Raw genomic sequence first — 72,089 nt, forward strand, 5'->3', positions numbered from 1 at the left:
AATGAACACTCTGTTGCTTTAGGATATGATCACACAGTCAGGTGTATGCTGCAGTTTTTGAATCCAAAATCAGGAGTTGATCGTAAAAGAAGAGAAAGCATCGATGACAGATACGGCTTCTCTTTGAATTCACTCCTGGTTTCGGCGTCAGAAACTGCACGCAGAAACCTGACACAAGGCCGTACCCTAGCCGTGTGAAATCAGTGGAGTTCACTTTCGATCAGTATGTTAATTGCAGCTTTTGGCTCCTGCAGTTAGACCTCTGTCTTTCTTACATTCTTGCCATCAGAATTTTCAGGATCCCATACAGTCAAATCATCTGACCCCCCCCCCCCCTCCTTCCTCCCATCCATGCTGCCCATTACCACTTCCCATCTTGCACCATATGTTTTGGGCAGGATGTGCTGCAGTTTTCCAGGCTTGGACTGACCCACCAGGTGGGCCCCTGAGCACAGAAGTTCTGAGCCTATTGTCACTACACCCACAAATGCAACCAATGCATTCACAGGCACCACAGACCAAGGAGCAGTGGCAGTGTGGCACAGTTAAAAGTAATGGTTAAAAGTATTGTTTTATCATCCTGTGAGGGTTAGCAAGATGATATGACCTTTTGCGACTTGTGCCCTGTGTCGGTGCAGTGGAGTGACCTGTCTTTTCCACCCATGGGCCCACCTCCTGATGTGGCTTTCCCCTCACAGCAAGCATATCCCTTCTGCCTGTCCCCATCCTAGAGCTCTCCGCAGAGAGCAGCAGACAGATTTCAGTCAGTGAAGACAAGTGTGACGGCTTAATCTTTGTTACTGAGAACAAGAAAGGCAGCAGTAGGAAGACACGGCTGGAGCAAGGAGAAGATGAGACAGCCATATCCCAGAGATGCATGAAAGAGAAGTGATGGGCTTTGGGGCACTGCAGTTAACCCAAGTGTGATATTGGCACTTGAAGTGTCACTGAACTTTTTTAAAACTTTTGATATGTCATAGCGACTTATCAAAGCTATTGATCAGTGGGGATCTGAGTACTGAAACCCCCACCAATCACTAGAACATGGAGAGAGAACCACTCACCTAGACGGCCCTCTCTCCTCAATACAGAAGAAGGGCTCAACAGAAAGTCTATGGGCCCATCTTGATTCCCTCTCCTGTAGTCAGGAGAGAGAGCATGCTATGTGAGCACTTTTCGCTCCTCGTTCTAGCGATCAAAACCTTTGATATGTTGTTATGACAGGGAACTTAAAGTGGCCCATGAAAAAATAAAAATAAAAGTGGCTCCATGCTGTAGTCAGGTCCAAAGTCCCAGAATACATGGCCAACACAAGTAGGCAGGGCCAGCAATACCATATTGTGCACATTATACCACACAGACAGAGCCAAATACTGCAGTGCATCACAAAATACTGTCCCACCAGTACAAAATACATCCCAAAAACCCAGTTTATAATGAAAAGCACAACATGACACCATTTAAATTTAGTTGCAATTGCTATTTCTATGCCCCCATGCCACTTTCAGAAAAGGGGAGTGGTGATGGTGGGGTGTGAGTTGGACCCTGACCCATTTATTATCATTTACGTCCATTTCCTTGTGTAAATGATGACTGAAATCTATACCAGCTATGATCTGGCGTAGATTTCAACCTAGACATATGAACTTGTGGAGGATGCTCTCAATCCTGTGCCTCATCATAAATCGAGCACATCCTGCCATGGCGCATGGGCTAGCACACATCGGTCTTTAATAAATGACCCCCTCTGTTTCTGAAGCAGAAAACTCAAATATATCCGTTTACTATGTTAGCTGGTCAAATATACCTAAGTGCACAAAATTGTGAGCTCACTGATGAACCCAAGGCACAAACGTCCAGCACCCTGTGAGGATCAAGTGAAAACATTTAGGCGGTCAACAAGTAAAAGTCATCTCTACTAACATCTGCTTATCTTTACCTATAGATCTTAATCCTAGTATGGTATAATTAAGATTTATTTATCAAAATGCATAAGTAGACATTAGTAGAAATGGAATTTTACTTGTTGACTTCCTAAATAAAGTTTGAAAGGTTTTACCTGATCCTCACAGAGAGCAGGACTATTCTCCTCTTTCCTACGCTGATGTGAACACAGCCTTACCCTGTCCACCTCTAAATATACATTTCATGTTGTTGAGGTGACAGAGTGAGCCATCTACTTCTTTCTAACTGCTTAGATGCTGTGATCGCTATAGACTGTGGTATCTGAGGGGTTAAACTCAGGATCTGAGTTATCTCTTGTTCAGGTGTTAAATACATCAGCCGCTTTTGATAGACCTCTGCATTCTGGCTTATATGGTCTATATGGCACAATAAATGACCATCCTGGCGCAGCTGCTGTTGGATCAAATTACACAGGGTTTGTTTGCTAAAGACACAAAATGGTAGAAACGGCTATAGATTCAAAAGGGTTGGAAAACATGGAAATTTGGATTATACATGGAAATTTACATTTATCATTAAAAGTCTCTAAGCAAACAAAACCCCTATGATAACCCTGAAACGATAAATGAATATCCGCTTATTATTAAAATGTAAATTTTAATTAATACACATTAAAAATGGGTGGAGCTATAAAAAAAAATTAATAATTGTGGCCAGACCAGATCTTTGAACATACTAGATGCTGATTAGCTCACCTGTACTGTTGATGCTGATTTTCAATATGAGGATGTTTTACCAGGAATTCTGAGATCCGGGAATAAAATAAGCTTGACATGGCTTAGATGCTTAAAAGTGTAAGTGAAGTAAGTAACAATCACCTTAGACCATCAACAAATGAGCGAGCCCCTCATCAAGCAGTTTCCTACATGGCATCTCTCCGTATGATACAAAGAGAGGTGGTAATCACAAGACACATCTTAGGGGTATATTAGACTGCCAGATTTTCCTATGAACACTCGTTAGTCTAATACCACCTCTAAGGCTACATTAACACGTCAGTATTTTTCTATATCCCAAATTTCGGTCCGTTTTTTGCGGATCCGTTGTTCCTGTAAATGTTTCCGTATGTCATCCGTTTTTTGCAGATCCGCAAAAACCGGAAACATGTATAAATTCACAAAGCAAATAAAGTTGTTTGGATTTCTTTGAAAAAAAAAAAAAGTGAATAAGTGATTTCTGTGGGCAGGATTTAATTTCCAGGAACGGATTCCGCATAAAACGGATGACATACGAAAGTCATCCGTTTTTTGCGGAACCATTGACTTTGTATTGTACCAGGATCCGATTTTTGCGGAAAAGAATAGGACAAGTTTTATATTTAATCGGACATGCGGAACGGAACAACGGAAACGGACAGCACACATTGTGTTGTCCGATTTTTTCCAGGACCCATTGAAAATGAATGGGTCTAGATCTGGTCCTGATCTGTTCCGCAAAAAACGGAACAGATCAGGAAAGAAAACACGGACGTGTGAATGGACCCTAAATGCTCTTTCATTGGGCAGTCCAGATCTTTCAGCATGCTCAAAGATCTGGATTTGCTGGCGGCAGGTCGCTCTATCTAATAATGATCTGCCGCCAACATACCACTGTCCTGCGTGGGGATGGAGGACATTGTTGTGGAGGACATTGCTGCATGTAATAGCAGTGGTGACCTCTGCTAACTATCTGCCAATTACTGGGGGGAATGCTTCCCTCCCAACAATCGCTGGCAGCATCAGGGTGTCTAATACACCCTTTACCCTGATGATATCATTACTTTAGCTGGAGCTCTTTGTTACATATCTAGATGTTTCCAACTTCCTGGCCCCTCCTAAAGATCTTCAGTATGCAGTACACATGTATAGTTACTTCAGACCTTAGGAACCCGTTCTAGCACCTAGTTCCACCAACCAACTACATTACAAGGAATTAAGGGGAAAGAACCACTAAAAATACCACACAGAGGAACACCAATAGCAGGACTGCTGAATCAGCAAGATTACCCTAACTACCAATGTGTGTGTCCTCAGCTATCATAAAAAATGCTGGTTGACCTCACAAGCAAAGGAACACCGTGTGCTCTCAGTGCTCAAAAGAGTACAATACTATAACACATTAGCAATTCTTGCAATATATGTACTCAAGGGTAGAAACCACACAAGCTGGCGAATCACCCCAGCGACATTTACAGTATTTACAATATAGTCTCGAAGAAACAAGTTCTCATTTTTCTAACAAAGTGTGAGCTTCCTATGTGATGTTGTTGTGGCACTAAAAGTGGTGGGTGACTATACCAGCGGAAAGCACACTCAATAATTTTAATGGATTCACGCTGGTTAACCTCTCTATATACATATAGTTGGAGACTGCTTAGCCGTAACATTATTTATGCAGTTTGAGTATGTCAATAGGAGTTTCCAAGAATCTAAGTATTATTTATGCACAAACAAAGCATCAAGATGTACAGGAGGCAGCAGCCAGCGTACTCAAGCGTCAGAAGTGATATATTTTTCAGGAAAGAAATGCTTACATGTCACAAGGAGGGTAAGCCTTACATACGCTAATGGTATATGAGTGCTGCAGGAGTGCTACTTAAAGAGGGCCAGGTATACAACGCTGCTTCCATTATTTGATTTAGAAAAGAATCTGTTTAAACCAAATCTTTTGAATTATTTAAGTTTCAAGAATGATTTAATTTTTTCAACACCTTTATGTAGCGAAGCATTTGCATTGTTTTCCTCTAATGTCTCTTTTTATTTAAGTTCTTATAGGCATTGACAGTGGCTGCTCATACAGACTGTCTTGAGAATGGAAAAAAACGTACAATAAAGTGAATTGGAAATGAGAGACTTCATAAGGGAAATGCATGGTATAATGAATACTGAAGAAAGCTGCATAGAACAAACAAGCTGAAAAAGTGGACATGAGATATTCTTGAGTCAAAAATGAAAAACTGCTAATGTCCCTATTAACATGCACATGTAACTTTAGCATTGTCTACCTTAAAAGGGTTGTCTATTATCGCTTGGACGTGCAACCAGTGTCCACAGGCCCATCTGGTGTACGCCGACCCGTGAGGAGCTGGAATGAAGGATGGGAGTGGTAGTGGCTTTGGCTGTCACAGTCAATCATGATGGCTGTCCTCAAACCATTGCTCCCTAGGGCCATGCAGTGAAAGGAGGGGGCACCCTTCCTTCTTTCAGGACACACCCTGATTCTGGGGCTCCTGCCTGATGGTAACTGGGGTGCCCTTGATGTTAGGTGTGCAAAATAAGGGTTGTATTGCATCCAACAACATTTTGGACAGAGTTAAAATTCTTTCTCTACATAATGAGGTATGGAGTCTGGCATAGTGACAAATAATGGCACTCTCGGTATGTTATCTTGCTAAAGTATCTCTCAGTACAATCTCTGGCTGGTAACTTTAATCTGGTAATTATAGCTGTAGTGTTCACAGGTCTTTAGAGGCACGTCTGACAAGCACGTGGTTAAGTGTGACGGGTGTCTTAACTGTAATCCCTCACAAACTGCAAATTCTGGTTAGCTGTAGTCGCAGGTTACGATGCTGGCTCCTCTGCTTGGCAATGCAGATTCTAAGTTCTTCTTTCTTTCTCTCTTTCTTGCTGTAGCAGAAGCAGTAACTTTCAAAGAGATTGGTTAGTCTCTGGATCTTGAGGCGTAAGGAGAAGGAAAACATAGACTTGCTTCCTTTATCATTACACATTGTAGTCTACTCTCTCCCTTTAGTCAGGAAGTAGGACCAGCCTACTCGTGCTCCTCCTGAGAGATACCCCCTGCACTGGGATATTGCAGGAGCACCTCCCGACAATTGCTAGAACAAAGTTACAGCAGTACCAAGAAAGCGTCATGGTATTTCTTCCTGCTATGGTGTTCATTATTAAGGGCATTACCAATGCACCCCGAAAAAACTATTTGGTTCTACTTTGTTAATACAGTGCTGTTGAGTCGTGTATAACTGCATAGTACTAGGCTGCAAAGCTGCTGCATCCCAACTGCATCACTGCCACATCTTGTGGCTGTACCGTTATGCTTCGGGGGCAATTCAGCTGTTTGTCTGGGACCTTCAATGATTCGACTTGTACAGGGAAGCACAATATTTGGAAAACTGTGCTAATTGGAATCATCTATGCCGCCTGTGTGGCTCTTTCATTCTACTCACCACTTTGGCATCAGATTTGACAAGCTATACCCATAACTGGGTAAATAGATTGTACTAGTTCAGAGATTGGAACATTTACTCAGCACTATACATGTCTTGAGGAATAAAGTATGTTGAGGGAAATTAAAAGTATTTCCAAGCTTTTTAACAGTTTTGTGGTCACGCCAACCCCCCACTGGACCTGTAAAGTTAACATAATTACCTGCCCCGAATGCTTAGTTATAGCTCCTTTGGTCCACCACCGCATTCCCTGCTATCCACTTCCCACTTGTCAACTTATGTGATGTAAGTGATCACAGAGTCATGTGGCGCAGTCCCACCAAGCAGTGGTTTGGTCCACGTTTCCTTTTCTCCTCCCCCTGGTTTCTCAATTGTGTTTTTCAGTTTAACACATAAGGCTTCAACTCTCGGTCAGCAGCTCTGATTGAAGTATGCAGTATCTAACCTGTGGCTGGGCCCCTACCTGGTTATTCTACCGTGGCGTGTCTTTGGTTAAAGAATATGCATAAAAGGAGCTGTCTATGGATCGGGAACTTGTCCGCCGCTGAACACCTGGAGAAGAGGAGCTCGTCCTGCCCACCCTCCCAGTAATTTTGTTGCAGTCCTGTATTAGAGGGGGGATTGTCATCCAGCTTTGGTGGGGAGGATAGTTATTTATTAACTGGTGTTTTTGTTGATTATTTAGTGAACTGGTTGATATATTTTATGATGAGTTTAATTTTGTATAATGTACAGTATGTTGGTTAATTTAACCCTTAATAAAGGACCGCAGCCATAATTTTACCACATTTTATTGTTGTCTCATTGCTCAAAGTTGGGCTTGTGCAAAAGTTTGATACTTTTTACCATTCTCTGTCATGCTTGCCACTTTTGTTAAAAGTGGGTTGGAGCATGGGAGAGGAGCCTAAGCGGACTGACATATTTGTGATGACATCATGGCCACTGATGATAACACCTGACCACTTGTGGGGTGTATTGTTTTTAATTTGCGCCAGGTGTACTTTGTTTCTTTGTCCATCTTTTTGGGACATGAGCTATTGTTTAATGTGTCTGTCTGACTTCCACAGCAACTTGAATCAACTATGCAGTGCCTTTTGGTCTGACTAACAAGCCAGCAGATGTATGGGAAAGGACCTGCTAATGACATCACCTCTGGATTGCATTAGCTGCTGCTGTGTATTAGGAGCCGTTCAGTCTGGCTGGCTGAAGTGAAAAAGCTGTGTCATTGGAATGACATTATGCAGTCGGATTGAACTGACCAATGATGAAACAACCACGATTATCTCCCACCAATCCTATGGGGGCCAATGACTGAAATGGTGGCTGAGGGAAATAAAAGGGTGGCTGCCCCTGTCATCAGTGGCTATTCTACAGGACATCAGTCTAGGGACTACGATCCCAGCTGGTGGACTTCAGAATTGCTCTTCTTGCCAACCATGAGCCTACGGGTTCAGTTGGAGAGTCCAGGTTGGGGCGATCGGGTCTCCTGGTCACATGCCTCACTGTACACAGCTGGCTCCCTAAGCTTGCCCCTACCTCCTCTAGGTGGGTGCCTGCCCAAAGTGGGGTGCTACTGGCTGGGGTAGTTGGTCCTGGGTTCCCCGAAGTCGTGGAGGTTAAATCCCTGGCGAGTCAGCGGAAAGGTGAATCGCTGTCACATGTGCCTTCCTGTGTCCTTGCTGGGTCTGTATTATCTGCAGCAGACTATAATAAAGTCTTCCTGGAGCGTTGTACCCTCACCATGTGTTGTCTGAATAGTTTTCCACCCATTCAGTGGTATGAGCTTTGGCCCTGCGTGATCTTTATAAAGATACCCAGGTCGGTGGACGAGAGTGTAGTGTCCCACTACCGTGTGTATGATCCACTCCAAATTGTTGTGTAATATGATGTTATTTTACACTATTTCTTTGTCTATGCTGCTAAATCCATATTTCAGGCTGATAACTTGCACTACTTACTTTTCACCACTAGAGGTCTCTAAAACACTACTTATATAGTGCAGACACAGGAAGTGAGAGGAGAGTAGAGAATAGCAGTGGAGGAGTTAGGAGGCAGGAGAGGAGACAGTCTTGTCTCTATCCTCCTTGGCATTTCCCAGGGGAACCAACTGGTTTCAACCATTGAGTCCAAAGATCAGGACTGTAGGATCCTACATTATAGAGTACCCTTCCGGGGTATCAAGTGGATTATTTTCTCTAAAGACCACAACCTTTTCAAATAATGAAGCAGAGTGTTTGCCTGCCATGAGGGAGATAGCCCTTGGGCTGTTGGATCATTGAACTAAAGACTATAGACGAAGGAAGGTAACTCATTTATCAGACTCCAGACTCCTTTGCATTAGGTGGAGAGACTCTAAGCTTCCGGCAGCTCATCCATTATCAAGGACAGAAAGGCCATCTGTCAGAATACTCATTTACAGAGGATCTAAACTAATAGCAAAAGGTTGAGCAAGACCAGGAACCAAGCACAAGTCAGAACATCACCTTCTCTCAAGTGTGCTGGAGGTAACATATGCACTTCACCATAAGTAGCCTGCTAATTTGGATTTTGCAGCTTTACCCTTTTTGCCATCTGTATGAAAGACAAAGGGATGTTATTGGCAGCCTTACTATATCTGACAAGTAAAGTTTCTGCCTGGTTCAACTACTGCCTCTCTCATCATTCCACTTCTCCTCTTCATTGCACCTAATGGTGCTGGCGTCACGAACCAGGGGCCCAGCCGCAAAAGCACCTTACACCAATTACCATCAAGGGCACCTCAACCAACATCTGGCTGGTGTTTCCCGCAACCGAGAGTGCCTCAAAAAATTTCATGCTGTCTTCCCATACACTGCACTGCTGGCCCCAAGGGACAACTAAACCGTGAGTACTACTATCCTCAGCACCTTATCACTAGTATGCTCACGTGCGCATCCTCCATAGGGAGCGCCGGCATGTTGCAAGAGCACTCACTGACCCTTGTGTCTCCACAATATTTACCATTACCTCAGTTTTCTGGCACAAATAATACCTGAACATTATACCAGATCCTAGCTGGCATAGATTTCACACTGACACACCGGCCGAGATGCACTTGGAGTGCAGAGTGTGACATTGGAAAAGGAGACCTGAGTGTAAGGAAATTAGCAAAATAAATAAATAAAAATTTTTAGTCAAAAATACTTATTATAGACTGCTTAGCAATGAAAGGGGGATTTCAACTTTTGAACATACATACTTTTAAATACAATTTGTGAGCTCTGTATCTAATAATATTTTGACCTGAGATCTAGCAGAGTAAGGGATGTATTAGACATGCAGATAGTCTACCAGATCATCGCTAACAAATGTTTGTAGGAAGGCTAGTTAGTGATGATCTGCCTGTGCAAAAGTACCTCTGATTACCGTATGAACGAGCAAACGCTCATTCATGGGGACAGATCATGCTGTCTAATCACGGTCTGCTGCCGGCAATTGGGACAAGCGATGGCATTAGCGAGGATGTAATAGCAGTGGTCTCCTCCACTGACGAGCAGGCAATTGTCGGGAAGGAATGCTTCCTTCTCAACAACTGAAATACTGATCTGCAGGTCTGATACAACCCTGTGGAGTAGAAAAGTCCTAATATAATTGGATTAATGAATTTAAACATAAACCACTGTGGTCATAGTTATAGCAACATAGCATGTATTCTCTAAAAGAGGGGCAAAAAAACAACCAGATGTGTGTTTCTAATTTATGAATTGTTTTTGCCTCCAACCTAGGCTCTGTAGCCAATGTCTCTGTTATACCCAATTATCTTGGGGGTTAAAAGAAAAATGTAAGCTTCAGGGACATTCAGTTTAGCCGATTTGTGATATGATCACTGTCTGCGCTGTTTTTCTTCTTCATACCACCAGATTTTACTACAATAATAACATCAAAGTATCTCTAGAGGGGGGTTATTTTCCTACAGTTATGTTTTCCTTTTGCGGATTGGGTTGGTCAAGGTTTCACCTCAAGGCTTGCTATATTTTTTCTTCATAGATTAAAATTCGAGGAGTGCCTTTAGTAGACTTAATATCTGGATTTAGCATCTGTTTACTCTGACCTGACTGTAACCCTAAAGATAGATGTAGGGTGATGCTCAGAAAAACTGCTGTGTCCGGACCTCTCTCTGCATTCAATTACACCCCTGTGATGGATCTGGGCAATGCTTAAATGCAGGTGGTTATAAAAGAACAGAACGGAAGCAGACCACCCATTCACAGGTCATGTCATCACTGAACACAGAGAACAAAGTGTTCCATTCACTAAAGAATACCAAAGACAACTAAACATGACATTGTGTAAGGCTGGGTTTCCACATTCAGATTTTTTAATGCAGTTTTTGAAGACGAAGCCAGAAACGGAGAATAAACGGAGGATACATTTAAAAAATAGACTGAATTATCTTCTCTTTTTGAATGCACTCCTGTCTTTGGCGTCAAAAACTGAATAAAAAACCTGAACATGAAAACTCATCCTTCAGGAGATCTTTATTGATTTCTTTATTTATTGAGTTTGGACACATTAAGTGTTAATTGATATGTCTAGACAAGGGAGTAAGTGACGTGACAAATAATGAGGATAGCCTTTTTTTCCATATAAATAAAACCATTCTACTGAAACTCTTTTAAATGAACAACATAGACAGATATAGCACAGACATCGTGTGACAGAGTATTCCATCATGCTGTTTCATATCAGGATATGGTGAGCCAAGAGAAAAGATAAGGAAGGACACATCTGTCCTTCACCTATCAGAAATATGGAACACACTACTGAACAATGCTACATTTAATTTGAAATGTTAGGTACAGAAACCTTTCATAAGGCTGGGGCTTCATGTTAACATAAAAAGGCTGGCTAGGGCTATGTATTACAAATATGCTTATATTTTACAGAATAAAATTCTAAAAATAAAAATAAAAAAAACTTCTTGTGGGAATTCATCCATCAGTGTCATTCTACGCAGTCGCTAAATAAAGGTATGGTCTCATCCATACTAGATAGGTGATGCTGTCATGCTTCACAGATGCTTCCCTACTTGGGTTTACTTGAGACCATGGATGATCAGACTACATTCCCTTTAACTAAGTCTACTTTCACACTGGCGTTTTGGCTTTCCGTTTGTGATATCAGTTCAGGGTTCTCACAAGCGGTCCAAAACGGATCAGTTTGCATTCTAATGCATTGTGAATGGAAAAGAATCCGCTCAGTTTGCATCAGTTCAGTCTCCGATCAGTCTCCATTTCGCTCTGGAGGCGGACACCAAAACACTGCTTGTCCGTCTGATGAAACTGAGCCAAATGGATCCGTTCTGACACACAATGTAAGTCAATGGGGACGGATCTGTTTTCACTGACACAATCTGGCACAATAGAAAGCAAATCCGTCCTCCATTGACTTTCAATGGTGTTCAAGATGGATCCGTCTTGGCTACGTTAAAGATAATACAAACAGATCAGTTCTGAATCGATGCAGACGTTTGTTTTATCTGAACGGATCCGTCCATGACATTCACTGACCTGCGATCCCTGTGATAATAATTAATGAAGCAGCCGCCGGAAGTAGAAGCACTGTGCGCAGTGAGCCGGCTGCTACATGAATTATTATCACAGGGATCGCAAGTCAGTGAATGTAACGGAGCATTAGATTGCATAGAAAGGGGGAATCTAAATGTCATTCTAACGCCTAAGACTCCTGTGCCCAGCCTTCCTGTCTCCCAGGGAAGCACAGCGTCTGCACAGCCCGTCTTTTCTAATGGACGGATGGCCCTTAGCAACGCTCTTTTGAAGAGTTCTGCTAAGGGCCATTTCAGCCTCAGTTTTCTACCAAAAATAAATGTTTTGGCTAAATAAAGTCTATTGCAAAATTGTTACCTATCACTTGCCCTACACTTTAACACTTTAGCAAAAAAATAAAAAATAAAAATATGACAGTTATCCTTAAAGTGGGGATAATTGGCTTGTACCTCACAGTTTTCTTTGCCTTCCTCTGGATCAACTTGCAGGATAACAGGCCGAACTGGATGGACAAATGTCTTTTTTCAGCCTTATAAACCATGGTACATTTCACCCCTGTGTCCTTGATTTTGCCCCGCTCTAACCCACCTCTTTAACCTATCAATAGCCACTGGTGTCTTTCCCTCTTTTAGACTTGCCATCATTACACCCATACTCAAGAAACCCTCCATGGACCCATCCTCTTTATCCAGATATTGCCCCATCTCGCTACTCCAGTTTGCCAAGTTTACCCTCCCATTGTAGCATCTCGGCACTACAAACCTCCATCCCCTGACAATGCTGCAAGTTGGCGAAAGTTGTGGGGAGGGTTGTGCTAGTCATTTTAATGCTATAATATCCTCAGTGTTACTGGTGTGCACATCTGGTTATATGAAGGCTGGCAATTCACCTGCAGAATGTATAAGCTGAATATGAATTTTATCAGTGCGATGAAATGGCCAAGACAGAACCTGGCAGCTAACCCCGACATAACATTCTTAATACAGGGTTAGTCATTGTAGTAGATAATTAGGGAGGTGAGATTCAAGTTGTGAGAAAATGCAAACACACTACCTCAGGTACATGACATTAGCCTTCTTCTCTTCTAACATGTCTGAGTTTTGGTGCCAGATGCTGACATTTTTGTGATTGTTACAAAAGTTTCTATCCCACAATTATAGTACCTAATTATATTCAATAACTTGTGAACCGGGACTAGCCATGAAAACAAGCCATGAGCTCTGCGGATTTAAAGGGATTCTCCAGGAATAAAAAAAATGTAAATACTTAACTCTATATATATAAAAAGGATGTATATATTTATGTATGTATGTGTGTATGTATTGTGGTAATATGAACAGTGCTGGAAGGTGTGTTGTCCCACTTCAGGTACCTCAGATGGGTGAGACAGATAAAATCCAGAGAGTGGCAGTAGTCTCAGCAAAGCATAGTTTGCTGAGACATTTTTGTACACATTTTCTGGGCTGGATTTTGCTTGGAGTGGTGGCTAGGCTTGGTAGAGGGAGTTGCCAGTCCACACCCTTCCAGTACGGGTTTTCCTTTCTACCTGAGGTAATCGCAGGTGAGGCCTGCTGTAATCAGGCTGGCATAAAGCACCTCAGAGTAGGTCAGTCTGGGGAGAGATACGCTGTGAGATACAGAGACCCAGAGCAGAGGCTCTGTGTGTGGTCTCAGCTCACCAGGCTGAGAGACCACGGGGCACCGTGACAGCCCGAAGTTTGGGGAACGCCGGGATTCAAGGGTCACAAGGCCAGAGTCGGGAGGACTGTTGGGCCACACTTCCCCATACAGGTACGGGACTGATTACAGCCGGAGAGGCTGGAGAACTACGGGCTGAGAAAAAGCCGCATATGGGTTCCGTGTGGGAACAGGGTTCTGTAGCTGAGTCAGGGCCACGTTAACAGGTGTAGTGAGAGCCCAGCCGCGCAGGTATTTGTTTTGATGTTTGTGGGAACCTCACCACCCCAGTGATTATTAACTGGACTGTTCTGTGTATGAAAAATGTCCCAATAAATGCAATGTTTGGCCCCGAAAGCTGCGGTGGACGACTATTCTTGTGAGAAAGAGCCCCCCCAAGTACAGCGATCCCTTAGAGTATATATGTGTATGTACAGGTCCTTCTAAAAAAATTAGCATATTGTGATAAAGTTCATTATTTTCTGTAATGTACTGATAAACATTAGACTTTCATATATTTTAGATTCATTACACACAACTGAAGTAGTTCAAGCCTTTTATCGTTTTAATATTGATGATTTTGGCATACAGCTCATGAAAACCCCAAATTCCTATTAAAAAAAAATTAGCATTCCCTGTCCCAGTTGCCCCCTCTCGCAGGTCCTGAAATTTTCAGTCATATGACGTATGACGGCACAACTACACTGCTACATGCATGGGGGGCAGGGGCCACTATTAAACGGATGGGCGCTGTGGAGTTCACTTTTAAAGGGGCGGGCGCTGTAGAGTTCACTGTTAATGGAGTGCGCACCGTCAAGGTCACTGTTAAAGGGGCCGTTACTGCTAAAGGGGCAGTCACTGTAAAAGTCACTGTGCAAGTCACTGTTAAAGGGGAGGTCACTGTGCAATTCACTGTTAAAGGGGGGGTTACTGTGAAAGTCACTGTTAAAGGGGCGGTCACTGTGCAAGTCACTGTTAAAGTGGCGGTCACTGTGCAAGTCACTGTTAAAGGGGCGGTCACTGTGCAAGTCACTGTTAAAGGGGCAGTCACTGTGAAAGTCACTGTTAAAGGGGGGGGGTTACTCTGAAAGTCACTGTTAAAGGGGGGGGGTTACTGTGAAAGTCACTGTTAATGGGGCGGTCACTGTGAAAGTCACTGTTAATGGGGCGGTCACTGTGAAAGTCACTGTTAAAGGGGCGGTCACCGTTGAAGGGGTAGCCACTGTGAAAGTCACTGTTAAAGGGCAGCCACCATGAAAGTCACTGTTAAAGGGGGGGGTTACTCTGAAAGTCACTGTTAAAGGGGGGGGGGTTACTGTGAAAGTCACTGTTAATGGGGCGGTCACTGTGAAAGTCACTGTTAATGGGGCGGTCACTGTGAAAGTCACTGTTAAAGGGGGGGTTACTGTGAAAGTCACTGTTAAAGGGGCAGTCACCGTTAAAGGGGCGGCCACTGTGAAAGTCTCTGTTAAAGGGGCGGTCACCATTAAAGGGGCGGCCACTGTGAAAGTCACTGTTAAAGAGGCGGTCACCGTTAAAGGGGCGGCCGTTGTGAAAGTCACTGTTATGTAATATAAAATTGCAATAAATAAATACCCGAGCAATGCCGGGTCATCAGCTAAAGGGACGGCCACTGTGAAAGTCACTGTTAAAGGGGCGGTCAGCGTTAAAAAGGCAAATTTTGTGAAAGTCACTGTTATTTAATATAAAATTGCAATAAATACCCGAGCAACGCCGGGTCATCAGTTAGTATTATCTTATAATAAATAAATTCCCAAATACCTTTCATTACTTATAATGGCTTGTTTTGTCTAGGGAGCAATCATTAGGAGAAATAAAAGGGCCGCCGTCCTATAAGTACACACAAAACCTGTGCTAATCACACAAGAGGACAAGTTACTTCACAACACTGTGCTATAGTGCTGCCTCATCCTCCTCTCTGCTCTGCTTGTCAGGAATCATGATCCTGAGTACAGGTGAATCTCTGTGGGAATGGAGAACATGAGGAGACATGAGAGGAGGATGGGGTGGGGGTAATGAGAAGCAGCACTTGTATGCAGTCCCCGTTACCACAGCAACACATTACCACAACCTGTCCTGTCCATCCTCTTTGTACTTCATGTCTCTTCATAAATTAAGTCCCCAGAGATTCAGCTAAAGTTCTTATCATCTGAATTCAGGATCATAATTCCCGACAAGTAGAGCAGAGAGGAGTAGGAGGGGGCAGCTCTTTACCTCAGTGTTGCAAAGTAACTCATCCTGCTGTGTGATCAGGACAGGTTTTGTGTGAACTAATGGGACAGTGGCCATTTTGTTTCCCCTAATGTTTGCACCCCAGACAAAACGTCATTATAAGTAATAAGGTATTTTGAGAATATATTCATAATAAAGTAAAATTTTAGTATTTTCATTTTCTTAATTCCTGGAGAACCCCTTTAATTCTAGTCAAAGTAGCAATTTTATTAGTTAAAAGGTTATTTTAAGAGAAAACACCATAGCAGTTTAGAAGATGACAGACATGGCATATAGCACTTCATAAATATGGACCAATGTGTGAACATCATGCTATATACTAAAATAAAAAATATATTTATACCATGTTAGCCAGTAAATATTAGATAAAAAAAGACTAAGATTTCTCAGTGGTTAATACATTTTAATGGATGAAAAGATGATATCTAATAATTTGAATACTGGAAAGCCTTAAAATATGTATTTTTAATAGTACCATTTAAAATAGTAGGCCTAACAAAAAGTATAACAAATACCTCACTAGGAGGTTGCACACAACTGCCCACTAAAGTGAACTGGTAGGAAAATAATGAAGCAGCCAGGAGGTGCGTTCACTGGATCACTCTGAGATAGAGTTAGGAGCAAACAGGGATAGCTAATAAGAGGGAGATAGATGCTGGGTCTCTTCCACCGAAAATGTCCCTGTGTCCTAACTATAAACAATCCCTCTCTGACTGTCCCTAGATGGCCCTCAGACCTATCCAATGACTGCCCAGCTTCGTCGGAAGCGATAAAGACCAGTCACTTACTAAGGGCAGACAGACAAGTGAAAAATACATAAAGAACTGTCCCTACGCGTTTCACTGGCTGTACGCCAGATCACCAGGGACCAAACAATACCAGGGTTACAAGCAAAATGTAACAGACAGTCTGGGCCTGTCACGGCCTAAATTACTGGCTATAGCAATCAATAAGACAATCCTGTAAGTATATCAGGGTGTACTTAGCTTGCCAAGTTATTTGCATGAAGGGACCCAAGTTGGACAGAGTTTTACCTATTAAAGTTGCTATCTAAATACCCTAGGTAGCGCCTCCTGTGATAGTACGGAGTGACGCACCTTACATGGCTATCCTAGCCTTAATCACATGGTTAACTTGTGGGGAGTGGAATTAGCCCACCTCCATCTAGCTACGAGTATACCAAGATACCCACCCCCTGTTGTGCTGAACCAATCAGATTTGGATGAGGTTCGGCCACTACACTAGGGAAGGCTCTGCTCTCAGTGCCGTTCCCGATCATGTGACTCCGGATAGTGACGTGACCACATACATCATGAGTCACGTGATAAATCATGTGCCGCGGGCGGTGGAGCTTATGGGACGCGCAAGGTTTAAAAAGGACGCCGGCGCTGGAAAATCGGTCCCCACTGCCACACGCAGGAGAGGTGCGGACCCAGGACGCATGCAAATAACTTGGCAAGCTAAGTACACCCTGATATACTTACAGGATTGTCTTATTGATTGCTATAGCCAGTAATTTAGGCCGTGACAGGCACAGACTGTCTGTTACATTTTGCTTGTAACCCTGGTATTGTTTGGTCCCCTGATGATCTGGCGTACAGCCAGTGAAACGTGTGGGGACAGTTCTTTATGTATTATTTTTTCACCTGTCTGTCTGCCCTTAGTAAGTGACTGGTCTTTATCGCTTCCGACGAAGCTGGGCAGTCATTGGATAGGTCTGAGGGCCATCTAGGGACAGTCAGAGAGGGATTGTTTATAGTTAGGACACAGGGACATTTTCAGGGGAAGAGAACCAGCATCTGTCTCCCTCTTATTAGCTATCCCTGTTTGCTCCTAACTCTATCTCAGAGTGATCCAGTGAACGCACCTCCTGGCTGCTTCATTATTTTCCTACCAGTTCACTCTGGTGGGCAGTTGTGTGCAACCTCCTAGTGAGGTATTTGTTATACTTTTTGTTGGGCCTACTATTTTAAATGGTACTATTAAAAAGACATATTTTAAGACTTTCCAGTATTCAATTTATTAGATTTCATATTTTTGGGCGCCATTGATATTTAATTTGTGTGACCAGCTTTGACTTAGGTTGAGTTTATATACATGAAAAGATGACACAATTGTAAGCTTTTGAGGCTACTTGGGCCTCTTCCTCTGAGAGCACCCGAGGAAGAGGCCCAAGTAGCCTTGAAAACAGGGGCGTTGCTAGGTAAGGGCCCCTGATGTTTTGCCCCAGGCCCCGAATGTCCTGCCTGCCAGCTAGATACAACTGTATTGCCATCCTCAGGACGGCAATACAATTGAATCTAATGCACTGGAAGAGGTGAAGGACCTGTGGTGACATCACAGGTCATGTGACCAGTAAAACAAGCAGTGGTTGAGAAGGACCTGCAATGATGTCACCATCATGTGACCAGTGCAGGAGAAGACGGCAGTGAAAATGAGAAGTCCTGGGGAAGAAGCTGTGGTGATGTCTGCTACATGTGGTGAGGTAAGTGAAGGAAGAGGCAGAGCAATGTTGGGAGTTTTGGTTATTTAACTGGGACTGTATGTTAGGGCTGAAGGGGGTGATGTTATTTACATAGAACTGTGTGTTGGAGGTGGCTGGGGAGGGGTGATATTTACATGGGACTGTATGTTGGAGGGGGCTGTGGGAGGGAGTGATGCTACTTACATGGGACTGAATGTTGGAGGGGGCTGGGGCAGGGTGATGCAGATCCCATTCACTTTTTTGGGCATTATGGAAACAGTGTAGCAGAGTTGGCACAGCTGTTTCTTACCTTTGGCCACCCTGGCCGTATAAGAAGGGTGTTTTGATAGGAATAGCAGTTTTAATACATTTATTCGTAATAAGAACACAGCGCAGCAATGATTTTGCTACTGAGAGAAAACCATTTTATACTAAAATGAGCGTGCTGATTCCAAATATGAACTCGTAATTTTCCTGACACATCTAGATTTTAAGTTATACATGCAAAGCCTATTCAGTTATATTAATGCATTATATTGTAGATATTCCAATGGACATGTCCAGAGTCCTGTCTGGACGCACTCAGGCTGATGTCAGCAGTAAGTATATAAGGCAAGATGGACAGATTTTGATAAAGTGATCTGTTATAGTGCTATCAGTTTTGAAACAAGATGGATAAATGCAAATGTGTAATTGATCCAAACAATTTCTGCTACATACAGTATGTGGCAAATACACTATTTATGATCAGCGCAGGAATCTGTCAAAGCAAGTGCATCTCGCTTACAAGTATTACTTTAGCTCCATTCACACGTCCGTAGTGTGTTTTGCGGATCCGCAAAACACGGACACCGGCAATGTGCGTTCTGCATTTTGTGGACCGCACATCGCCGGCACTAATAGAATATGCCTATTCTTGTCCTCAATTGTGGACAAGAATAGGACATGTTCTATTTGGGGGGGAACGGAAATGCGGACCTGGAAGTTTCCGGAGCACATCGTGCGGCCCCATAGAAATGAAAGGGCCCGCAATTCCGTTCCACAAAATGCGGAACGAAATTGCGGACGTGTGAATGGACCCTTTGACTGTAAGATTGAAGATCAAGACAAAAGCTGGCACCTCATGTTTGTTGCACTGTGTGTTACTCTGGGCTAACGCAGTGGTTGATTGACAAAAGGAAAGAAATGGCTTTTGCAGTGCCTAAGGTTTGACGTGAGCAGAAAAATGACCATTCAGACTGTTACTTTTGCATGACAAAATCGCAGGATATTCAAAGAGAAACAAGTCACAAAATGTGTATCCTGACTGTAAGCCTGCTCTTAAACCAGGACCACACGATGTAGAGAATCCAGTGCCTGCCCCTCTCACAGCAGGAATGGAAATTGAAACAGACGGTTCTAAACCTGATGAAGAAGAAGATGTTGATTGTCACAATGTATTTCCTGATCCAGAACAACTGGAGGGTCAGCCGCACTTGCTGAGCCAATCAGATTTACATGATTTGGTAAGAAATCTGTCATTATCTAAAGAAAAGTCAGAACTGCTAGCTTCTAGACTTCAGCAATGGAATTTGCTACAACAAGGCACCACAACTTCACACTTTCGTCATCGACACACCAAGTTAGCTGCATACTATGCAATGGAAAGCGATGTCTGATTCTGTACTGATGTAAATGTTCTTATGATGGAGTTAGATGGTACACATGTTCCTGATGAATGGAGGCTATTCATAGACTCTAGCAAAACAAGTTTGAAAGCTGTCTTGTTGCGCAATGGTAATGAAAAACCATCTGTTCCATTGGCTCATGCAGTTGGAATGAAAGAGACCCATGCTTCTATGGAGTTAATTTTGAAAATGATCAAATACTCAGAACATAAATGGAAAATGTATGCTGACCTGAAAGTGGTAGCACTGCTGCTTGGCCTACAGTTAGGGCACGCAAAGCATATGTGTTTCTTGTGCCTATGGAACAGTCAGGATAACAATCATTACAAAATGAGACAGTGGCCTCTCAGAGTCGAGCACACAGTTGGTCAGTACAATGTACAACACAAATCACTGGTCGATCCACTTCAAGTTTATCTTCCACCACTTCACATTAAACTTGGTTTAATAAATAATTTTGTAATTGCACTTGATAGTTTCCAGTATTTGAAGGAGAAGTTTAGCACACTGAAAACTTATGCTAAAATAAAGGCTGGAACTTTTATTGGCCCCGCAATCAACAAACTAATGCATGATGCATTCAGAACAAAACTCAACCCTCTGGAACTTGGAGCTTGGGATGCATTTGTGCTAGTAGTGCAGAACTTCCTTGGAAACAGGCGAGCTGCAAACTATGCTGAATTAGTAGACAACATACTTACAGTATATGAACAACTTGGCTGCCGAATGTCACTGAAAGTGCATTTCTTACATTCCCATCTTGACTTTTTCCCACCCAATTTGGGACGTGTAAGTGACGAACATGGAGAGTGGTTCCATAAAGATATTTCTACAAGGGAGAACAGGTATCAAGGCCGCTGGAATCCCAACATGATGGGGGACTACTGCTGGTTTTTGCAACGGGGAGAAAATGACCTCTGAAGCACTTTGAACAGTACTGGGCCTTGCTCAAGTAAGACTTTTAAACGGAAAAAACAAGGCTTTTTGAAATTTTGTTATTCCATTACATTTTCATACACTGTTTACTATGCAAACTTTGATGTAGATCAGGTAATTGTTGGAGTAAAACTCGCTCTGTTCAAAATTATTGAATGCTTTCCAAGTGCTTAATTCATTTAGGCATTCTGATGCATAGCAAAATTTTGTGACGTGTTACAACAATTCTGATTTCGGATTTGTAATCCGCACACTCGGTTTAGTATAGGACAAATATTTTTTGCCCAGTAGCAGACAAAAATTATTTTTTTGTTGCGTGGTGTAATAATTAGTTCTAATAATAATTATAGGAAAAATTTGTGACAAGTTACTTCAAGGCAGTAATTAAAAGTATTATTTAAAGGGACACTTCTATCAACAATTGTAATTACATATTAACAGCCTATGTGTGAATATTCTACAGTTTTTTTTATAAAAAAAAAAATAGGTGGATGGTTTTCTGGATATCATTTTTTAAAGTCACTCCATGTATTCTACCTTTTGTCCTGTCTCTAAACTTGCTCCTTAGTTTGGACTTTTAGTACGACAAACAGCCTCGCTTAACTTTCTCACTCAGATCATTCACCGTGTTCAGAAGTAGGCAGGTGATGAATGACTGAATTAAACCATCACACATTACACTGAGCAGTGCAATGCTCTTCTTTGGGCATCCTTATTTGGGCCTATCAAGAGAACAATAAATGCATAATACTATGCTACCAGTTCTACACCTACTATTATCATGAGGATTGCATTGCAGATAATATCTCCCTCTCACAGCAGCTATGTATGAGGTGTTGTCATTTGTGATGCCTGCTACAAAAGATGGTATTTTGTATTTAATTTTCAGTTCAATTTTAATGCTAAAATGAAATAGACAGACATTCCTTAAAAATATTTTCTATGAATAATGAGTTAAAAAAATATCCCTTTCTGATGAAAGTGTCCCTTGAAATAGTAACCAGTTCCAGAAATATAACATCTCAATACCATGCTGCGTACAGTACCTGATGGACCTCACCTGAGGAATGTTGAAAATGACTGCAAAGATAAAGTATGATATCCTAAATTTGATAACCACAGATGAAAATGAAATACATCTTTTTAAAACATTTTCTGGTTAAGGACACGTGATCATGCCCAAGATGACTGATGGTAAGGAATAAATAAGACGTTATTTTATATGTGAATGTTTTTGTGTGATTCTTGTTCAGAGTTTAGACCTTGTAAGTCTAAATCATCAGAGAAAGGCATTCTGAAATCTGTCACGCACAGTGACTCCAGTGTGGAAGATTGAATGTTTCATCAGGCTCCAGTTGAACCTCGGGGAGAATTGATAAGTGTTACAGATACTGGCATATATTCCCTGCTTCTGGTTGACTTGACAGCAAAAGAAAATCTTAAACATAATGGGGGTCATGTATCAATAGCGTTGTTCTTACAATGCATTTGTTTCAGGTGTGATGCCTCTGAATGAGAAGCATATTCAGGCAGATTTCATTTGACATTGACATTTTTTTGCACCCAGACCTGGAGAAAAGCCAGAACAAGTCCAGCCTGTCATACAGTGATGCCATGATTTAGTCTCTGTATAAAAAGGGGTAGTGAACTATGCTTTTCTATATAGTTCTTAAAGGGGTTTTCTGAGTGTTAAAGAAGACATATCACCGGATTTTATTAATTAAGATAAGTACCTGTACTTGCGGGGTACCCCCCGCTAATGCTGCCACCTTGCCTGTTTCGTTAAAATAGCGCTCCTACGTCACGATGTGCCCCCCAGTATTTTGCCCGCTCAGAAGCAATGGGGAGGAGATGCCGTATTTCTCTATGGGTGTCTCCTTCCCTGGCTCTCAAATCACAGCGCAGAGCGTCACAGCCAGGGAGAAAAAACCTCTCTGGTTGTGACGCTCTCCAATGCGATTGGACAGCGCTACAGCCAGGGGAGAAAGAGATGCCCACAGAGAAAGACAACGTCTCCTCCCCATTGCTCCTGAATGGGCAAAATACCGAAGGCACAGCGCGCAGCGTAGGAGCGCTATTTTAACAAAACAGGCAAGGTGGCAGCATCAGTGGGGGGGGGGGGGGGGTACCCCACAAGTACAGGTACTTATCTCAATTAATAAAATCCGGTGAAAGGTCCTCTTTAAATACTGATGGCCTATCCTCAGGAGAGGTCAGAGTTTGACCTCCAGAATCCACGCCAATCAGCTCTTTGAAGAATTATGCTTTTCTATATAGTTCTTAAAGGGGTTATCTGAGTGTCAAATACTGATTTCCTCAGGATAGGTCAGGGTTCGACTTCCAGAATCTACACCGATCAGCTGTTTGAAGAGACAGCGGCTCTACGGTGAGCGTTGTGGCCTCCTTGCAGCTTACCAAGCACAGCCCTGCCATTGGATAGCAGCTGTGCTTGGTATTGCAGCTCAGCCCCATTCACATATGACCAATGAACGTGACATTACTGACCTAGAAAGAGATCACGGCACTCGCCAGAGCATGATGACCTCTTCAAATGACTGATTGGTGGGGGTGCCAGGAGTCCGACCACCACTGATAATATATCTTGACAATAAGTCTTCAGTATTAAACACTAAAAAAAAAACGCTTTAAATGAAATACTGATGTATATTGACCCAACATATGGCCAAATGGGTGTCTTTTTGGCATCCTTTGCATCAATAATAAAGCCCAATGGATAAGCTGGGAGCATGTGCTGGGCACCCTCCCACTGCATATGCTAAATGCAGGGCTCTAACAAGGTGTGAACAGAGCTTTACTGTACAGTAACATAATACTGTCATAGTTTAGATAAATAGAAAACAAGTTAAAAATTATTCACTTTATTGAATTCAGGGTTAGGATATATCATTACTTGCATTCCATTAATCTTTGTCATACTAATATTGATGAATGGTTCTTAACCCTTTCATGACCAAAGGTCATTGATGCCCTAGTGTCCAGGTCAAAATTTACAAATCTGACATGCGTCACTTTATGTGGTAATAACTTTGGAACACTTTTACTTACCCAAGCCATTCTGAGATGACACATTGTACTTCATGATAGTCATAAATTTTAGTCAATATATTTCACCTTTATTTATGAAAAAATCCAAAGTGTACCCAAAATTTAGAAAAATTCTCAATTTTCCAAATTTCAATTTCTCTGCTTCTAAAACAGAAAGTGGTACCTAATAAAATATTTATTACTTAACATTCCCCATATGTCTACTTTATGTTGGCATCATTTTGGAAATGTCATTTTATTTTTTTAGGACGTTAGAAGGCTTAGAAGTTTAGAAGCAATTCTTAACATTTTTTAGAAAATTTCCAAAACCCACTTTTTAAGGACCAGTTCAGGTCTGAAGTCACTTTGTGGGGCCTACATAGTGGATACCCCCATAAATGACCCCATTGTAGAAACTACACCCCTCAAGGTATTCAAAACTGATTTTACAAACTTTGTTAACCCATTAGGCGTTCCACAAGAATTAAAGGAAAATGGAGATGAAATTTCTAAATTTCACTTTTTTGGCAGATTTTCCATTTTATTACATTTTTTTCTTTAACACATTGAGGGTTAACAGCAAAACAAAACTCAATATTTATTACCCTGATTCCGCGGTTTACAGAAACACCCCACATGTGGTCATAAACTTTTGTACGGGCACACGGCAGGGCGCAGAAGGAAAGGAATGCCATATGGTTTTGGAAGGCAGATTTTGCTGGATTGGTTTTCTAAACGCCATATGTTTTTTATTTTTCATCTTGTGCAGGGGCTCGGTTTTTGCAGAAAGTGTTGAGGTTTTTATTGGTAACATTTTTGGGTACATAGGATTTTTTGATCATTCATTATTACACTTTATGGTGACCCAAAAATTGGCTGTTTTGGAACAGTTTTCATGTATTTATTTTTACAGCGTTCATCTGAGGAGTTAGGTCATGTGATAGTTTTATAGAGCAGATCGTTACGGACGTGGCAATATCTAATATGTATACTTTTTCTTATTTATTTAAGTTTTACACAATAATAGCAGTTCTGAAACAAAAAAAAATGATGTTTTAGTGTCTCCATAGTCTGAGAGCCATAGCTTTTTTATTTTTTGGGCGATTAAATAGGGTATCATTTTTTGCAGGATGAGGTGACGGTTTGATTGGTACTATTTTGGGGGTCATAAGCCTTTTTGATCGCTTGCTGTTGCACTTTTTGTGATGTAAGGTGACAAAAATAGCTGTTTTGGCACATTTTATTTTTTCTTTCTTTTTTTACGGTGTTTATCGGACGGGGTCTATCATGTGATATATTTATAGAGACGGTCGTTATGGATGCGGTGACACCTAATATGTGTATTTTATAATATTTTTTCATAGGAAAAGGCAATTTATTTTTTTTATTTACATTTTAATTTATTTTTTTATTTTTAATTTTTCCATGGCAACCATCGGGCGCTGCAATCACAGCGCAGCAGCCCCGATGGTTGAGAGAGGGAGCCCCCTCCCTATATTAACCCCATTGATGCCGCAACCGTGGCATCAGGAATGGAGCCACCGCCATCACACACAGCAGGGGTACCGCACGGCATAGGGGCAGCCTTGAAAAGGGGGGCGGGGGGGTTGGGGGGTACGGCCATTATTGAGGGGCAGTAGCAAATGGGGGCAGGATGAATGTATGGTGCGGGGAGGGGGCGGACCGCATCAGGGGCAGACTACATGAATATGGATGGGGTGGGGGAACTGCATCAGGGGCAGGCGCGGACAGGGGGGTGTTGGAGGCGCACAGATCGGGGGGCACAGATCTGGGGGCACAGAGACACTACCTGATTTCAGGCTCTGATCTGCAGAGAGCAGATCAGATCCTGGAGCCTGAAACCGGCATTTTTTCACTGCCGCGATCCGATTGGTTAGTCTGCACAGACTAACCAATCGGATCGATTGCCGGCAAGGGGCCACTCTGATTGGTCCCTTGCCGGCATTACTGAACTGTATGATGTCCGTGACAGCAGCAGTGCTCGGGTAGAAGCTTTAATCCAAGCGCTTTGCAACGCTTGGATTAAAGAGCTGGTTTGACGTTTATAGACGTGATAGCTGCACGGGGCATGTGCAAATATCACGTATATAAACGGATTGAAGTCGTGAAGGGGTTAATGTTTGAATATACTTTACATAATCTTCATGTGAGTGTCACAGACTGATGAGGATCGCCTAGAACTATTTGTGGAAGAGAATGTATATAAGCATGATCAATACTGTAATATGCCAGAAAATTAGATTTCTAGTGATAGCTACTGCAAGTGAGCATGGAGCCATCACTAGACAGAAGATTACATGGGTTACTGTAATTGTATAACATTTGCACTGAGGATATACTGCCTATTTTTTGCCATATACTACAGTAAGAGTTTTTCTTTAAAGGGGTTATCCCATGATTAATGTAAAAAAATAAAAATCAGACATCATAGAGCATGATAATCTCTAACAAAGCCAGAACCCGCCCTGTATCTCACATGGATCTAAAGATCTCACCATTCATTGTTCCAATTACTCTGCTAGATTTATCCCAAGCTGGCAGCCAGGAGCGGGCCGGAAACTTGGGGCCGAAAGTGGCCCTGGAATAAATATTATAAGTTGCCCCGTTTTGTAGTCGGGTCCAAATTGATGGAAGGCAGGGCCAGCAATACACAGATAGTGGCACATTATACCACCCCAACAGAGCTAAAGACCACAGCCCATCACAAAATACATCCCCCAAAACTTCCACTGGCTGGCCGGGGAGGTGGGGGTCCAGGCGACCCCCTGAATATCAGCCCACCAGGAAATTTCCCTGTAAGGTCTATGGCCAATCCACCCCTGCTGGCAGCTCAGGAGGTAGTTTTAGATAGAGGTACTGGTTTGAAAATTGCAGAATATTTTTCATGAGACAACCCATTTAATTAGGCACGGCATAGTACAGAAAATCCCATTAGTCTGGCATTTTTTTAAAGGACTGACTTACATACAAATTTGATATCTCACAAGACTAATGGCCAAGGAACGAAGATCCAACGTTATCTGTTCACATAATTTTTAAGGCTTTTGTTATTAATGACAGCTTTGACTGATTGGTTTTGAGGAGTTGTGTGAACATCTCCTCAAAGTACTATATCTAGGTTACTATTGTTTTTTAGTCTTTTTCATGATGGACCAACAATCTATTGTCTGCAGAGACTACAGACTGCTGGATGAATCCTTTAGCTTTAAAAGGGTTATATCTTATTCATGTATTGTCTCTTGTGATAAGTGGTGCCAGGCATGTCTGGCAACTTCTTCTCTCATCTCAATGGGCATATAGAGGCAACGTTTGGCCTGATCACTCTAGGCTGAATGATCATTCCAGTGTATTTTTCCCATGGCCTACAGGATATGCCTTGTACTGCAGCTCCGGGTACAGCCACTAAGGCTACTTTCACACTCGCATTTGGTGCGGATCCGTCATGGATCGGCACAGACGGATCCGTTCAGATAATACAAACATCTGCATCCGTTCAGAACAGATCAGTTTGTATTATTTTTAACATAGCCAAGACGGATCCATCTTGAACACCATTGAAAGTCAATGGAGGACGGATCAGTTTTCTATTGTGCCAGATTGTGTCATATAAATTAATCCCCATTGTGTGTCAGAACGGATCTGTTTTGCTCAGTTTCGTCAGATGGACACCAAAATGCTGCAAGCAGCACCCCCAGAGCGGAATGGAGGCAAACTGATGCATTCTGATGCATTCTGATGCATTCTGAGCGGATCCTTTTCCATTCAGAATGCATTAGGGAAAAACTGATTTGTTTTGGACCGCTTGTTAGAGCCCTGAACAGATCTCACAAACAGAAAGTCAAAACGCCAATGTGAAAGTAGTCTAAAACATATGGTGGTGTACCTGGCGGTGCTTACTGGTGCCTGGTGGCCCTGTTAATTAGCTGATCATGGAGTCAGGCCCTCACTGATCTGAAATTGATGGACTAGCTGGACAACAGGTCTGGGAAATATCCATATATAGATACACAGTGTGAGGATTTGCTCTGGTAGGCAGGGTAAGCGGATGCAGTACAAAGGCAAAACAAGTTCGTACATCAAAATGTCAGTGTTTATTTCACACAAAAGGCAAAAGAAACACTACTTAATACAGTCTTGGTGTTAAATTCACACAATGCAATGTCCATAGAACAGTCACGTCACCTTTCTAGCCGTTTTATCCCCGGCAGTTCACAGCAGGCTTTAGGGGGCCTGTTTCTCAGCATACAGCCCTCATGCGGCTCTGAACCCTCCAGCCAGTGGCGTACCAAGGGGGGGGCGGGGGGGGCGGCCCGCTCCGGGTGCCACTCACAAGGGGGGTGCCATGACAGAGTCACCCCTCCATCCACTGCTGCACCGCGACGCGACTCCGCCAGGCGCCGGCTTCTGTGGAAGGATTATTGCGGCGGCGCGCAACATGGCGTCACGACGCTGACGCCGCGCCGCCTTCACAGATCTTTTAAAGAAGCGGAAGGATCCATTACCAGCGGTCGGACGGAGCCTGAGGCATCATCAAAATGTGAGTAAATAATTGTGTAATTAAGGGGTGTGTGTGTGCGTAATTAAGTGGGGGTTTGTAATTAAGGGGGGGGGGTGTAATTAAGGGATGTGTGTGTGTAATTAAGGGAGGGGTAAGGTGGGGAGGGAGGGGGTGTAATTAAGGGGGGAGTGTGTAATTAAGGGGGGGTGTAATTAAGGGAGGGGGTGTAATTAAGGTGGGGAGGGAGGGGGTGTAATTAAGGGGGGTGTAATTAAGGGAGGAGGTGTAATTAAGGGGAGAAGAGAGGGGTGGTAATTAAGGGTGTGTGTGTGTAATTAAGGTGGGGTGTAATTAAGGTGGGGAGGGAGGGGGTGTAATTAAGGGGGGGTGTTTTTAAGGGAGGGGGTGTAATTAAGGTGGGGAGGGAGGGGATGTAATTTGTAATAAATATTATTGAAAACATTGAAAAAAGTTTGTGCATGTTTTCTTAACTTTCTTGGGGGGGGGGTGCCAAACAAAGGGTTCGCCCCGAGTGCCAAATGCTCTAGGTACGCCCCTGCCTCCAGCACAGCACCATGCTTCAGATCCCAATACAGAGACTCAGCTACTGAGCCCAGCTGCCTATTTAAAGGACAGCCAGGTGCTACCAAAACCCGGACCGGCACTTAAACTCCAGTCCAGTAGCTGATCTCACCTGGCTGGAAATCAACACGGCCTCCCATGTCGGGAGGAAAATACCTGCCTTCCCAAACAAAACCCCTTGCTATGTCACATATTCCCCCTGAGCGGGGTGAACACACGCCAGACAGTGTACCCGGGACAGGGCATCCGCGTTTCCCTGTAATGGCCTGCCATGTATTCTACTGTAAACTTAAAATTTTGCAAGGACAAGAACCATCTGGTGACCCGAGTCTTTGGCCTGGTCATCCACTTGAAAGGGGAGTGGTCAGTCACCAGACGGAAATTTCTCCCCAACAGATAATAGCGGAGAGACTCGAGTGCCCACTTGATGGCCAGGCACTCTCTCTCCACTATACTGTACCGGGGTTTCGGCTGGAGTGAGCTTACAGCTGAGGAAGACAATGGGATGCTCCTCCCCGTTGACTTCCTGAGACAGTACAGCACCGAGGCCTACTTCGGAGGCATTGGTCTGTACTATAAACTCCCTTTTAAAGGCGGGCGTCACCGAAACCCGGGACCCACACAGGGCTGACTTCAAAGCGGAGAAAGACACTTCCGCCGGGTCATTCCAGCGAACCATTACGGACTTCCGTCCCTTCAAGAGCCCTGTCAATGGAGTTTCTAAAGTGGCGAAATGGGGAACAAACCTCATATAATAGCCCACCATTCCCAGGAACGACTTTACTTGCCTAGAGGTGACAGTTCCTGGCCAATTCCTTATCGCCTCTATTTTATTTACTTTGGGTTTGATGACTCCGTGCCCAATCACATACCCTAGGTATTTGGTCTCCTCTAACCCTATTGCACATTTTTTTGGGTTAGCTATTAGATCGGCCTTTTGAAGGGAGTCCACTACGGCCTGTACTGTATCATCCAGATAAGCCGAGGCGTACCGCCGATATGGATGAAGCACAATTTCCATTAGACATTGAAAAGTGGCAGGGGCACCATTTAGACCGAAGGGTAACACCTTATATTGGTACAGCCCCTCTGGTGTAATGAAGGCAGTTTTCTCTTTGGCAGCCTCCATCAAGGGTACCTGCCAGTACCCTTTGATGAGGTCCAAAAAAGAAAAATACCTAGCTTGGCCTAACCTTTCAATAAGCTCATCCACCCGAGGCATGGGATATGCATCGAATTTAGATATTTCGTTCAGCTTACGAAAATCGTTACAAAACCGTAATGTCCCGTCCGGCTTGGGTATAGAGACTATAGGACTGGCCCACTCACTTTTAGACTCCTCGATGACGTCTAGCTGCAGCATGAGCTGCACTTCCTCCGAGATTGATTGTCGACGAGCCTCGAGTACCCGGTATGGCTTTAACCGGACTTTTGCCTGAGGCTCAGTGACAACGTCATGCTGGATTGCGGAAGTGCATCCAGGGAGGTCCGAGAACACATCCGTGAGCCTGTTTAGAGGAGAGGCTGTCAGCAAATTTTACTGTGCATCAGACATAGATGCCGGAACCTCTTCCCCTAGAAATCCGTCCGCGGGCTGTCTTCAGTACAGGTCTCCCTATCTTTCCAAGGTTTAAGTAAATTAACATGGTAAACCTGCTCCGGCTTCCGCAGTCCTTGCTGGTGTACCTTGTAACTTACCTCTCCAAATTTCTCAAGTAACTCGTAGGGTCCCTGCCATCTAGCCAGTAACTTACTGTCCACTGTCAGTACCAGAACCAAAACCCGATCACCCTGGTTAAAGATCCGCACCCGAGCCTGCCGATTATAGATCCGTCTCTGGGCTCGCTGAGCTGCCTCCATATGCTCCCTGACAAGAGGCAAAACGGTCTCTATCCGCTGTTGCATCTTGATAACATACTCCAGGACACTTTAATGCGGAGTGGGTTGCGGTTCCAACGCCTCTTTGGCCACATCCGACAGACCTTGAGGATGTCTGCCATAAAGAAATTCGAAGGGCGAGAACCTAGTAGAAGCCTGGGGTACCTCTCGCACAGCGAACATGAGATAGGACAGAAGAAGGTCCCAATCCTTCCCATCTTTAGACACCACCCTTTTTAACATAGTTTTTAGAGTTTTGTTAAACCTTTCAACCAGTCCGTCCGTTTGTGGATTGTACACGGACGTCCGTAACTGTCTGATATGCAGCAACTTACAGAGTTACCTCATGACCTTGAACATAAAAGGGGTCCCCTGGTCAGTCAGAACCTCTTTAGGTAGCCCCACTTGGGAGAACATCTCCATTAACTCCTTAGCTATAAGCTTTGCCAATGTATGTTGCAGTGGCACCGCCTCCGGGTACAGAGTGGCATAGTCCAGGATGACCAAGATGTGTTGATGTCCTCTAGCGGACTTCGCTACTGGGCCTATGAGGTCCATAGCGATCCGCTCAAACGGCACCTCGATGATCGGGAGAGGTACCAAGGGACTGCGAAAAAAGGTGCTGGGGCATAGTTGGCTGGCAGGTCGGGCAAGACTTACAGAATTCTTCCACCTCCCTAAACACACTGGGCCAGTAAAACTTTTGTAGTATCCGGACCTGTGTCTTCTGCATTCCCAGATGACCCCCGAGAACATGTTGGTGGGCTAACTCTAACAAGAGTTTGCAGTAAGCCTGGGGCACCACCAACTGTTCAATGGATTCACCTTGCAGCTGGTTTACCCGGTACAACATCTCCTGATGAACCACAAAACGGGGGAACACCGATTCTGCCCCTGGTTGTTGTGGTTCACAATCTACTATTAATGCATTTTCCCAGGCTCGGGATAGGGTTGGGTCCCTGTGTTGAGCGGTACCAAAATTATCCCCAGAGACATTGAGCACTACCAGCTCAGGACCCGGTGGCAAGTCCTCCATGTCTCCCACCATCACACTTAGCGGGGTTGTCTCCCCCTCTTCCACCGAAGTGACGGTCACCCCTACTGCTGTCCCTTTGGTCTCAGGTTCCCAGGGTTCTGGTCTCCCACCTGAGCCGGGCCACTCTGCTAGGATTACCCCTGTCTCATGGGTATCAGTCACTCTCGTAGCAGACCACAGTGCCAGGAAGTCTCTCCCTATTATAAGTTCGTAGTGTAGATTGGTGGCGACAGCCACCTCGTGGGTCCACCTGCCGGCAACCGTGGATAGAGACACCATAGCAGTGGGGTAGTCTTTTAAGTCTCTATGAATTCACATGACCCTGACTTTCCGACCAGTATACTCAGTGGACCATACCAGGGGAGCCCTTACCAGGGTCCCCAGGCTCCCTGAGTTCAACAGAGCCTCCGCTGGAGTGTCTCCCACCTCCACCTGGCACAGGTGATTCAGAGTCTCCGGAGCACCCATTGCACACAGCTTCCTAGCATATAACGACTGATGGAAGCCATAGTTTGTGTCCATGGGTTCCACCTGATGTGGACAGTTAGCTTGTACATGGACAGGACCCCGACACCGCCAACAGACTATTGGAACTGGGTCCACAGGGGGTATATCCTAGGCGGGTTTGGTGGGCACAAACCACCAGGTCTAGGGTGGAGAGTTATGGGATGTGACTACCCCCCTCCCAAAAGAACCCCCCTGTAGATTTATGGTGGCCTCATAGCGCTCCACCAGTTCGACCATCTTGAGAGCATTACCTGGAGAGACCTGGCCGATCCATTGATGGAGAGGGGGTGGCAAAGCCCTCCAGCACATATAAGCCAACAGACGGTCCAGCATAGCAGTGGGGCTCAGCACGTCAGGCTGTAGCCACTTTTGCAAGAGGTTAAGTAAGTTATAATACTGGGGTCTCACGGGCTCAGCCGGCTTAAACCCCCACTGATGCATCCGCCGGGTCCGGACCAACACATTCACCCCCAGTCTTGCCAGAATCTCACCCTTGACTTTCTGGTAGTCGGCCGCTTGATCGTCCGGCAAGTCAAAATACACCCGCTGGGAATCGAATGTCAGGAACGGAGTGACAACCTCTGCCCACTGATCTCGGAGTAGATTCTCCCTTGTGGCCACCTTCTCATACATCGCCAGGTAGGTTTCTCATCTGATGGTGTCATCTTGGGGATCGCCGCACGGACTGCTTTCTGGACATCATGGACACTCTGGGAGGATGCTCCTGCCGTCTCTAAACCCATCACGTGTTGCAACAGTAGCTGGTTTGTTTCTTGCTGGTGTTGGTTAGCCTCCACGAGAGCTTTCATTACAGCCTCCATTTTATCACGTGACACAGGTTTAAATTTAGCTGGTTTAAGCCCTCATGCGGCTCTCAGCCTTCCAGCACAGCACCATGCTTTAGATCCCAATATAGAGACTCAGCTACTGAGCCCAGCTGCCTATTTAAAGGACAGCCAGGTGCTGCCAAAACCTGGACTGGCACTTAAAAACTCCAGTCCAGTAGTTGATCTCACCTGGCTGGAAATCAGCACAGCCGCCCATGTTGAGAGGAAAATACCTGCCTTCCCAAACAAAACCCCTTGCTATGTCACAACAGACATTGCTAGAGTTAGACAAATACACTGCCTTAGAGAGGTTTTCCATGAGATAGACCAGAAATATCTTTAAAAGAGGAGGGGTCCAATACCCTGCACACCCATTGATCAGCTGTTCCAAAGTAGTTTGGGCCCTGAAATTCAGCATCAGAACTACTTCATCCATTGTGTGCAGTAGACGCAGCTGGTTACTACAGTACTGTTCCCATTGAAGGGAATTGGAGGACCAGCTATGTGCCCTACACAAATCTCAAAACTGGGAAATCCATCCTACCACCTCTCATCATAATTTCTGATGAGATTCATAGTTAATTGTACAATGATTATATTAAACATTGTGTTATAGGAGTAGTATAGGTCATCAGTATCTGATCTGTGGGGGTCCAACTCCCAGTTCCCCCACCAATCAGCTGCTTGAAGAAGCACAGAGCTCCAGTGAGTGCCATGGACTAGTCACATGGCCAAGGAGTAGCTAAGTCCCATTCTCTGAGCTGCGATACCAAGCACAACCGCTATCCAATGGACAGCACTATGCTTGGTAAGCTGCGAGGAGGCGATGACACTGGAGTGCTGCTGTCTTCTCAGATGGCTGATCCACCGGGGTTCCGGGTGCTGGTGTATTAGGGTAAGTCCACACAGTCGGGTTTCTTTATGCAGCTTTGGAAATCAAAACCAGGAGTGAATAAAAAAAAAACAGGAAAAGTGTTATCTATCCTTTATACTTTCTCTTTTTTTATGACCCACTCCTGATTTTAGCTTCCGAAACTGGACCTGGAAACCTGACCTTGTGGCCGAACTATTACAGATATATTACAGATTATGTTATGTGAATTCACTGATATTCTTGGAAATGGCTGTAGGTCTGATGATTCTACTTACTGTACTTATTAGGCCAGACTGCAGACAGTAACATACTGCAGAATCTATTACTGGAAAGTAAAGAAACCACAGGCAATATTTCTACACGGTAATGGTTTGTGCGCAGTAGTGTTCTCCATGCATCTTCCTCCGCTGCTGTTATATGTGTCAAAAAAAGAAAAACAATATCCACCCGAAAAGCCATAGGAAATATTGATTAGAAAGAATAGCATGCATGAGGCCAGCCTGCACATAGCCGAATGTGGGGGTCATTTAAACTCACTCATTTTATCTCATTCAGTGTCACTCGCTGGTACAGAACTGTAGAGGAAAAATGGCATTCATCTATTTTGTTGCAGGCGTTGTTTGATCTTATGGGTCTTGGCAGCTAGAGATTATTGATCCCGAAACATTTCTCAACACATCATTTTTATTCAACCCATGTGCCATCTTAAAACTCTTAGGAAGTTGACCTGACAACAGGGTTGCAAAAAAGTAAAAATATTATGGTTAATGATCCTTACACAAAGACATGTCGAAGTAATGCTCTCCAATTCATCGGCGGGGGTCCAACTCCCAGTATCCCCACTGATCAGCTGCTTGAAGAGGCCTTCCTAGACTAATGACCCTATTACATTCACAGATAAAGCAGACGATTGTCGGGAGGGAAGCGTTCACTCCTGTCAATCGCCTGCTCGCTGGAGGAGACCGATGCTATTACATGCAGCGTTCTCTTCCTCAATACATTGGCGATTGCTTGTCCCTATACTGTCTCATTGTTTGCCAGCAGGAAAACCCCTAGTCCATGGCGCAATCTGCTGCTGGCAAAGCAGAATTTTTTAACATGTTAAACGATCTTGATTAGCCAATGAACGAGCGTTTGCCGGTTCATCGGGTAATCGGTGGCATTATTACACTGCCATATGATCGCTAACGAGCTGTCATACCATCACTCATCTTAACAATAATCTGCTGATGTATTAGGGCCTGAAGGTGGTGGTCTAATCTTTAGCAAAGAGTAGAAAGGGACCATCCATATCAGGGACCATTCATATTAGATGTTGTCCCATTGAAAACATTGAGCATTTTAAGTCCAGGTTTTTATACATATAGAAACCATAAAAAGGGTCTCTAGGCAGACAAGGTATTTTGACAGGATATGCCCTCAATGTCTGAGCTGTGCCCCCCACTGATCTAGGAAACAGCTGTGCTTCTTCATCTCCTCTCTTTTCCTCTTGGATTTTTCCAGAGGTGACATAGTCAGCCACTGTCTTTACCATGCGATCTCTATAAAAAAGCCATGCAGAGGACAAAGTGGCACTTTTATGTGTTATCTTTTTTCACAGATATGATAATACCCCAGCGAATAAATAATATACATTTCAGCTATTACAAAAAAGTTATTTATTAAAAAAATCACAAAATCAATTAAATCAGGTTTATTATACTAAAGTATGCACAGACTCCAAAGCCCATTTATATTTGGATATCTTGGGCTTTTCAGGCCTTGAAATTTTCATGCTGACTCTAGACAATACATATTTCTAATACTCTAAAAAAATGTCATTGATATAAACCATAGTTTTAAGGATTATGTTGGACATTTATCAGTAAGCCAGTCTTAATTCCCTTTGTGCTGCTGGAGGATGGGTCAAATTTATACAGAGGCACACTTAAATCTAAGGCAGCCTCCTAGCTGTCGTAGATTTAAGTTTTCACGTGGCTTGAAGAAGGATAAATGTGGCAGGCCTGCAGTGCTGTCAGCTCCCTGCCCACAGAAGGCCCCCTTTTCTCACCACTTCTGAAAAGTGGCGTGAAAGGGGAAATATCGCACACATTTTGCCACACAAAGAGCGAGCAACAAAATATGAAACCGGCTGTATTTGTGCCACAAAAGTGGCATAAATAGGTTACAAAGTGTCTATGTACTTATGTAGTGGCATTGATCCTCTTTGAAGATGGCAGAGGAAGTTTCTACATTGGTTTTTGTACCACAGACTCTATTGTCCTTCCACAATGAATAGAGAGCTGCAGGTCTCTGACATTTGGGTGGTCTTCTAAATCAATGTTCCTATGGGTTCACCCAATGTTAGGCAATGAGGAAGAAGACAAGGGACATAGATGATCTTACTGATAATCAGGATCACAACAAGGGAGTATGGCAAGTGCTAATTTATTGTTTGTGCATTTTCTATTGTGTAGCATTTCTTTAAGAGAGTCAACAGTGTACGTACCATAGAATAAGTCTATGAAGCAAGTATGGGGCCCCTGGGGAGAGAGGTGCAGCCAGCTTGACTGAATCTCCTCTTCACAGGTTCTGCATCATTAGAAATCACGAGTATGGAGAAGTAACCAGAGGACCAAGGAAATGGGGCAAACAAGTACCAGTTCTTACTGCCTCATGTTCATAAGGGTGTGATTAATGCACCAAAAAGTGTCCCAATGTTAATTATTGCTCAGGTGCATGTACTGTGTAGACTAATGAAGGGAGTACCTTATCAAAATCCATGCAAAATTTAATTCCAAGAAAACTACTGCATAAAATGCCATGGTTTCACACTATCTCGTGTTTGTTGACCCTAGTTCATAAAGTCCAAGATATAGTGCTGCTGGTCTACATAGTGGTTCATTAAATGCAATAAATAGTTGCTTAGCTCCATTTAACTATGACAAATGAGCTGTACATCCCGTAATTCCTCATTATGCAAAAAATAACCTTTGAGATTCTGATATGTAATAGTACTTAATACTTACTAATGTGTGTATAGGAGAGTAATTAGTGATGGTGTGTATGTTATTCATATAGAAATACATTTTAATGGCTATTTAGCAGGATTTGCAATGTACTTTATCATGACTGATGCATACATTTCCATATATAAGCCTATCTACTCTTATGCTCTAGTGTATGCAACACATTATAAAGACAAAATCAATGGAATTGCTATTTTGTTTTTGACTTCACTAATAGCTGCATTTTGACCCTTTAGCCGCAGCTCAATTAATAAGTTCACAACCGTCATCGCTTTACTTTCTGGCCAAGAGGTTTTGAACCACTTTCATCCAATTATTAGACTAATGGATTGTGTTGCTGGTAAAATAGCAGGTAATTCTGGCAAGTGGTTTTGTTTTTCTGGTGGCAGTAAGAGAAAAGATTGTCAAGTCCCAGTGAAATATTCAGTATCACTCTGAATTACACGTAGTCCTTTCCTGTAGAAGGTGCGTTTTTGTTGTAGCCTCTTGGTGGTGGGTAAGATGTTTCTCGTTTGGGGCAAGAGCAGCACAGAAGAGCACCTCCCAAAATGGCCAGTGCAGAACCAGCCCAACCAATAAATAAAGCTGGACCAAACTCATACCTGGGGAAAAAAACATAAAAAAGAAATATCATTTTCTGCAGTATTGGCATTTATAGAATGTAATTTTTAGGTACTGTAGACCTGGATGGAAAATTCATTACCTTATTATAGGATTGTGATACAACTCCTATTGTATCTGCTGTTTAGTACGCCTTGAGCCTCTTTTATTAAAGAGGACCTTTCACAGGTCTGGACATTATCATATAACTAGCGGGTTGTGTAGGACATACTGATGGCATGTTAAAGAGCTTACTATTTTCTCTATATCTCGCTCCGTTCACGCGCTGTTTCTCCTGTATTGGTTTCCCACCTGGTATGTAAATTCATACCATCGGTACATGGAGGAGATGGCCCTGTTTCTGAATTTACAAACCAGGCAGGAAACCAATATGGGGGGCATAGCAGGTGAACGGAGCAGCGCATAGAGGAAATAGTAAGCGCTGTAACATGCCATTAGTATGCCCTACACAACTCGCTAGTTATATGATAATGTTCGGACCTGTGAAAGGTCCTCTTTATAGCTGTCAGGGTTTTTAATTTTCCATAGTGAGTAGTCAGAAAAAATGATAGCTGAACTGACTGATATGGGTAACAAGACAATTGAAACTTTTTTTTAGGACAGTTTTAAAGGGGTTTTCCGATCATTTAAAATTGATAAGCTATCCTTAGGATAGATCCATCAGTATCAGATCAGTGCTGGTCTGACTCCCGGTACATCTACTAATCAACTGATTGTAGAGGCTGCAGCGCACCGGAACCAGGCACAGCTCTGTACAATGTGCAGTGAATTTGAACAGGTTATTGAAGCTCAGTCCTAAACAAGTAAGTGGGGAGAGTGCTGCATGAGTACTACACAGTGTACAAAGCCATGTCGTGGGAGATACATCCTCGTCCATCTAATATTAATGACCTGTCCTAAGGAAAGATCATCAGTGTAAAAGACCCAGAAAACCCCTTTAATACATAAGGCCAAGTTAGTCCTAGCATGGAACAACTGTAACATCAACTTTAGGGGTTGTCCGGGTTTACAGCTGGACCCGGACATACTTCCATTTTCCCCCAGACAGTCCCCCTGACTTGAGCATCGAGCAGTTCATGCTCCGATGCTCTCCTTTGCCCTGCACTAAATTGCAGAGTGCAAAGGCATTTTCAGGAGTTGCGGTGATGTACCGGGCTCTCCATGGGGCTGCCAGGAATCGCGTGACATCACCGGAACTGATGGGCAGCCTTTAAAGCTGCCCTAGCCAGTAAAACGTCTAGGGCAGTGCTAAAGCACACCCATCAGAGCCGGTGACCTCACCGAAGACACTGCCAGGTGGAAGCCTCCGCCGGCAGTGTGTTATTGTAAACAAAAGAGCCCTTGCCCTGCACGATCTAGCGAACATCAGGATGGCTGTCTGGGTGAAAATATGAGTATGTCCCGGACAACCCCTTTAAGTGGTACATGTTGAAATACCTCATATGCTGACCTTAGCTCTGGTCACTTGCAGATAAGAATTCTATTAATACATTTGAGCAATGCGATGAAAAGAATGCGGTGTATTAAAATTCATATTACTATGGTCTTACTTGGAGTTGAGTGGTGTAAATGCATTGTAGAAATCTCTGGCAATTTGGTTTCCATACCATGCTGTAGCAACAAGAACACAAAGTCCTAAAGAAACAGAAGAAAAACATCATTTAGTTTTGACTTAGGACATTTAAACGTTATTTGGGGAATTTTGATAAATAAATTTGGTTTTATGAGTGTGTGCTCCTGTTAGTGATCTGTTAATTTAATTAAGAAATCTACTACATAATTAAACTACATCATTTAACTACATCTCACATTTTGTTTGTAAGAAGATATATAGTTACAACTATTTACTATGCTATTAATACATAAGTAGGTGGAAAATGGCTGTATACTCTGTTAGGATAGGGGGCACCATGTGAAAAATAAGGATTCTTACCAGCAATAATGAAGAGAGCGCCACCTACGATCCCAACCTTGGCTTTCTTCACCTCATCATCCTGTAGACAGGTTAGACATTTCATACCGACTGCAGCAATGCAAGCAGCAAAAAACCCCAGGAGAATCCCACAGATCATCAGTGCCCGGGTGGCCTGCATAGTGCCTGAGTAAAGAATACAGACGAGATAGTAAATGACATTAGTTACATACAGAAGGACACCGTTGGCCATGATGATTTTAATAAGGCTGCAGTGAGCTGAGTTCTGGGCTGCTCTTCTGCTGTATGTAGACCTCAAATTGTGGTCTTGTTACAATGAGGACTGATATGGTCAGTAATTGTGTGGAATTGAATCACAAAGTACTGTATATTAGATAGGTGCATAATTACATTATACTCTACAATCATTAATCTTTCAGAAGACCCCTTTAAAACATAAACTTGTCAGTTTCACAAGCAAGATGGCAGCTAAAGTAGCTCTTAAAAGGCATCTGTTAACACTTTGATTGATGGCCATGCGTGATCACATTTACACTGCCTGGCCTTGTCAATCAAAGTGGAGAGGATGTGGCAATTTCAGAGAAATGCCTCCATTGCTCCTAGAGGCTCATTTGCATATATCAAAACATTATTATCAAATGAACATGGGACCAACACAGATGCCTTCAGCTGCCTAGAGTACATGCAACAGGTCAGCCCATTTTATAGGCACAAATCTACTCACAGAAGCCCTTTAAGTGCAAGCAATGTGCAGAAGAGCAACCCAAAACTCATTTCTTGAGATACTGTAAGTATGGCTTAAAGTAAATGGGATGCTAGACTCCAGTCGAAACCCAAATAGAGTTAAAGGGACATTACCATCACATGTGTTTTATTGCATATTAAGAGAAAATATGTGAATATTCTATGTTTTTTATTTTATTTTACATCACTCCATGTATTGTACTTCCTGTCCTTCTTCCTTTGTTTGGACTTTTAGTAGGGCATTTACTGACCATTTACTGAGACCAGAGTGGGAATGGGGTGAGTGACTCAATTAGAGCATCACAAATTAAACTGATAAGTGCAATGCTTTTCTGTGGGCATCCTTATCTAGTCCTATCAATAGATTTGCCATCCCAATTCTACATCTACTATTATACTTGCAGATAACATATTCCCATCACAGCAATAGTAATCAGACAGTAGATTACCTATCTGTATAGAAGTTTTATCTCTCATGTGCTGACCGTTACAGAAGGACAATATTCTGTACTTCATCTTCAGTGGTACTGTATACTACCGAAATGAAAAACATCCAAACAATTCTAAAAAATACTGTTTTCTATGAATATTGAGTTTAGAAAAGTAACATGTTTGATGGAAGTGTCCCTTTAAGCTGCAAAGTAAGGCCTGGTGCACACTACCAAATTGACTCCAACAGGGTATGCTATATTAGCAAGGTATTCTCCCCTAGGAACATAGCTTCCATAGGACAATACCTATGGAGAGACACCATACAGTGGCATACAATATGCCTATCTTGCTGTAGTGAGATGCAGAAACTCTATACAGGCTCCTTACATATTACTCCCCCATGTGTTTTTTTTTTTGCTCCTCCAGTATTTATATTGCACAATGTAATCAGCAATACATAAAGTATATAGCCTTGGGTGCTTTTAAGTATGATAAATTAAAATACATAATTCATAGCTTTGCTGTACATGTCACATGGGGCTTTGGCGTCTTCTCTAGATGTCAGATCCGGCTTTAGTTCCGTATTGGTATATACATTATCATTGATACGACCGCTTACAAAAGGTTGTCGTGAGTTTTTCTAACCCCAGAAAGAGACTAGTATATGCAATACCTTGTGACTAACATAGCCGCTGGTAAGAGAATGTTCAGCAAATATTCAACTGGTTACATGTTCTCAAAGTAAATACCTAAAACCATAGTTATTGTCAAACAGCAGTGCATATTGAATTGAATGTCTTTTTTTACCATTTTTTTTTTTGCATGTCATTTATTATGCTTGGCTGACACTGTATTATGTTACTAGTCAGCCAATGTTATTATGTCTCTACACATCCCAGATTAGGTGACTGTATAACAACATCTTTGAAAATCTTCCTGTTTTTAATTCTCTGCCAAGTTTAAACTTGAAGAGTAGCAACGTTTCTAACATGTAACAAGTTAAAAACCGACTGTTTTCTTTGTAAGTTCATCCAAAAGATTCTTCTACCTCCTGAAGCACGGAAACCCAGCCTTGGTGTACTCTTTGTGTATCTATGGAAGTTTTTTTCCCACTAGATTACAATAATAAAATAAAAAAAGGAACATTAATTCTTAGTCACATTCTATCTATCTATCTATCTATCTATCTATCTATCTATCTATCTATCTGTCTATCTATCTATCTGTCTATATATCTATCTGTGCCTGCCTGTCTATAAATCTGTGTTTTATTTAGTTTTGTATGTTTGAATATATTTTTACTGGTGACGTAACGTGTATCAAGGAATAAAAATATATCAGTTTCCAGCATTCATATTCCAGTTTATTATACAGCCCTTGTACGACTAACCTATGGGACATGAACTTTGTTTCAGATCTTTTTGAATTATTTTTATAGTGGCTCAAGTACCTACGCAACAATAAAGATCATGACTTACATACAATTAGAAATGCATATATAAGAAGTTTAACAGAGAGAGGGGGCTCCCCCTGTACCCCATGGCTTTCTTCCTTGGATTAGGATTGTGTGTGGTGATGAATTATTATAGCAGCTGGGGACCTTACAAAGGTCCCCGTATCTGCCATGTGTAGGCCTCTATTAGGCCTAGTAAAACATTGACTGGAAATAATACAATGCAATGGAGTATTTTATTGTATCATTGACACAATCAGACTACCAAATTACCGTAAATATTTATTTAGTTGACAAATGTTAAAGAAAAAAAACAATAAAATCTACTTAGATTGCAAAAATGACAAAATATGCATATTTGTCATCATCCCATTCATAACAACCTGTTGTTTCAAGTTTTGTTGATTTTAAAGAGTAATTGCTCTGGAATGGCAACCACTTTGGCCCCCTATGCCGTACTCCATAATAGGGTTACTGTACAAGGGTAATTGATATGATGTTATATTGTTCCTTGAAGTTTTCTGATTTGTTGCATTTGTCTGCTAAATAGTATTGTATGGACAGTTTAGGGTGAACCACTTTGGCTCATCATGTTAGGTTGCTAGGAGATGGGCCTAGGTCTACCCCCTGGTATATCAGTAGGGAGTTGGGTTCTAGATGTGCTACATTGAGGACCTACTTGTGCAAGTTCCTCAGAGCTAGTTCTGAACTCATAAAACCTTCATTTCTGAGACTCCAACAGTCAAAAAAGCTACTTTATTATCAAAAGTACTCCAGAGAGATGGAAGTTCAAAAGATCAAGACTGTACAAGTTTGTGCATTGGAGTTAGTTAGCAAGGTATTGTGCACTTTTATGGCAGAGAGAATGCTGTGAGAGGGGACATTGCTAACACACCTGTGCCACATTTTGTGATGGCTTAGCAAGCCATATCTAAAATCTGCAACCCTCACCCTGGAAATTTGCAGAAGCTTTTAACAAGAGCCTCATTGCATGCCTACGGTTCTGTAGCAAGAATTTTGAGAGACAGGGAGGAGTACTACAACCTCTATCATTGTTGCTTTCCTATTGCTGCTATTGGGGAAAGATTGTACTGCTTTGGAACTGTGCTTCGTTCTTGGTTATTACCAACTGGCCTGGTTACTGACTCCATGATTTGCTGACCATTGCACCTGCCCTCTTGCCTTGCACCCAGACCTACATCTAACACCAGGGGCACCCCAACTACCATCAGGCAGGATGCACCCTCCATTGACTGCACAACCCCAGGGAGCACCAGAGGAAGAGATTCCCACTGTGAGAGTCCTATTACTACTCTCAAGGCCACAATTATAACTCCCATCATTCTTGCCCTTTTTACTTGGCTGCCTGTACTTACTGGCTGCCACTTATTTTTTGTGTCCCCCCCTCCCCCCAGGTATACCTCATTATTATATTTTGTCATACCGAATAATTACTGATCCTTAAAAAATTGTGCTATTAGCCAAGAGAACATATATTGTATACTTATTCCCATATTTATGAGAAAAAGCCTATGCCCCCATAAACTTTATAGCGTGATACTTCACTTTATGCGACCAGTTGTCATTTCACATTACTGGGCTAAATTCATATTACTAAGGCCGCAAAGCATTCCCACACGATCCCGCTACACCCCCATGTTTGTCTGTACTATGTGTGTACATTCTTATATTGGAATGACAGATATATTCAAACCCTTTCTGTTCAAAGAGCTCCAGTTTTCATTGATATGTCCATAGAATATTACAAGTCTCATTAGCTAATGTATAGAATCCAGCAGTTCTTTGGATAGTCCTCCAAGATATTTTGTGACTTTAAGCATGAGTTCTTATGGTCCCCTTGGGATAATAATTACAGACTAGCCACTCCTGAGAGGGTTCATTAACACTATTTATGTTTCCTCTTGTGAGGTTGAGTTTCACTGTGGTTTGATATTGTTCTTAGAGATTTATTTGTAGCCCTTGCCATGTTTATACACAACCTTTCCTTTGACCGTAGTATACGGGAGAAACTTTATTCTGATTGCTTACATTCTCAATTCCATATGTAGAAATACTGACCTTAAGGGACTATTAAAGGGTTTTTCTGGGATTTTTATATTGATGGTCTATCCTCAGGATAGGTGGTGGATATCAGATTGGTGGGGGTCCGTCTCTTGACACCCCCGACAACCAGCTGTATGAAGAGGCCATGGTGCTCCATGAGTGCTTAGACCTTTTCTTAGACCAGGTGACGTCACATTCATTGGTGGCATGGCCTAGGCAGAGCTCAGTTCCATTCAAGTAAATGGGCCTAAGCTGCAATACTAAGCACTGACACTACCTATTGGATGGCACAGTACGTGGTAAGCTTCGAGAAGGTCAGCTTGTTGGCACAGGTGCTGGTAGTCAGACCCCTGCCGATCTGATATTGGTGACCTATCCTGAGGATAGGCTATCAATATCAAAATCCTAGAAAAAAAAACTTTAAAAGAAGGCATATCGAAGGGCCTGTGATGGTATTATGTTACACAGATACAGATGCAACCGAGCTAAACTTGGTAGCTAAGGTGCAAAATGTATTTAAATGGCTTTTATCACAAAGATAACACTGTGCCATGTGTTATCAGAGTTATCAGAGTCAATTTTAGCTTGGCTACATCTGTATTTCTGCTCTTCGAAACCTTGTGCCATCCGCTGTGCCATCCACTGCCCACATACAGTATAATCTGCACTATGAACAGCACAGAGTTTATGTTTAGCCAATTTGTTCTTTTCACTACCAATCCTTTAGGCTACTTTCACACTAGCGTTCGGCTGTCCGCTCGTGAGCTCCGTTTGAAGGGGCTCACGAGCGGATCCGAACGCTTCCGTCCAGCCCTGATGCAGTCTGAATGGATGCGGATCCGCTCAGACTGCATCAGTCTGGCGGCGTTCAGCCTCCGCTCCGCTCGCCTCCGCACGGACAGGCGGACAGCTGAACGCTGCTTGCAGCGTTCGGGTGTCCGCCTGGCCGTGCGGAGGCGTGCGGATCCGTCCAGACTTACAATGTAAGTCAATGGGGACGGATCCGTTTGAAGATGCCACAATATGGCTCAATCTTCAAGCGGATCCGTCCCCCATTGACTTTACATTGAAAGTCTGGACGGATCCGCTCAGGCTATTTTCACACTTAGCTTTTATATGCCAATATAATGCAGACGGATCCGTTCTGAACGGAGCCTCCGTCTGCATTATTATGATCGGATCCGTTCAGAACGGATCCGATCGAACGCTAGTGTGAAAGTAGCCTTACTCTGCCACTCCTGTGGATATGACACCCATGACAACACTCTACAATGTGTTGCTTATAACCTAAATCCTGTGATTTTCATGTATGCTACTTTATTATCCTGTTAAGCACCCCAAAAATAAATAAAAAATCTGCAGTAGTTTGCTTCTGCCATCAATACAAAGTGCAAAGCCAACAGGATTCCTGGAAATTGCTCTTGCTTTGTGTGGGTCTAACGTAGATAGATGTGGCTGTAAGCAGGTACCTATGTGAATTTTCATTTGGAAATATTTGAAGCAAAAAAAGGGTTAGACAAGGACAGCAGTGTGGGGTCAGTCTATTTGTTTCTTCAGCAGTGGACATATTACATGTCAAACCACTACAGGTCTTTAGGTAAAGGGAGCCATTGCTACCCAAAAAGCAACTAGCATCTGCTTAGATGCATGTAAGGGAAAAATGCTAATACTTTGTGTCCACCACTGTACTGCAGTTTGGAATGAAATAGTTAACTCGGTATACTGTAGGTGGAATGTTTTGCTGGGAAGGTAGGGTATTCTGTTAATTCTTGTCTTTTATGTTTGGGAGGAGAGTTGCTTTGTAGAAAATATGCAGCTCTCCAGGGTGACTATTTCCACAGGTCTGATCTTGCCTTCAATCTTCAAAGGGAGACATGTTCAGTATTGTTCAGATCCTGATGTAGGCAGAGAAGGATGTGAACTAGCCATCTTGGTTGTGTGAGCCTTAGATTATCGAGACTTTGTAGATTCTATTGGTCAGCCAAAACCAGGACTCGGCCAAAAACTGATGAAAAATCCTGGTTTTGACCTACTGATGCAAAATGCTGACCGAAATATGTCCATGAAAAATATGCCGGTGTGAAAGCAGCCTTAACAAAATCAATAGCTGTTAAATAACTCACGTTTTTTGTCTCAGGCCTCAAATTGTTCATTTTCTGAATAAAAGACACTTGACAATTGTCTCCTAAGCGAGTGCAGATAAAATGTAATGGCCTTTTTGATAAAATCATTATACATACGAGAGTGTTTTAGGCTGACACTTTTATTGCTAAGATTTTTATAATTGCCCAACTGCTTCTGTGGCTGCTGTAATATTTCCTGACTAGCAAGTCTCCTAGTAAAAAGAATAAAGAATCATAGGCAAGCTGTGAGAGAGATGACTCTGGTCTCTGCTTTCATGAATTTTATGTGTTTTTAGGGTGGTTTTACGCTAAGATTTACTAATCCTATAGACGGTGACATGCTGAGGCAGGCTGTTTAGACCTGCAAAACATTTATCATAGTGGCTCAGGCTGAATGAATGATAAACGTGATGCAGAGCTAGGCACTTTTATCCACTCTATAGCAACTATTGGTTGACTTAATTTGAGGTAGATATTCATGTCTGAATTGGTGAAAAATGTCACCTTGTTATGCCACTCCCATTATATACAAAGCCACACCCCTTTCCATTAATTCACTCCCCTTCTTGGACTAGGTGCAGATCATTTCTCTAAACCTGGATGCTCCAAATTGCATCAAATTGTTCCACATTTTGACGCAATGTACGAAAAAAATATAGGTGCGCTCACATTAGTAAATATGGGTCAGTGTTTTTTAAACCTGCCACTGCAGTTTCTGATAAAGTTATTTGAACCAAAAGTGTATCCAGCAGGAAGGAGATGTATATGCTGTTACCTTTAATTTCCCATTACATTTTGAACTCACTTCCTAAGACAAATGTGTGTGTGACACCACCAATACAAGCATTTTGGGTGACCTTTTATTAGTCACACTTTCCACATGCAAATCTCTCAAAGTGAAGATAAGTGGCACAAAAAATTCAGTTAGTAGTGCATTAAATATATGCCTGCTGACTTATAGCTAACATCTGGCCATAGAAAAGAAGATGCTTGAATAAGCACCAGGAAAAGCACCCCAAAAAGCATGTGCAAAACCTAAGACACGGGCCTTCTTCGCATTAAATTGTCCTATGTTTCTGAACACACTACAAGGCATATATAAAACAGAACCCTCCCCCCCCCCCAACTAAAATAAATCACCAGTAAATGAACAAGTTGTAGCTTTCGATCTTCCTATCTGTTCTATATCATTTGTGTATCTAAACAAGTAAAATGATCACCAAAAGGTTGTGGCTGTGTGTAGTCCGTGAAACAGAGTCCGTCTAATTTCCCAGACTCAACACCTGAACTCAACGCATTATAATCATTTATGATGCTGTGAGTTCCAGTACCGTCCTGTATTCGAATGATGATGTACATAAGTAGACATGTGACCAGATTGGAACTCACGGCATCTTAAATCATGATGAGGGAGTGGGTTAGGCTGATTTGAGCTGCAGTTGGTCTGGGAAATGTGGTCATCACTTGGATTGTGTTTCACCACACATCTAAATAATTCCCAATGGGATTGTCATGCAGGTTTCTCAGACTGATCATGGGAAAGGCTAGGTATCTACTAATAGAGAACCGGAGGATGTATCACTAGATAACAGAAAGTCAGCAGTTGTGGAAAGTCCATGTGGGAGTTGTAATGATGGCCATATTGTTCCTTACTCAGATTTCCCATAATCATATGGCTGAGTGGAATTTTGCACATTTCACTCAGTAATGGATGGTTTTATACATTTTAAATAAAATACTCTTTAATAACACGGAAGCATGAATTTAGTGTGAAACTGCATGATTACATGAGATGCAATCCTTAGTATAAATATGTTACAAGGAGATCTTGGACCTGCGGTGTTTGGACAGGTGGTGCATGCTGTATCTCAAGCTTGCGGGATAATCGCAGTGTGCTCATGCTGTACTTAAATGGCACAGAGTATATACTAATTACATTAGTTTAGTTAGGAGGCATTCAACTAAGAAAGACTGAATTAGACTTTTCAAGTTGTGTGCACCAGTGATTGGTTCCTATGGGCTAAGCACATCATTGCCTCTAGCTCATAACCATTACATTTTCCCCTTTGTCTTGACTTGCCCTTGCTTGTCTTTACAGCAGCATTCCTGTCGTGGTGGATACCTGATTAGCACCAAGATGAATTCTAACTTACAAGTAGCCCAGACATAACTTTTATACAAATCTAGCAGTCAAATAACATCAAATAAAAAAGCCCTAAAGCAGCTTTCATTGGAGCTGAACTACTGCTGCAGAGATCAATATGATCATAGTGGGACAGTTCTGTCAACTTGTAATAGCCAGCAAGCCGTGACTGAATAATAATGCACTCTACATCCGTAACACAGCTCAGTCTCAAAATGTTCTTCCAGTCATCAAGTCATCCAAACTAAACATCATGCAGGAAAGATGCACTTATCATCTTATAGAAAAAGCAACAGACAGGATCCTTCATCTCTCTAAACAATCTCCAGTACAGCGAAGATTGGGTTCAGATGGCAGTATGCCATGTAATCTATTGTCTTGCTTAGAACTTGTTTCTGTCTATGGTTAAATGCATAGAGTCCCCCAAAAAGTTTTAACCTATTAACTTCTAAAAACCAAACTCAAAGAAGCGTTAGATGACTTACTATTCTTTACAGTCCATCAATGTTGATGCTATTGGTGTACTATGTTATATACAAGTCAGAATAACGTATGTAAACCCATAATGCCTATTATACATTGTACAGGCCTGATACTCATAAATGCCCATCAGTAACCTTAAGCCTACTCTTTAGTACAGGGGTGCACAACCTTTTCTTGTTAGGGGCCACATTGTCAGACTGAAGGAATCCCAAGGGCCGAAAATAAAAGTTAAAGGGGTATTACCAACTGAAATACTGTATTTATGGCATATTGTACATACATTATATACTATAAATGTCTGGTTACACCTACATGATTCCCATTTAATGGAAGAATACTTGGAAAATGCATGTGAGCAGCCACAAGACATAGACATTCATGTCTGTCACCAGCTGGTTGGGGGCCGCACAGAATGATATCAAGGGCCGCATGTGGCCCCCAGGCCGCAGGTTGTGCACCCCTGCTTTAGTAGGTCACATGCCAAATCCTAGGACTAAACAAGTAATGGTAGTGGCACATTATACATCATTTCTCATACTTTATGGACTCAATTTTTATATCACATGAGCATCATATGAATTTAGATATTGAGATAATTAGATAGATAGACAGATAGAAGATAGATAGCAATAGATAGATATATACACACATATAGATAGACATAGATAGAAAGAAAGAAAAATTCAGAATAATTCATATACAAATGAAGCATAATTGTACTTACTTCCCAACTTCAGCAGAGAATCATATGATTTGCATTGCATTTGCCCTGTGCTCTGCATGACACAGGACATCCATAGTCCTTCATAGGTCACTTGTGCTGTTATGATGGCATCTCCAGCGAAAGAAGACATCTTCCATTGAGGAATAGCTACTGCTACTATAAACCCAATCCACCCTACACAAGCCAAAGCAAATCCTAACAGTTGTAAGCCTGCATTGGCCATCTTCTTGAATAAACAGAGCGCAGAGTAAGAAAAATTCTTTCCTCTAAGATAATTCAACTAGATTTGTAAAGTAGGACTGGACACAGTGTCTACCTACTCTATAGACTATGTAAGGAGAGTGGATGAGCAGCTGGAGAGTCGACCTACTAAATACACAGTGTTGTCAATCAGTCTTATTTAAACTCTTTACAGAAGTTCTCCTAGTGGAGGACAGTGTTAAAACAACAGCATCCGGTGGGTAGTCACTCCCATTGCCCAATCCTTTCTCTGTCACCTCCCACTGCTGATGATGATGATGCCAAATGCTTTTTTTGGACAGCCTGGGGTTAGTGTCAATGTTCGTCTCATCCCTGAAGCCACTGTTTTGTGTCTAATCCATAAGAGACATTTGCTAAGCCAGGTGTTTTCCATACAGAGACATGAATAGTATAGAAATGTATCAACAGCCAGAACAATACCATGGAAAATAGATGAATCAGGCATCACCACACAGGCTTCTGCTTCATAAATAGCAATTGCTTGAGCAAGATTATTATCTAGTAGCTTGTCCGAATGCAACCTATTATAGGGACTGATAGAATGCAATTATAAGTTCAACTAAAAGTTAAACTCACAGGCAGATGAATTACTACAAAATAATTCTGTGAAATATGAGAACAAATGTTTGTTTTAGTCTTGACCTGAGGTTCACGGTTAGGGCTCGTGCACACGACCGTATGTATTTTGCCGTCCACATAAAACGGATCCGCAAAAAATACGGATGACGTCCGTGTGCATTCCGTATTTTGCGGAACGGAACAGCTGGTACCTAATAGAACAGTACTATCCTTGTCCGTAATGCGGCAATTAATAGGACAAGTTCTATTTTTTTGTCGAACAGAAATATGGACATACGGAAACGGAATGCACACTGAGTCACTTCCGTTTTTTTTTGCAGACCCATTGAAATGAATGGTTCCTCATACAGTCTGCAAAAAAACTGAACAGACACGGAAAGAAAATACGTTCGTGTGCATGAGCCCTTAGGGCTCATGCACACGACCATATGTATTTTGCGCTCCACAAAAACGGATCCGCAAAAAATACGGATGACGTCCGTGTGCATTTCGTATTTTGCAAAACGGAACAGCTGTCCCCTAATAGAACAGTCCTATCCTTGTCTGTAATGCGGTAAATAATAGGACATGTTCTATTTTTTTTGCGGAACGGAAATGCGGACATGCAGAAACGGAATGCACACCGAGTAAATTCCGTTTTTTTTGCGGACCCGTTGAAATGAATGGTTCCGTATACGGACATGGAAAGAAAATACGTTCGTGTGCAAGAGGCCTAAGTCTTACATGGGGTTTCTAGGAAACAGTAACGGTTCTGAACATGTTGAAAATTATTAAAGGGAATCTGTAAACTACTTATACTATATTTAAGCAACACCAATGCCGTGTACATCTGTCTAATGTCATTTCAACCATAATTTTGTTAGATTTTTCTGTACTTTCAAACTCCAGAAAAAGCATTTTTTGGGGTATTCAGATGAGGTCCAAAGTGGACAGCAGGGTGTCACCAACAGTTTGAAGATCCCAGGACCGCCTACTCCAAGGGCCAAAGCCCGCTTCTTACCAGAGCCCAACACCGCCTCTTCATCTCTAGCATTATCTCCCCTTATATTTTCCACTCTGTCCCTCTTCCTAGATAGCACTAGTCCACCCGCAATTTCAGAGGAGCGGTGCATGTCCTATACCTACAGTGAGTCCAATGCCCATTGCTGGGAAGGCAGTGCGCAGGCACATTCACGCTTTACGTCTGAGTGAGTTTTTTAGTGAGACACAGACTGGTTGTCACGGAAGGTGTACAGGAAACAAGGAAACACAAAATGAATAAACGACTGACTGGATCCAAAACTAAGGAACAAAAAGGGAGACCCCTGCATCAGACCTGGCTCTCTCCCTTTCTGCTCAGCCTATGCGAAAATCCCAATGGTAGATGATCGCATATCCTCGTACCTCGACTGTATAACACCTGAACACCCTATAATAGTGAGGGGACACGACCACCGGCTCCCTACACTAGATACGGAGGGAGTCAGGGTCACCTGGGATCCAGCAAACAGAAAAACACAAATGAACGCACAACACTTATCTTGTAGAAGACTGAGAAGTAGGATCAGCATGCACACACACTCCAGGAAGTAATATAAACCGCAAACTGATGCACTATGGGGAGGAATTTAAAGGGATGCAATCAGTACAACTACATGACAGCTGAGAGAGGCTAACTAGATGAGGAACTGAAAGCAAAACAAAGGAAGCTCAAAGAGGAGGTTCTGAAAGGCATCTGTCAGAGCTTCTCAGATGTCTGGTGGTGACAGTACCCCTCCTTCTACGAGTGGACTCCGGACACTCAGAGCCCACCTTCTCAGGATGGGACCTATGGAAAGCCCTGATGAGACGAGTGGCCTTAATGTCCGTCACTGGGACCCACATCCTCTCCTCAGGACCATAACCCTCCCAATGAATGAGGTACTGGAGAGAACCGCGGACAACACGAGAATCCACAATCCTAGAGACCTGAAATTCAAGATTACCATCAACCATAATCGGAGGAGGAGGCAAAGACGAGGGTACAATGGGTTGGACATAAGGTTTTAATAAGGACTTATGAAAAACATTATGGATCTTCCAAGTCTGAGGAAGATCAAGACGGTAGGCAACAGGATTGATGACAGACAAGATTTTGTAAGGCCCAATAAACTTAGGACCCAACTTCCAGGAGGGAACCTTCAATTTGATATTCTTAGTAGACAACCACACCAGATCACCAACATTCAGGTCCGGACCAGGCACACGCCTCTTATCCACCACACGCTTATATCTCTCACTCATGCTCTTTAGAGTATCCTAAATCTTTTGCCAAATAGATGACAAAGACGAGGAGAATCTGTCCCCTCATCAGGTAAACCAGAAGACCCCTCTCCCGAGAATGTCCCAAACTGCGGATGAAACCCATATGCACCAAAAAATGGTGACTTATCAGAGGACTCCTGACGACGGTTATTTAAAGCAAACTCAGCAAGGGACAAAAAAGAACACCAATCCTCCTGATTCTCCGCCACAAAACAGCGCAGATATGTCTCCAGATTCTGATTGACGCGCTCTGTCTGGCCATTCGACTGCGAGTGGAAAGCAGAAGAGAATGACAAGCGAACCCCCAAGCGAGAACAGAAAGCCTTCCAGAATCTGGAAACAAACTGCGTGCCCCTATCAGAGACTATGTCTGAAGGAATACCATGCAATTTGACAATGTGATCAATAAATGCCTGCGCCAGCGTCTTAGCATTGGGCAAGCCAGGAAAAGGGATGAAATGCACCATTTTGCTAAAACGGTCCACCACCACCAGAATCACAGTCTTCCCCGAGGAACGAGGACAGATGTGTCCAAGGACGGGAAGGAATGGGTAAGGGAAGGAGAGGACCTGATGGCCGTGAATGAGGGACTTTGGCACGAGCACAGGTCTCGCAGGCTGCCACAAAACCCTCAACCGACTTACGAAGCGCCGGCCACCAGAATCTCTGAGCGATGAGATCCACTGTAGCTCTTGCCCCCGGGTGCCCAGCAAGTACCGTATCGTGGTGTTCCTTAAAAATCTTGTGTCTTAAAGCGAGAGGCACAAACAACCTCCCAGGAGGACAAAGATCAGGAGCCTCTGACTGGGCTACCTGCACCTCTGCCTCCAATTCAGGATAAAGAGCAGAGACCACCACACCTTCAGCCAAAATGGGACCCGGGTCTTCAAAATTCCCACCTCCCGGAAAACAACGTGACAGGGCATCCGCCTTCACATTCTTAACCCCAGGGCGGAACGTGACAACAAAATAAACCTTGAAAAGAACAAAGACCATCTGGCCTGTCTCGGGTTCAGCCGCTTGGCTGACTCCAAGTAGGCTAGATTTTTATGGTCAGTAAACACGGTAATAGGGTGTCTGGCTCCCTCTAGCCAATGGCGCCATTCCTCAAAAGCCAACTTGATGGCCAACAACTACCTATCTCCCACATCGTAATTTCTCTCTGCGGAGGAGAGTTTCTTCGAGAAAAAGGCACACGGTCGCCATTTGGCAGGAGAGGAACCCTGAGACAAGACCGCACCCACACCCACCTCAGAAGCATCAACCTCAACTATGAAGGGTAGAGAAATATCAGGTTGTACCAAGATGGGAGCGGAAGCAAAACTCTCCTTGATATTAGAAAAGGCCTTACGCGCCTCTACCGACCAGGAGGAAACATCTACCCCCTTTCTAGTCATATCAGTGAGTGGTTTAACAACAGAGGAATAATTCAAAATAAACTTCCTGTAATAATTGGCAAAGCCCAAAAAACGCATCATCGCCTTCTGATTCTCAGGAAGCTCCCACTCAAGCACAGCGCGGACCTTCTCAGTGTCCATGCGAAAACCAGAAGCGGAGAGAAGAAACCCCAGAAATTGAATTTCTGGAACCGCAAACACACATTTTTCCAGTTTCGCGTACAATTTATTCTCCCGCAGGATGAGCAAGACCTGACGTAAGTGTTCCTTATGAGTTTTGAAATCAGGAGAAAAAATCTAAATGTCATCCAAATACACTAATACAAATTTCCCCATTAAATGATAAAAAATGCTGTTCACAAAATGCTGAAAAACGGCTGGAGCATTCATCAAACCAAAAGGCATAACTAAATTCTCAAAATGGCCCTCAGGGGTATTGAAGGCCGTCTTCCATTCGTCTCCTTCTCTGACCCTGACCAGGTTGTATGCCCCTCTTAGATCTAATTTGGAAAAAACTTTAGCCCTAACAATCTGGTTAAACAGGTCCGGAATCAGAGGAAGCGGATAAGGGTCACGAATTGTGATACTGTTCAGCTCCCTGATATCCAGACATGGTCTTAAAGAACCATCTTTTTTCTTAACAAAGAAAAAACCAGCGGCAACAGGTGACTTCGAGGGTCGTCTGTGTCCTTTTCTCAGACTCTCAGAGGTATAAGCACGCATAGCGACCCTTTCAGGTTGGGAGAGATTGTATAAACGAGATTTAGGCAGCTTGGTGCCTGGGATGAGATTAATAGGGCAATCGTACTCCCTGTGCGGGGGCAAATCCTGAACTCCACTCTCAGAGAAGACATCCGAAAATTCAGAGAGAAAAGATGGTACAGTCTTAGTAGAAACCTCAGAAACAGATGTCGTGAGACAATTCTCTCTGCAAAAGTCACTCCAACCATTTATTTGCCTCGCTTGCCAATCAATGGTGGGGTTATGTTTAGAGAGCCAGGGTAGCCCCAACACTAGAGGAGTAGGCAATCCGCTAAGAACGAAACATGACACATCCTCAACATGAGCATCACTCACAATCAAACGGATATTGTGAACTATGCTCTTTAATGATTTCTGAGAAAGTGGAGCGGAATCGATAGCAAAAACAGGAATATCCTTTCCCAAAGTGCATACCTGGAAACCATGAGTTATCGCAAATTGATTATCAATGAGATTGACAGCTGCTCCACTATCTACAAAAATCTCACAAAAAATGTTCTTGCTCTCTAGCGCCACCCTGGCAGGCAGGACAAAACGGGAACTACAAGCAAACGGAAAACCTTCAATTTCCACCTCAACCCTGCCAATGTTAACAGATGGAACATTTTTAAAGGATTTTTTCCTTTTTGTTTCTTTATTACTCCCAAAAAACTGCCTGAATCTCCTAGAGGGACAAACATTTGCCAAATGATTTATACCTCCACAACAAAAACAAACCTTCCCATGCGGGCTGAATCTTCTATTGTCAGAGGCAATCAACCCCAGCTGCATGGGCTCCTGCTCAGAAGGGGTTGATAACGACTGAGACCCCTGCGCACTGAATGAGACCGCTGCACTGTCCTGGGATTGAGTATGACAGGAAGGAGTGATCTCTCCTCTCTCTCTAAGACGCCTGTCAATACGAACGGCCCGAGACATGGCAGAGTCCAAGGAGGTAGGCCTCTCATGAAAGGCAAATGCATCTTTCAATCCCTCTGAAAGACCATGGCAAAATTGACTTCGGAGTGCAGCATCATTCCAACCAGTATCAGCTGCCCATCTACGAAATTCTGAGCAGTATATCTCTGTGGATTGTTTACTCTGGCATAACAGACGTAGTCTAGACTCAGCCAAAGCAATACGATCCAGATCATCATATATCTGACCCAGGGCTAAAAAGAATTCATCCACTGAACGGAGGGGCCGTGTAGAAGACTGAGAAGTAAGATCAGCATGCACACACACTCCAGGAAGTAATATAAACCGCAAACTGATGCACTATGGGGAGGAATTTAAAGGGATGCAATCAGTACAACTACATGACAGCTGAGAGAGGCTAAAGAGATGAGGAACTGAAAGCAAAACAAAGGAAGCTCAAGGAGGAGGTTCTGAAAGGACATCTGTCAGAGCTTCTCAGATGTCTGGTGGCGACACTGATGTTGTGGGCAAAGTTGAAGGGAAATAGTGATGTCTGAAAAGAGGGGCGGAGTGGAAAGCACAAGGAGGTAATGATAGAGATTAGTGTTGAGCAAATTGAAGTCCGATCCGAATTTCAGGGAAAATTCGATTCGCCACAAAGCCAAATTTCCTCATGCTTCGTGGTAGCGATCAATTTCCTCATCCATTTGATCGCGACGGGCCGACCACCGCCTTCTTGATCAAAGATCTCACATGAGGCCGGACACCGGTCATCACTGGCCGCATGAGATTTGGCTCTAGATCTTCAATTAAGATGGTAGCGGGTGGCGAACTGCGATCAAATGGATGAATTGATATTGATGATGATTTAAGTTATTTTTTTTCAATTTTACACTGTTTTATTACTGTCAGATGCCGCGATCAGTTATGAATACGGCATCTAAGGGGTACAATGACGGGGAGTGGCGCAATCACCGCTCCCTGTCATTGCACCTACTACTTAGAAGCCCAACGGCTTAGGTAGGTTTAGCGTAGGACCCGCCTCACCTGAGACCACCTTGGCGCTTGGTAGGCGGGCTTAGATGTGTTTTGATCAAAATATATTGGCTAAGTGTCTCAGATATTATCATATCAGAGTGAGGACTTTGTCCATATATAATGCTTGCATCTACTTTACTAAGTGCATTATTATCTTATTTCTGTGATTTTCTTCAATAATATGGCCAGGGACATCCGCACAATTGTATTTCATATTGTGCAGGATGTTTTTATCTTAGTTTTTTCTGTGATTTTTTTTTGGTCTATGTAGTATTTGCTTGAGGGAGTGGCACCTTCAAGTGTGAATGCACACCTATTTTATCTTGGGAGTAGCATTACTCTGCACTTTTGCCCTTCCTATCCAATAGAGCGCCTTGATTAGGTGGTACATATGGCTGTGCTTGCTCCTCCTCCCATTGGTTGCTTGATGCACATGGAGGTGACTAGGAGCAGCACACCATATGTGTGGCGTCTGCGCTCCTGAACATAGAAGCCCAACGGCTTAGGTAGGTTTAGCGTAGGACCCGCCTGACCTGAAACCACCTTGGCGCTTGGTAGGCGGGATCAGATGTGTTTTAATCAAAATATATTGGCTAAGTGTCTCAGATATTATCATATTAGAGTGAGGACTTTGTCCATATATAATGCTTACTAAGTGCATTATTATCTTATTTCTGTGATTTTCTTCAATAATATGACCAGGGACATCCGCACATTTGTATATCATTTTGTGCAGGATGTTTTTTTTTTGCACCTACTACTTACAAAGAAATGGGCTTTGGGATGAAGTAATTCGGTGAAGCAGCCAAATCGAATTTTTTAATACTTCACTCATCTCTAGTAGAGATAAAGAGGCGGGCCTGGGCTGTTTTGAGAGGCAGGCTGGTGGACATGGAGTAGGCAGTCCTGGGCTCTTGGAAAAGTTGGTGTCACCCTGCTGGGCACTTTGGACCTCATTTGCACACAGTATTTTCTGAAATTTGAAATTGCAGATAAAGCTAACAAAGCTATGGTTGAAATTATGTTACACAGATGTACATTGCACTTGTGCTGCTGACATACAGAGGTAGGTGATAGTGTTGATCACGAATATTCAAATTGCTAATTTTTTGCGCGAATATCAAAACCTCGAAAATTCGCGAATATTTAGAATATAGTGATATACTGTATATTTTTAAACAGTACACCTGATACTTCCCTGCTTCTAGCTTGCGGGCCAATGAGAAGGTTGCAATATCTTTCACTTTAGGAGTAGTGTTGATTGCAAATTTTCGGACAGCAAATTTTCGTACTGCGAATTTTTTTCGCAAATTTTTAAATTTCCGATTTACACAATCAAGAAAATAATGACTGAGATAGCTATTTCTTGAATTCGCGAATATATGGCGAATATTCGCCCAAATATTTGCGAAATATCACAAATTAGAATATTGCCCCTGCCGCTCATCACTAGTAGGTGACAGATTGCTTTTGAGTTATTTGTTGGTCCCTTGATTAGTACCAATGGCATCCGGCCATCCTGGAATTCACATAAGAGGAATATGTAACCACATAGCTAATACACTGAACAAAAATATAAACGCAACACTTTCGGTTTTGCTTCCATTTTGCATGAGCTGAACTCAAAGATCTGAAACATTTTCTACATACACAAAAGACCCATTATTCTCAAATATTGTTCACAAATCTGTCTAAATCTGTGTTAGTGAGCACTTCTCCTTTGCCGAGATAATCCATCCCACCTCACAGGTGTGGCATATCAAGGTGCTGATTAGACAGCATGAATATTGCACAGGTGTGCCTTAGACTGCCCACAATAAAAAGACACTCTGAAATGTGCAGTTTGATAACACAGCACAATGCCACAGATGTCGCAACGTTTGAGGGAGTGTGCAATTGGTATGCTGACTGCAGGAATGTCTACCAGAGCTGTTGCCCGTGCAATGAATGTTCATTTCTCTACCATAAGCCGTCTCCAAAGGTGTTTCAGAGAATCAACCCATATAAAATACCTTGGTATTAATATTACGTCCTCCATTTCCCAACTGTTCCAATTCAACTACCTCCCCCTTCTAGATACTATCAGACAAGATATTTCCACCAATAGTAAATTTGATATCTTAGAGCTAGGTCGCATAGCTACTTTTCAAATGATGACTCTGCTTAAACTTCTGTTTAGATTCCGCACTGGTCCGATTAAGGTCCCTTCTCACTTTTTTATGAAGGCTCAATGCCTTCTACTCCGCATCATTATGTACAGCTAAACATAGGTGTGGCTTGGGGCTACCGAACTTGGCGATATAAACCAATCTCTTTCTGGGATGATGGGTTGGAGACACTGCTATTCCATGGATTCACATTAAGTACTCCTCATCCCCCTCAAAACACCTTCGAGCACTGCTTATTGATTACTTAAGCCCCTCTTCGGATTTTGCCCTATTTTCTGGTGCACCTTTCACCAAAGAAGTGCTCATGTCACTATAATAGTAAGAAAAGTATCTCCTCTTCAATTCCTAGAGATGAAACTCCCGGATACTGATCTCTCTTTTTGGAAGCTGTGAGGTCTTCAGTGGATTTCCCAGTTATACAGAGAGGGTCAACTTAAGTCCTCTATAGACCTTCAATGAGAGTTTGGTCTACCCCTTAGTGACTTTTTCAAATACCTACAGGTACGCCACTTGATCCAATATATTTATCATATAATGTCACGACTATGCTTGGTCGTGACTCTTTGTGTCGCATGCTGTTGTCAGCGGTCTGCTTGTTGTCTACCGCAGGTGATGGCAGTTAGTATGTGTTCTCACATGTGGTTGCCGCTGGCAAGATGATGTTGTTGGCAGTGTAGCAGCCTGAGCTGGTTGCCAGGCGGCTCTCTGTCAAGGCATGCGGTTGCATCTAGCAACATGTGTTTGTATGTGTTCACTTTCCATGTTTGGTTTGCATGGGATTTAGTTGTGTGTGTGCATTTCCCCTTTAAGTGACACTTACCTTGTCTGGTGTTGGAAGAGTTAACTCCTTTCCTAGTATATGTGTGTGGGTGTGGCTGCTTGGGCTATTTAGCTCCTGCTGGATGCCTGTAGCGGAGGGGTACTCCAGCCATGCTTTATGCTGGAGTCATCCTCCTGGTCTCATATGCCATCTATCCAGTGAGGGCCACCCTTGTGGTCATAAAATATATGCATGATGTTAAGAAGATGTTTTTATGCTCTTTATATTTATTGCAGCTATGGGTGTCCTGGATACCTGTGTGATTTGTGGTGTGTGCTGTGTCCTTAGTGTTTGTGTGGACATCAGTACTTGTGCACGGGTTCCAGTCAGCGTGTCTGTGGCAGGTAGGTGTAGTACCGGTTTAACTCACCTGCCATATTCATATGCTGTATATGTTTCCCCTGTTCTTGCTCCTTGGCCAGTGAGACTCCTGTTCGTCCGTGTCTAGGAGGAACAGGTCGTCTTACCCTGCTCCTAGTCCAGGAATTTCCTGGGGCTAGTAGGGACCCTAGGTTCCGGAGTATGAGCCCTCCTACCATCTGGGTTGGCTCATACGGTTAGGAGTCAGGGTCAGAATTGGGGACGCGCTAGGAGGTGGCACAATTTGAGCCAGATAAATCCTGGCATTGTCATCTTGGAATATGCCCGTGCCATCGGGGAAGAAAAAATCCATTGATGGAATAACCTGGTCATTCAGTATGTTCAGGTAGTCAGCTGACCTCATTCTTGAAGCACATACTGTTGCTGAACCTAGACATGACAACTGCAGCAACCCCAGATCATAGCACTGCCCCTACAGGCTTGTACAGTAGGCACTAGGCATGATGGGTGCATCACTTCATCTGCCTCTCTTCTTACCCTGATGCGCCCATCACTCTGGAACAGGGTAAATCTTGACTCATCAGACAACATAACCTACTTCCATTGCTCCAGAGTCTAATCTTTATGCTCCCTAGCAAATTGAAGCCTTTTTTTCTGGTTTGCCTCACTGATTAGTGGTTTTCTTATGGCTACACATCTGTTAAGTCCCAATCCCTTGAGTTCCCTTCACATTGTGCGTGTGGAAATGCTCTTACTTTCACTATTAAACATAGCCCTACTGTTGTTTTTCTTCGATTTGATTTCACCAAAAGTTTAAGTGATTGCTGATCACGATTAGTCAGGATTTTTTTCCCACCACATTTCTTCCTCGAATACGATGGGTCCCCACTATCCTTCCAGTTTTTAATAATGCGTTGGACAGTTCTTAACCCAATTTTAGTAGTTTCTGCAATCTCCTTAGATGTTTTCTCTGCTTGATGCATGCCAATAATTTGACCCTTCTCAAACAGACTAACATCTTTTCCACGACTATGAGATGTGTCTTTCGACATGGTTGTTTAAGAAATGAGAAGCAGCTCATTGCACCAGTTGGGGTTAAATAACTTGTTGCCAGCTGAAAGATAATCGCCCATGCAGTAATTATCCAATAGGAGGCTCATAACTATTTGCTTAGTTAAATCCAGGTGGCGACTTTTTTTTTGGACAGGCAGTGTATATGGTGTATGTATATGTAAACATGTGTCGTGATGCCGCTTGTCCGCCGTTGAGTAGGGAACCTGTTGCTAAAAATCCCGCCCCTGCACATACCATATGTTATTGGTGGAAATCGAGGCTGATTAGTGTCAGCTAAATGGGGGAATAGCTTACAGGTGTCTTTGGTTCAAATAATTTTGCACAAATGCAAGCTGTGTTTTAAAGTCTGAGTACATGGAGTGTCTGTGAGGAGAAATCTTTTCCATAGAAACCAAAGTACCGTAATCAATTCTGTGCTTACTGCCATTGGAATGGATATAGCTGCAGGTCTTGGTTAGCTCCCTCATCACACCCACTGCTCTGTTACTGCTCTCAGCAGGAGAATTTTACAGAGTATTAGGCCTCCTTATTACCACACCCTACAACACAGTTTTAGAACAGTGTAGAAAGCTTTTGAGGCAAAACCAAAAGAAAATCTTGTACTGTATTACCTTAGGGGATTTTTTAATTTCTGTTTTTGTAACATCTGGGATGGAGACACTGGGGTTGAGGGTATGAGGGTATGATTTTATTTTATTTTAATAGTTCTTTTTGATTTTCACATTTTTACAATGCAAGGAGAACAAGACAGAATGACAATGTATTCCAAAATCAAGACATATCTGCATCTATGAAGAATACACAGAAATAGTTATTAAAGGTAACAAAATAAAAGCCTAACAAAATCAAACAAAAAGGTCTCAGAGGTCTTTATGTTCTAGAAACAGTATGTGTTCCTAGTGTTATGGGCATAAAAGCTAGCCAGGCCTGCCAGTGATGGCTAAATTTGTTAGGCCTATGATCCTTGCAAGCCATCATCTTTTCATAGTTTTGTTGCACACGAGTGATGGTTTTAGACAATGTCGGGACTTCGGTGGATTTCCAGTATCTAGTAATGTTGAGTTTGGTGACAATAAACAGGTGAGCTATGGGGATCCTATAGGTCATGGGAATAACCTGCATATCCATGAAAAAATAGGGCCCAATATAGTGAAGGTTCAAGAGTTAGACCAGAGAATTTATAGGACAGATTAAAGACACTTTTCCACAGACTTGATAATTTGAGACAGGACCAAAGAATATGCAGTAACGTGTCTTTGGTTCCACATTCATGCCAGCAAAGTTGGGAGGTACCAGGATATATCTTGCTCAGCCTATCAGGAGTTAGGTATCATCTCAGGGAAGTCATAATAGCTGCTTCATGTAGAGATGTGCTAAAGAAGGTGCTAGAGATAAATCTTAGAGCAAGGGTCCAGTTAGACACAGAAACTGAGCTCTGCAGTTCTTTGTCCCATGCCAAGAAGCAGGCAGATTTTTGAAAGGATTCTTTATCTCCTAAGCTCATATACAATGGTCCTATGCCTGGGATTCTCATGGACATTCTAGATAATCCCCACAGCTCCAATACTTAGCCTGTTGGCGATAACTTTACAGGGATTATATGTCACGGATGAGAGTGGGGGAAACCCTCAACTGTGTGATGTCAATAGGATAAGGGTAGCTGCTAGGCCAGGACGACAGGATCAGGGAGCAGTTCACCTCCTAGCGCGTCCCTAATTCTGACCCTGACTCCTAACCGTATGAGCCAACCCAGATGGTAGGAGGGCTCATACTCCGTAACCTAGGGTCCCTACTAGCCCTCAGGAAATTCCTGGACTAGGAGCAGGGTAAGACGACCTGTTCCTCCTAGACACGGACGAACAAGAGTCTCACTGGCCAAGGAGCAAGTACAGGGGAAACATATACAGCATATGGATATGGCAGGTGAGTTAAACCAGTACTACACCTACCTGCCACAGACACGCTGACTGGAACCCGTGCACAAGTACTGTTGTCCACAAAAACACTAAGGACACAGCACACACCACAAACTACAGTACCCTGAAAGATTATCAAAATTATGGTTATTTACTTTAGGAAAAAGACGACTGAGAGGAAATCTAATAACTATGTATAAATATATCAGGGGTCAGTACAGAGATCTCTCCCATCATCTATTTATCCCCAGGACTGTGAATGTGACGAGGGGACATCCTCTGCATCTGGAAGAAACATAGAAAAGGATTCTTTACTGTAAGAGCAGTGAGACTATGGAACCCTCTGCCTGAGGAGGTGGTGATGGTGAGTACAATAAAAGAATTCAAGAGGGGCCTGGATGTATTTCTGGATTGTAATAATATTACAGGCTATAGCTATTCGAGAGAGGTCGTTGATCCAGGGAGTTATTCAGATTGGAGTCGGGAAGGAATTTTTTCCCCTTAAGTGGGGAAAATTGGCTTCTACCTCACAAGTTTTTTTTTTGACTTCCTCTGGATCAACTTGCTGGATAACAGGCCGAACTGGATGGACAGATTTTTCGGCCTTATAAACTATGTTACTATGTTATCTGTCGTATCAGCATTGTCAGTTATAAATTCCAGATACTAAATGTTCCATCTTTTGCTAAATCTCATGGGAACCTCCAAATATAGCCCAACCCTCCAGGAATACAATCAGTGAGAGTTAGTACAATAGGTGAATGGTCAGACACAACCATGTCCTCGATCTTAGAATGAGCAACACGGAGCTAAAAGGGGAATGAAACAAAAATATAATCTAGTCTTGACCAAGAACCATGAGCATTAGAAAAATAGGTATACTCTCTTCTATGTGGGTTAAGAATTCTCCATGTTTCTCATGTGTGGTTAAGGGGGGAGGAAGTACACCATCTCTGGCTCTGGGTTTTGCCTGCCTCCGCCGGTTGCCCCTCCTCAGTGTGCACGACCGTGTCTACATTATGTCTCCCGTCAGAATTTAAAAGGGTTTTCTGGGATTTTGATACTAGTGACGCATGTTCAGGATAAATAATCAGTATCTGATCCGTGGGGGTCTGTCACCGGAACCCCTGCCAATCAGCTGTTTGAGAAAGCACCAGCGCTCCTGTGAGCACTGCGGCCTTCTGCGTGCTTACCAAGCACAGCGCCATACATTGTATAGTGGCTGTGCTTGGTATCGCTATTCACATCACTTCATGGATAACTTATACTGTAAGTAAGCAATCTCAATGACTAACAGGTAAATGCGTTCTAGGGATTCACTATTGTCAATGAATATATCACCTGCTCCTAGGACAAGAGAACAAAATAGAAGATGGCAGAACTTTAAACGTCCCTTCAAGGTAAATACCGTATGTATATACAAACCGGATTCCCAAAAAATTGGGACACTATACAAATCGTGAATAAAAACTGAATGCAATGATGTGGAGGTGCCAACTTCTAATATTTTATTCAGAATAGAACATAAATCACGGAACAAAAGTTTAAACTGAGAAAATGTACCATTTTAAGGGAAAAATATGTTGAATCAGAATTTCATGGTGTCAACAAATCCCCCAAAAGTTGGGACAAGGCCATTTTCACCACTGTGTCGCATCTCCCCTTCTTCTTACAACACTCAACAGACATCTGGGGACCGAGGAGACCAGTTTCTCAAGTTTAGAATTACGAATGCTGTCACTACCAGACATCTGAGAAGCTCTGACAGACGTCTAGAACCTCCTCCTTGAGGTTCCTTTGTTTTGCTTTCATTTTCTCATCTCGTTAGCCTCTTTCAGCTGTCATGTAGTTGCACTGATTGCATCCCTTTAAATCCTTTCCCATAGTGCATCACTTTGCGGTTTATATTCCTTCCTGGAGTGTGTGCATGCTGTTCCTACTTCTGAGTCTTCTACAAGATAAGTTTTGTTCATTCATTTGTGTTTTTTTGTTTGCTGGATCCCAGGTGACCCTGACTCCCTCCGTATCTAGTGTAGGGAGCCGGTGGTCGTGTCCCCTCACTATTATATGGTGTTCAGGTCTTATACAGTCGAAGGAAGGAGGATATGCGATCATCTACCATTGGGATTTTCCCATAGGCTGAGCAGAAAGGGAGAGAGCCAGGTCTGATGCAGGGCTCTCCCATTTTGTTCCTTAGTTTTGGATCCAGTCAGTCGTATATTCATTTTGTGTTTTCTAGTTTCCTGCACACCTTCCGTGACATTTGCTCTCCCATTCTTGTCTAATACAGGCCTCTAACTGTTTAATCGTCTTGAGCCTTCTTTGTTGCACCTTCCTCTTTATGATGCGCCAAATGTTCTCTATAGGTGAAAGATCTAGACTGCAGACTGGCCATTTCAGTACCCGGATCCTTCTCCTACGCAGCCATGATGTTGTGATTGATGCAGAATGTGGTCTGACATTATCTTGTTGAAAAATGCAGGGTCTTCCCTCAAAGAGATGACGTCTGGATGGGAAGCATATGTTGTTCTAGAACCTGAATATATTTTTCTGCATTGATAGTGCCTTTCCAGACATGCAAGCTGCCCATGCCACACGCACTAATGCAACCCCATACCATCAGAGATGCAGGCTTCGGAACTGAGCATTGATAACAACTTGGGTTGTCCTTGTCCTCTTTGGTCCGGATGACATGGCGTCCCAGATTTCCAAAAAGAACTTCGAATCGTGACTCGTCTGACCACAGAACAGTCTTCCATTTTGCCACACTCCATTTAAAATGTTCTCTGGCCCAGTGAAAACGCCTGAGCTTGTGGATCTTGCTTAGAAATGGCTTCTTCTTTGCACTGTAGAGTTTCAGCTGGCAACGGCGGATGGCACGGTGGATTGTGTTCACTGACAACGGTTTCTGGAAGTATTCTTGAGCCCATTCTGTGATTTCCTTTACAGTAGCATTCCTGTTTGTGGTGCAGTGTCGTTTAAGGGCCCAGAGATCACGGGCATCCAGTATGGTTTTACGGCCTTGACCCTTACGCACAGAGATTGTTCCAGATTCTCTGAATCTTCGGATGATGTTATGCACAGTTGATGATGATAGATGCAAAGTCTTTGGAATTTTTCACTGGGTAACACCTTTCTGATATTGCTCCACTATCTTTCTGTGCAACATTGTGGGAATTGGTGATCCTCTACCCATCTTGGCTTCTGAGAGACACTGCCACTCTGAGAAGCTCTTTTTATACCCAATCATGTTGCCAATTTGCCTAATTAGTGTTAATTGGTCTTCCAGCTCTTCGTTATGCTCAAATTTACTTTTTTCCACCTCTTATTGCTACTTGTCCCAACTTTTTGGGGATTTGTTGACACTGTGAAAATTTGAATCAACGTATTTTTCCTTTAAAATGATACATTTACTCAGATTAAACGTTTGATCTGTCATCTACGTTCTATTACAAATAAAATATTGACATTTGCCATCTCCCAACTTTTTTGGAATCCGGTTTGTATATATATATATATACATACAATACTCAGACCAGTGACAGGGCACATGACGCAGAATATAAGTAGACATTTTCAGTACCTTACGATCCTCTGTTGGAGTATAGTGAGTAATGTCAAGTCCCTTCATGAGCTAGTGAATTCTTGCATTGTTCCTTTGGGTTCTGGTGTGCGCATGCATCACATTGGTCTAGTGGAGATTCTCTTTAGTCAGATAAGACTGTCACAGATGGTAAGATGGCTTGATGCAGAGAAGAATGATGGGAGGACATAACTTCTTCAGTCTTCTCAGTCTCAGGTGACATGAAGCATAACTCTGTCCCATCTCGGTGGAAAATTTTGCAAGTGCTTTGTGTCGTCTTGTCACCTCTACTGAAAAGTCGCCACAGAGTAGCACACGGTCACCCTTCCACTGCATTGTTTGCCTGTTTATAGGTCTATAAAATGGTGGCTTTCTCTGAATAATCCAAATATTTAAGAATGACTTGTCTAGGTCTACAGAGAGGATGGTAGTTAGAAGATAGTTTACTAGAGGATTCTGATGAACCTCTCATGTCTGTACCTACCCAATGAGCCCACTCAACTTTGCAAGGGCCAGGCAGGTAAAGTGCTGCAGTTAAATCACATGCACAGAGAGAAGGCAAAGCTTGTAGTGGTATCGATTCTGAAAATCCAATAATGCAGAAGTTTGTGGATCTTAAAGAGTTCAAGAGATTAGGTAGGAATCTGTTTGTTAACCCAATTGCTAGTCTTTTGAAGTCCACTTGAAACCCTTCTGTGTCTCCCTCACCATCTGTGATGTAACAAGTATCACTTTGCAGGGAAGCATTGGTTTTTACAGGAACCACCACATTTGGAGCAGGCAGTGCATCTTTCCCTGCTTTCGGTTGTCCTTTCTGCTTGTTCTTGCTCCCTGTAATTCTGAAATGGTTCATAGACCTCCAGAGAATTGTGTTCACTGGGGTGGCCAAGCTATCTGAAGGAGGAGAGCTAGTATGCAGGAGAGAGTAATGTTAGCTGAGCAATGTGACCCAGAGCTCTCACCACATGTGACCAGCCATGATGGCTCTGGAACCGGAAGTCAATAATATTTAATAGTCTGCCTATATAAACATTTGTGAAAGAATGGGTTGTTTTAAACAACTCACTGAGTTCCAGAGTGGTAATGTAATAGAATGCCCCCCTTGCAACAAGTCAGTTTGTGAAATTTAAACTTTGAGTGGTATTATTGTAAAATGCAAGCATTTAGGAACCACAACAACAGTCAAAGAGTGGCAGAGCATGTAAAGTTACATGGGCTTCTATGGACAAGCAGCTGCATGCAAGCCTTACTTCACCAAGAATAATGCCAAGTGTCAGATGGAGTGGTGTAAAGCATACAAACACTGGATTCTGTAAATCTGATGGACAAGTCTAGATATAGTGAATACCAGTATAACATTACCTGCCTCAGTGCATCAGTGCATTGTGCAAACCGTAAGGAGGAGTAATGCTGTGGGGTTGTTTTTTTAGGGCTTGGTCAAAACATATTTTTTCCAGTGAAGGGAAATCCTAATGCTTCAGTATACCAAGACATTTTCTAAAATTGTATGCTTTGTGGGAACATTTTGGGGAACGTAATTATCTGTTCTAGCATGACTGTTCCCTAGTGAACAAAGCAATACCCATAAAGACATGGCTGGTTGGGTGAGTTTTGTGTTGAAGAACTTTACTGGCCTGCACTGAGCCCTGACCTCAACTCCATCAAACACCTTTGGGCTGAATTTGGTGAATGGGCAAAAATTCCCACAGACATTCATTTGTCCATAAAGTATATGTATAGGAAAGTGCTGTGGACTATAAACGCAACCTGGCAGAGTAAGGTGGGGAAGGAAGGAGATGGTTGGGGGATTTGGACTGCCCATGACCTATGTGGCAAGTTTGGGAAAAGCCCAGGGCTTATGGTCTACTTCATCTGCCACTGTATATAGTTATAGATACTATAATTATCATGTTTATGATTCTATCGCTATATCAACATATAATACACATGTGTAAAGTACAAAACCCAAATAGTTCCTCAACAAAAGAAGTCAAAATGGTTAGCCAAGAAAGACAAATCAAATCTAACATTACATATCATATCTCATCCTGACATCACATGACTGAAAATTCTAGTAGCAGCAGAAATTGTGAGTCACTTCCTGGCTAAACAGAAAGGCAGGCATGAAATGTTGTCAATAAGTGCATTCTATGTCATGAAACCATTTCACAGCAATGCAGGCGAGTCTAAACATGCATTTTATGTGAATATATATGGGAATGGTATAAAAAAACCTTTCTATGTCAAAGATGATACTGTTCTACATTGAGCAATATGTTACACTAATATTTGTCATAAGTGTGCGTCCTTTAATAATGTTGTCATATTTAAAACTTCTGCTCTTTAAATATTTATTAAGTACATTTTAGAATTTAGTTATTTAGTTGTGCTTTGATGTTTTATCCAGATATTTTTGCTATATAAGGTAACTTTATAATGTGCTGCTAGTAGTGCTCAAGTCAGGTAACTTTGTTTTTGACATATCTGGGTACTCCTATTAAAACAACAGGAACTGAAGGTCATCAGACCAGGGGATGATTTTATTTTTTTTCAAATCATTCCATATAAGAGTGTTGCTAGGTTTTCAATAGGCCTGAGATCCAGCAAAGTTGCCTTCATGCTATACAATCACAATAACAAAATGAAAAGGTGAAAGGGGGAGGAAGAAAAACAGAGGAGGGAGGAAGGGTCGGGGTGAAATAAAATAATATGAATTAAATATAACAAAGGAAATTTAACAAGAGCATTGGAATACTGTAAGTCTTTATATGCAGAACCTTGAGTAGATATATAGAATCATCAGGGTGTATTGCTGTCCATTGAAATTTTGTATTTGAGAGATTATTGAGAGTTGAGCACATACATTTTATAATTTACTAGCAGAAGGACCTGGCCTCGCATGGGTATATTTCATCTATTTCATTTTATGTTTTCGTGTGTCGTAAAAATATATCAACAGTTTCCCCCATAAGAGTGACGTCTACAGTACCCGTCCCTTTAACAATGACCTCCACAGTGCCCGCCCCTTTAACAGTGACCTCCACAGTGCCCTCCACAGTGCCCACCCCTTTAAAATTGACCACCCCTTTAACAGTGACCTTCACAGTGCCCGCCCATTTAACAGAGACCTCCACAGTGCCCACCCCTTTAACAGTGACCTCTACAGTGCCTTCCCCTTTTATAGTGACCGCCCCTTTAACAGTGACCTCAACAGTGCCAGCCCCTTTAATAGTGACCTCCACAGTGTCTGCCCCTTTAACAGTAATCTCCACAGTGCCCACCCCTTTAACAGTGACCTCCACATTGCCCGTCCCTTTAATATTGGCTGCCCCTTTAATAGTGATCTCCACAGTGCCCACCTCCTTAACAGTGACCTTCACAGTGCCCGCCCCTTTAACAGTGACCTCCACAGTGCCCACCCATTTAACTGTGACCTCCACAGTACGTGTCCCTTTAACAGTGACCTCCACAGTGCCTGCCCCTTTAACATTGACCACCCCTTTAACAGTGAACTCCACAGCGCCTGTCTGTTTAATAGTGGCCCCTGCCCCCTATGCATGTAGTAGTGTAGTTGCGCCGTCATACGTCATATCACTGAATATTTAAGGACCTGCGAAATGCTAAAACCTGTGATCAGTTGTTATGGAAACCTGGAGTAGGACCTGCAAGCTTCTATTGGCTAATTAGGGACATGTGACCATGTAAATGGCAGTTCGGATTTAAGTGAAAGACTTGCTGGCTTCTATTGGCTAATGCAGGTAATTTGGGGGGAATATCTCAGGAACGGTAAGTCCTAGAGAGCTGATACCCAGTCTAAACCTTCCTGGACACTTGATGTACCTGTGTGTCAAATTTGGTGAAGATTGGTCCAGTCGTTTGGTCGTGCATGAAGAACGTCCAGACAAACAGGCAGACAGACATCTAGACAGACAGAAACTCATTTTTATATATATAAGAGATATAAACGCTTCTAAAAATGTGTTTTAGGAATACGAATATAGCCCAAACTGATCTATTTTCATTCTGGTATAAATAACACGCAGGATAACAGTTCAGAAATGTATAATTTCTATAAGATTACTTTCATATCTACTTATTTGCATGGAATAAGCAAAAATGAAAAAAAAAAAAACAGCTGCATCCGTTCTGAACAGATCCGATTGTATTATCTTTTGAATGGCCAGCACTAAAACCATAGTCAAACCAAGTCAATGAGCCCTGGATCCGTTTTGTTTTGTGTCCGAGAAAATTGATCTGGCACCATTGACTTACATTGTTGTACATCTTCATGCTGGATCCATCTTTCTCCGCATCCAGGTGCATTCCGTTCCATTCAGTTCAGTTTTGTCCCCATTGACAATGAATGGGGACAACACTGAAGCATTTTCCTCCGGAAAGAAAAAACGCAGATGTGAAAGTAGCCTTAGAGAAGATACAGCTGATCAGAGAGTGCTATAATAAAGGCAAGTCTGCAGAGACCAATGCAATGGATCAGTATGTTCTATTTTTATTGCAGAGATTGAATCAAAAGATACTACTCTAATGAAAATAGCCCTAAATTACAGCAAAGACCAGGAAAGGCAATGAGGATCGCTGCCTGGACTAGTGTTTATTGGGAGTGACCCAGACAGGAACCAAGAGGACTACACAGAAGTGCTACAATTGAAGTCAGTGGGAGCAACACTGCAGTGACAAGCCAAGTTCACTACAAGGTTGATGGTGTAGTCTGCTTCCAGTGCTGGAGCTACACTTGAACAGCTGATCAGTGGGGATATGGAGTGTTAGATTCCCGGCGATCAGCTACTTATGGCCTATACCTAGGATAGACAATTACTTAAAGAGGACCTATCATGGGTCCAGACTTTATAAACTAAGTATCAGGATATGTAGGGCATACAGTGGGGATTTAAGAGCGCTTACTATTTTTTCTGGGTACCACTCCGTTCGCCCACTGTGGCCCTCGTAAAATTCTCCCGCCCTGTATGCTAATTTTTGCATCGGAACAGTGAGGAGGAGACTGCTATATTTCTCAATGGGCGTCTCCTTCTCCCTGGCTGTGAGCTGTCCAATCACAGAGGAGAGTGGCACAGCCAGGGAGAAGGTGAGTTTTTTTTCTCCCTGGCTGTGACGCTTTCCGCTGCGATTGGATAGCTCACAGCCAGGGAGAAGGAGATGCCCTTTGAGAACCAGGGCAGTCTCCTCCTCCCTGTTCCGAGGTGAAAATTAGTATACAGGCGGGAGAATTTAACGGGGGCCACAGTGGGCGAATGGAGCGGCGGCCAGAAAAAATAGTAAGCGCTCTTAGATCCCCCCTGTATGCCCTACATACTCTGATACTTAGTTTA

The 72,089-nt window shown here is 42.8% G+C and overlaps 1 protein-coding gene and 1 long non-coding RNA gene across 2 annotated transcripts in view; one reads left to right on the top strand and one right to left on the bottom strand.

The window, feature by feature from the left end:
* The window catches only part of LOC122934557, a 111,003-nt gene extending 104,638 nt beyond the window's left edge, over window positions 1–6,365 (top strand). Inside the window, exon 3 of the long non-coding RNA XR_006388670.1 lies at window positions 4,710–6,365. This is a non-coding gene — a long non-coding RNA (uncharacterized LOC122934557). The remainder of the gene's footprint in view (window positions 1–4,709) is intronic.
* Window positions 6,366–35,556: 29,191 nt separating this feature from the next.
* CLDN1 (claudin 1) lies at window positions 35,557–50,046 on the bottom strand. The gene is made up of 4 exons (XM_044290360.1): window positions 49,646–50,046; window positions 39,480–39,644; window positions 39,097–39,181; window positions 35,557–37,527 (listed from the first exon to the last, which is right to left on the bottom strand). The coding sequence occupies exons 1-4, from the start codon at window positions 49,866–49,868 to the stop codon at window positions 37,365–37,367; spliced, it is 636 nt and encodes a 211-aa protein (XP_044146295.1). The 5' UTR covers window positions 49,869–50,046; the 3' UTR covers window positions 35,557–37,364.
* Window positions 50,047–72,089: the final 22,043 nt, after the last annotated feature.

Source organism: Bufo gargarizans, chromosome 4, assembly GCF_014858855.1.
Source record: "Bufo gargarizans isolate SCDJY-AF-19 chromosome 4, ASM1485885v1, whole genome shotgun sequence".
NCBI classification, from domain to species: Eukaryota; Metazoa; Chordata; class Amphibia; order Anura; family Bufonidae; genus Bufo; species Bufo gargarizans.

What these genes read in the sequence shown, in the direction of transcription:
- CLDN1 (XM_044290360.1), bottom strand. Translation starts at nt 49,868, where the DNA reads ATGGCCAATGCAGGCTTACAACTGTTAGGATTTGCTTTGGCTTGTGTA. An exon ending in TTCTCTGCTGAAGTTGGGAA is followed by an intron (nt 39,645 to 49,645) that starts GTAAGTACAATT and finishes TTCTTTACTCAG; the next exon opens with GCACTATGCAGGCCACCCGG. An exon ending in TTTACACCACTCAACTCCAA is followed by an intron (nt 37,528 to 39,096) that starts GTAAGACCATAG and finishes TTTTTTCCCCAG; the next exon opens with GTATGAGTTTGGTCCAGCTT.